At 45.5% G+C, this 72,089-nt stretch overlaps 1 protein-coding gene, 3 non-coding genes and 1 pseudogene across 4 annotated transcripts; 4 read left to right on the top strand and 1 right to left on the bottom strand.

Moving 5' to 3' along the window:
* Positions 1-7,833: 7,833 nt before the first annotated feature.
* Positions 7,834-7,905, top strand: TRNAM-CAU (transfer RNA methionine (anticodon CAU)). Its single transcript has one exon. It is a non-coding gene; the product is annotated as a tRNA-Met (tRNA).
* Positions 7,906-23,966: 16,061 nt separating this feature from the next.
* TRNAM-CAU (transfer RNA methionine (anticodon CAU)) lies at positions 23,967-24,038 on the top strand. Its single transcript has one exon. It is a non-coding gene; the product is annotated as a tRNA-Met (tRNA).
* A 1,906-nt stretch (positions 24,039-25,944) lies between these two features.
* TRNAM-CAU (transfer RNA methionine (anticodon CAU)) lies at positions 25,945-26,016 on the top strand. The gene has a single exon. It is a non-coding gene; the product is annotated as a tRNA-Met (tRNA).
* A 319-nt stretch (positions 26,017-26,335) lies between these two features.
* On the top strand, positions 26,336-27,744 carry LOC146209525 (uncharacterized; annotated as a pseudogene).
* Positions 27,745-36,657: 8,913 nt separating this feature from the next.
* Positions 36,658-46,048, bottom strand: LOC146209524 (multidrug resistance protein mrp-7-like). The gene is made up of 4 exons (XM_084601100.1): positions 46,012-46,048; positions 42,626-42,883; positions 40,082-40,285; positions 36,658-37,011 (listed from the first exon to the last, which is right to left on the bottom strand). Exons 1-4 carry the CDS (start codon positions 46,045-46,047, stop codon positions 36,718-36,720), a joined length of 792 nt encoding a protein of 263 aa, XP_084457226.1. The 5' UTR covers position 46,048; the 3' UTR covers positions 36,658-36,717.
* Positions 46,049-72,089: the final 26,041 nt, after the last annotated feature.

Raw genomic sequence — 72,089 nt, 5'->3', positions numbered from 1 at the left:
TTGGGTGTTGGGCAGACATCCGCTCTGTGGCCTGCCTTGAGACAGTCTTGGCAGATCTGTTGGGTTGGTCGATATGGGTAACATGCCGTCTCTCCCCCGTAATAGATGATGTAGCGGGGGAGAATGGGGCCTATTAGCACTGCCGTGCGAGACTTTCCCAACATTCGTGCTTGAACGAGCTCGACCCCTTGTGTGCGTAGTCGGATGTTTAATAGAAGCTCACCTGATGGTGTGTTTGGATCCACTCCATGAATAACTCCTCTGATGACGTCCTCAGGCGCCGCCAGGTCGACGTTGACTTCGTAAGCCTTGTTTTCCAAGGTCAAACTCTTGATGTGCCGTATGGCGTCCGCAGTCTCGTCGTAAGGAGTGCTGACTTTGATGATGTTCGATCCTTTGCGGGGTCTCACAATAAATTTGGAGAAGTCGCACAATTCCGGGTTGTTGCAGGCAGCCACGATGGCTTTTGAGAACTGGGTAGGAACGAATTTTCTGACTTCCATGCCCTTCTTGGGTCTTATTATCACCTTATAGTCAGTTTTAGGAAGGGGTGGTAATTTCCTCCTCTTCTGAGACGTTGTTTGATCCATAGCCGGCTGTACTGGCGATGCTATCGTTTTCTTCGGTTTCACGACGGTTTGCAGCAAGTGCGTCGGGGGAGCATAGATCTTTCCTGCGATCACGACTTGTTCGCCTCTTGCTAACCTTTGACGATTCTTCTTGCATATGTTTACGTGCCAGTTGGAGTAAAGGTCATCATCCGGCGTCCAGGCATGACCCTCTTCCATGTCATTAGAAGTTTGGATTTGGACGTCTAATTCCATTCCCTGGTGTTTAGCAGAGTGAGCTGGGTTAGCGGTTGTTGAACACAGACCACTAGATCCCGCTTCGCCTTGGTCTAAGGTATCCATGCGCACTGGATCGGCATTACTAGGCCTCGCATCGCCTACCATGGCCGCCGCCGAGGAGCTTCAAAAGCCCATTTCGATGTCCAATAAAACACTCACGGGTTTGAGAAAGGCCTCGGTGAATTCCGGATGACTTCAGGAAGGTCCTCGAAACAAACTTTCCAGGATTTGTTGGATTTTCCAGAAAATTTCCTTTCTTGTTAGCCGAGCCCAATCGAAGTGCGTCCGCTCCCGTCGGCTTCTTCTTCACTTCTTTGAGAATGCAATATATACGTGGAGGTCGCTATATAGTCAACGAGTGTCCGCGTGCTGTGATTAAGAAACAAACGCGCACAGAATGAAGAAAAGATATATGGCCTGATGCAATATTTTAACGTTGCGCGACGTTTTGGGCTAATTTAGTGCCGCTGTTTTCTCGAAGAATGCTCCTTCCAAATGTAGAGTATCGTGCAAAAAAAAAAGGAAAACAGCGATAACTTAACAATCACAACGTGTTCAGGGCCCGTATTCTGTATGAAGCCATTTATTCCTCTGGCATTGCTCACTCTCACTGTTCGTGAGATAGCCGCGGATTTCAAGCGCCCGTGGGAAGCGAACTGACTATTGCACTTCTGGCTGCACATAGCAGCCATTGAGGCTGCTAGGGTTAAGTGGTGAGCGCTGCAAGTGGCAAAGGCTATCGCTGAGGTTTGGACCCGCTGCCTCGTGATTTTTGTCATTACTCACTTGCTGCCTTTATGATGCTATCATCACGCTGATTTCACTCGAAATGATGCCCATTTTCTATTTCATTTGGAATGACGTCAGCATCACGGCAGCGCCTATAAAAGCGGCAGCGATGGAACATATGTGTTTATTTATGTATTAATTTTTATTACTCATTTATTAAACACCTTTGGAAGTTAGCAGCATTTTACATTAGATGGCGAGGCGCTGGAAATGGTAAGGGAATACGTACGCTTTTAGCAGTTAGTAACCACAGATCCGGATCACGAAAGGCAAATAACTATGAGAATAAGATTGGTATAGAGGGCATCTGATAAGTACTCGCAGGTCATGACTATAGAAGCTTATCAGTATCCCTCAGGACGAAAGCATATAACAGGTGTATATTACCGGTATTTACCTATGAGGCAGAAACGTGGAGGTTAACGAAAAAGGTTCTACCTAAATTGAGGACAGCGCCGAGGGCTTTTGGACTGGAATGGAAGAGTGTGACTCAAGAGTCCAACCAGCATGCTTCGCGTCTCTGTGAGTGCCGTTACCTGCACGGCATGCAATGAAGACAATGCAATCATCTGCAGACAAACCGGCATACGCTTTGAATTTAAATGACGCGCTGTGTTTGGTGCGTTACATAGCAGAATGGCGCCGTGGAAGCGTGCTGGACCCATAACCCAGAGATTCGTGGATCGAAACTACGCTCTGCTACTGACATTTTGTATTTCCGTTGAGCAACCCCGAAGATACAAATACGCTGCTAATTTCCTGACCATTGTATGCACGGCCCGAGACAAGACTATGCCTTTCCGAGATGCGAGTATTACCTGTTTGAGGGACATAATTGAGCATTGTTATCTTGATGATGTGGGCGATTGCATCGGAAACGCTACTGGAGCGCGTTTCACTCATTTCCAGGAAAGAAGTCACACACGTTTGGCTAGAGCATACGTACCTGCCGAATTAATATCATACCGTATCTGCCGAAATAATACCATAATTTTGCGGCTGCTGATGATGTCGGATTACTAGACTACCTTGAAATCTCGTTTGATGAATTCATGTGTTTATATCAAGAAGGACTTGACACAGATAAGTTGTGGGATTTTTTTGCAAACATGACAGCGAAAGCAATTGAGATGTTCATTCCTAAAACCACGAAAATAACAAAAAAGAATCATCCTTGGATTAATAGAGATATTATTCACAAAACACGTCAGCTCAAAAGGAAACGAAAAAGATGCTCACAATACCCAAGCCCTGAATTAAAAACCTCCATATGTCGTATGAGCCAAGAGTTAAAGCGACTCGTCAAAGAAAGTAAAAATACCTTTTACAGTCAGGCTCTCACCAGATTTCTCACTGAAGAGCCCAGTAAGTTCTGGCGATATATAAATGGCGGCGGTAAATCTCACCGTTCTAATGAAGAAGAGAGCCCCCAGAGGGCTGAAAGTTTGAATTCATTTTTTGCATCTGTTTTCACTGAAGATGACGGCGAATCACCTTTTTTTGAGCCTCCAGGTTGCCCTCCTATACCCGATTTAAAAATAAGTGAAGAAGGTGTTCTGAAACTCCTTTTGAATATCAACACAAAATAGAACTCGGGACCGGACGGTATCCCGAATGAATTCTTATATAGATATGCAGAGTGGAATTCTAAATTTCTTACCAAAATCTTTCAATCGTCTATCGACAGTAGTTGTGTTCCCGTTGCCTGGAAACGTGCGAAAATAGTGCCTGTGTATAAAAATGGTCCCACTTGTAACGTTGAAAATTATAGACCCATTTCCCTCATTAGCACGTGTTCCAAGTTACTCGAACATATTATGTACGCTCACTTATCAACTTTTCTTGAGAGTAACAATCACTTATTTGTAAACCAGCATGGCTTCCGCAAGGGGCTTTCTACCATCACACAACTCACGGAAACTGTACATGATCTTTCCCAGTCAATTAATTCCCGCATGCAAACAGACATCGTAATTTTGGACTGTGCAAAGGCGTTTGATAAGGTTTCGCACCCTAAACTATTACTAAAAACCAGTGCCATATTTAAAAATGAAACTATAACTAAGTGGTTCAGGTCATATCTTTCGTCTAGAGTACAGTATGTTGAGGTTCAAGAGTATAAATCCAACATCATGCCAGTCGATTCCGGTGTTCCCCAGGGCAGCGTACTGGGCTCTCTCTTGTTTTTGATCTTCATCAACGACTTGCCTGTTGGTTTGAGCGTTCCAGTTAGACTGTATGCAGATGACTGCATCGTTTATAAACAAATTAATACTCCAGAAGATCAGGCAGAACTCAATCAAAACTTGCAGAAAATACATGAATGCTGTAAGGTGTGGCAGATGGTATTAAATTCAAACAAAACAGTTTTTATGACCATTACAAGAAAGAAAACTGTCCTTGATTACAGTTACAGCATTAATGGTAGATTACTAACTAGAGTAAGTAATTTTAAACACCTTGGAGTAACACTCACATCTGACTTACGCTGGAATTCACACATAGATAATGTATGTACTAAGACTTCCAAGGCACTGTGGAGCTTGAGACACAATATGTGCAGTGCAACTCCTGAAATAAAAAGTCTGGTTTTCAAAAGCCTAGTTAGGCCTATCCTCGAATATACAAAAGTTGTCTGGGACCCGTACACTGCTTCCAACTGTTCTAAGCTGGAAAGAATCCAGCGTCTCGGAGAAAGGTTTATATTTAATAGGTATCGTAATTCTGATTCTCCAGCTTCTTTGTGTAAATCTGCTGATTTGCAAACACTTGACATTAGAGCCAAATGCGACAGATTCAAGTTTCTTTTCCAGATCGCTAACCACTACTTGAAAATCGATCAAACAAAATACTTTGAGATTAAAACAGGGGAAACATCACGCCATCTTCACAGTTTGTACATCCCAATGCCGCCTGTCAGAAATGATTGCTTTAAATTTAGTTTTTTCCCGAGAGCCATTAAGGAATGGAATATGTTACCAAACTGCGTTGTCACGTCACAATCACTTAGCGAATTTTTAGATAAACTGCACAATGTTTTATGTTCTGCTTGATTTCTATGACAATGTTTTTGTTTTGTTCAAGTGGCAAACACAATTATGTATGAAATTTAGTGTTGATCTCAGTGTTTGTTTGATGTGTTCTTTTTCTGTTTCAAGTTCGATATCCACTCCTGTAATAGCCCGCCCAGGGCTGACAGTATGAATAAATGAAATGAAATGAAAAAATACTGCTGTGAATACCGCGTACAACCAGTGCCATTTAGTGACCACTGTCTTGTGGTCTTTGGGATTGGAAAAATAAATGGAAAACGAAACAAATTTGTCTGGCAAAACTGGAAACTTAATGAGAAGCTTCTGAAAGATTATGGTGTTGTGGAAGAAATAGTGCCAGCTTTAAATGAGATGCAAATTGCCAGTAATGAATCTCAAAGGAAAAAGTGGAAAATATTTAAACAGGAAATAAAGATGAATGCCATTGAACGATCCTGTGCTATAAAACAGCAAGAAAAGGTAAAGCAAAAGGCACTTAGAAACGACCTCACGTTTCACCTGTCGCAAGAGTGGAAGCAGCCGTGCTCGGCATGGAAGAAATCCACTCCGTCAAGCAGAAATTGTAGGTAGATACGGAGAGATATCAGGGTGCGATGGTGAGGGCGAGGACACAGCGCCTGTTAGCGGGCGAAATGCCCATAAAACGCGCTCTTGCATTGGAAAAGAAGCACGCCCGCAAGAATGACATATCAAAAATAGAATGGAATTGCGTAGTTTATTCAGATAAATCGAATATAGAGAGGAGCTTTTTAGTCACACAAAAGGGAAAATCGAACACTTGAAGTCCAGTTTCCTCTCACTTATTCCAAGGCTGGATGACGAAACAAAAAAACATTTAGAGCTGCCAATCTCTAAAGGAGAGACGTAAATAAAGCCGTGGAAGACCTCAGCCCTGGAAAGTCTCCAATAGCAGACGGGATTTCAGCCGCCCTTTATAAGGCTTTCAAAGATAATTTCGCCCTAGTTTTGACAACAATATTTAATGAGGTCTACGACAGGGATATGTTTCCTCCGTCTTTTCTTACAACCCATACAATTTTATACTAAAAAACGTTGACGAAGACAAGCTTCAACAACTTACCGCTTGCAGAGCAATATCCCTGACAAACACAGATTATAAGATCTTCATGAAAATTCTAGCTAAAAGGCTTCAAACTGTAATGTAAGAATTAGTAGGACCACATCAGACCTGGGGTATTAAAGGCCGAACCATATATACTAATATCCACAAGGCACGGTCTGTGCTGGAGTGTTGCGACGCCTTGCATGATAGCGTTGCCATGCTCCAGCTTGACCTAGAGAAAGCCTTCGACAAGGTGCCGCATGATGTCTTGTTATAAGTTTTAGAGCATGCAAATGTGGGCTCAGCTATTTGCAAGTGAGTCGCAATGGCGTACAGAGGCTGCACGACGCGTCTGATAGTAAATAAGAGGGTGGGCGAGCGCATCCAAGTGCAACGCTCTGTGCGTCAAGGCTGCCCGCTGTCGCCATTGCTTTTCCGCTTGTATACTGAACCATTTTGTCTGAGCATTATCGAGAGCAGCAGTGTCCGAACTTTTCGTTTGCATGCAGCAGAGGTCCGTATATTCGTGTAGGCCGATAATATTGGCGTCTTCTGTGCCGACTACGAAAGCATTGGCAGTGTTGTCAAATTGGTGAAGGACTTTTGTACTTTGAGTGGTAGTGCTGCGAACTGGGATAAGTGTCTGGGTTCCTGGCATAGAGAGCGGCCCACAACCCCTGCGAATTTCGTGAAAATGCCTTGGGTAACAACCCCAGCGAAGTATTTAGGAGTGCCACCGGAAAACTACCGAGACAGTGCGTCATATTGGAACCAGAAGGTTTTATAAGTATGTGAGAAGGCCGACTACTAAAAGGATTCGGATGGTCTATGTTTGCACGTGCTACGATTTGTAATTTATTTCTTGTTACCAAGATATGGTACGTGTTACAAGTACTGCATTGTTCTCGTGTGAATGGGCAGATATTCCACCGTGTGTTCGCCATTTTTGTGTGGAGAAGTACTTGGGAGCGCACCCGCCAAACCAGCTTATTTCATCGCGTCCGCTCTGGATGAGTTGGTTTAGCACATTTGTATTTGCGCCAAGTGGTTAACTGTTTTCTGGTTTTTCGTGATACGAAGGACCCATTTCTACGAACTGTGTGTCAGGTTAGGTTGAACAAAGTGCTACCAAATTTAGTTGTAAGTTCGGCGAGCATGCAAGGGAGGATTTTCGAAATCCTTAAAGAAGTGTACATGTCATGCCATGTAATGCAAGCCCGTTTTTCCTATGAATATTTATCAACTGTTACGCGAAAGAATCATTGTAAGGATTTGTGCGATGTCTTTCTCCAGATCCCATTGTACCGATTGTTGTACTATTCAGGTCCATGGAAGTCAGTTCTTAAATGAGTGAATAATATGGATGTAATTGGGGAGCAAAAACTTTATTTTTCAAGCTGAATAGCACTACACTAGAAGTTAAGACTTATTAGAAATGAAGGATTTTTTTGTACCTTGGGGAAATCATTGTTTCATATACCGCAAGCAAGAAACTATCGAACATGTTTTCTTAGACTGTTGGGAAGCTTTTTTCTTCTGGGACATTCTACAACGAACGAATAAAAAAGGCGTACCCGTAGACGCAATCGCAATTCGATGTTTACCATTTGAAGATGATGATGGGCTACTGCTGGACATGATAATGTTAATGGGCCTGCACAGTATCGGCGATCCAGAATGGCTTTCAGGCATGCAGACGTTGATGCGAGGAAAATAGAGTAGTATTTTCGCAAAGCCGTTGCGGGAGTTATTGAAGTTTTCAAGACGCAAGACAAAGTAGTTTAGTGGATTCCGAGAATGGAAGTGTTGCAGCAAACGCCTGATTTGTAATGGACCACGCCGCCTAAATGGCGTGGCTTTAACCCATTTTGTGTGTTCTGGAGTAATGTTCTTTATGTGGAAAATCTGATAATAAATTTGGCAATAAAGAAAAAAAAAGCAGACTGCCGCAGTGAAAGCCTGCTGGGCACATAATCTAGAAGTCTGCAGATCGAAACCACACTCTGCTACGGATATTTTTATTTTTATTGAGCAACCCCGAAGATACAAATACCCTGCTAATTTCCCCACCTTTGTGCCCAGCAGAGTGGCGCAGTGGAAGCGTGCTGGGCCCATAACCCAGAGGTCCGTGGATCGAAACCACGCTCTGCTACAGATATTTTTTTTTTTTACACTGCTACCCCACCCTTGTGCCCAGCAGAGTGGCGCAGTGGAAGCGTGCTGGGCCCATAACCCAGAGGTCCGTGTATCGAAAACACGCTCTGGTACTGATATTTTTATTTTCATTGAGCAACGCCGAAGATACAAATACACTGCTACTTTCCCCACCCTTGTGCCCAGCAGAGTGGCGCAGTGAAAGCGTGCTGGGCCCATAACCCAGAGGTCCGTGTATCGAAAACACGCTCTGGTACTGATATTTTTATTTTCATTGAGCAACGCCGAAGATACAAATACACTGCTACTTTCCCCACCCTTGTGCCCAGCAGAGTGGCGCAGTGGAAGCGTGCTGGGCCCATAACCCAGAGGTCCGTGTATCGAAAACACGCTCTGGTACTGATATTATTATTTTCATTGAGCAACGCCGAAGATACAAATACACTGCTAATTTCCCCACCCTTGTGCCCAGCAGAGTGGCGCAGTGGAAGTGTCCTGGGCCCATAACCCAGAGGTCCATGGATCGAAACCACACTCTGCTACTAATATTTTCATTTTCTTTGAGCTACCTCGAAGATACAAATACACTGCTAATTTCCGCACCCTTGTGCCCAGCAGAGTGGCGCAGTGGGACAGTTAGTCAATCGTTTCATGTTCTTGAGGAATTTGAAAAATCCATTTCTTCGTACGGTCTATCAGTTACGCCTGGGTCAAGCTCTCCCGGGAATTGTCGTTTCTTCTGACCGCATGTCAGGAGGTGTCCACGGGTATCTAAGGGAAGTGGTCTTGGCGTACAGGTTCTTGATGGTGCGGTTTGCTTTAGACTATTCATCATCATCATCATAATCAGCCTGATTATACCCACTGCAGGGCGAAGGCCTCTCCCATATTTCTCCACTTAACCCGGTTCTGTGCTAGCTGCATCCACTTGACCCCTGCGAACTTCTTAATTTCATCCGCCCACCTTACTTTCTGCCGCCCCCTGCTACGCTTTCTTTTCCTTGAAATCCAGTTTGTTACCCTTAGCGACCATCGGTTATCCTCTCTTCGCACTACATGTCCTGCCCATGTCCATTTCTTCTTCTTAATTTCTACTAGAATGTCGGTAACTTGAGTTATTTCTCTGACCCACTCTGCACGCTTTCTATCTCTTAATGTTAACCCTACCATTTTTCGTTCCATAGCCCTCTGGGTTGTCCTCAACTTAAGTAGAACTCTCTTGGTTAGCCTCCACGTTTCAGCCCCATAGGTGAGTACAGGCAAGATGCAACAGTTGTATACTTTCCTCTTGAGCGATACCGGTAAGCTGCTAGTCATAACCTGCGAGTGCTTGCCAAATGCGCTCCATCCCAATCTTATTCTTCTTGTGATTTCCTTTTCATGGTCCGGATCTGCGGTTACTACCTGTCCTAAGTAGACATATTCGCCTACTACTTCCATATTTCACTACCTAATGTAAACTGCTGTTCCTTCCCGAGGCTGTTGAACATTACTTTAGTCTTCTGCATATTGATTTTCAAGCCTACCTTTCTACTTTTCCTGTCTAGGTCATCAATCATTATTTGCAGTTCATCCCCTGAGTTGCTGAGCAAGGCAATGTCGTCCGCAAATCGCAGATTACTGAGGTATTCTCCATCTACCCTTATTAGACTATTTGTGGAGTGTAAACAGGGAAAAAACTGTATAAAGACTTGTGCGATGTGGTGCTTCCAGAACCGTTGTACAGAGCTGTGTACTCGTCCACAGTGGGCAAAAATGTTCTTAAAAGAGTGAAGATGATGATGGTGCTGGCAGGGGTGAAACCGTTATTTTTTAAGTTGCACACTGGAAAATTAGAGGTAAAGAAATGGAAGGATCAGAAAGGGCTTTTTGTACCCTGGGGTGTCCACTGCATAATATGCAGGAAAAAGGAGACGATTGAACACGTGTTTCTCGAATGCTGGGACGCCGTATTTTTATGGGACGTGCTCCAGAGGACGCTTAAAAAAGAACTACCCATAAGCCCACATGGTATCCGATTCTTGCCAGTAGAAGCGAACATTGATACACCGTTGGATCTTTTGATGCTACTGGCTCTCCACAGCAAATGGAAAAGCAGAATGGCTGTAGAGCACGGTGACGTCGATGCACGTTCAGCGAGACAGCTCTTTAGAGAGAGCATACGGGCATATGTGGACGAACAGAAAGCTTTAAAACTAGAGCCAGAATGGTTAGTTAGTTTTGAAGGGTTGTCACATATGAGGGATTTTTAATCCGACAACTTCAGCTAAGGAAGGCTGAAGCTTTTAGTCAATGCTTGATCTTTTATTTGATTTTTTTTTGAGCGCCATCGCTGGGCACAACCAAGCTCTCCCCACACGTGAAACCGCAGCCCGCACATCATACGCGCCTAGTTTTTATCATCCAACGAGAGAGAATGAGGGTGCGAAGTTACGCCAGCTCTTGTACCCTCGGAGCTGACGAGCACCGATAAGCAACAGGGAGCGCAACGCCGCCACACGGCCGCGCTCTTGCTCCGCCTGCCTTCGCAGCAGCCTGGTTACTTTTGGCAAAGACGGTACGAGTGCGACCCTTCAGGGTTGAAGATTTCCGGGACGCCCTGGCCAAGATTGGTACGCTCCCAGACGTGGTGGCCTTGGGGGCTTACCAAATAAACCATGTCTGGGCGGTGACTTTGAACAGCACGGAAGCAACCAACCGGCTGCTAGCCTTCAAGGAGCTTCAAGTGAAAGGTCGACGGTGTATCGTCATTGACCCGGAGGACCAACAGGTGAAGCTACGGCTCCACTGGATGTTTCACGGCGTGGCGGATGAGGATATCCGAACTGCTTTTGCGGCTTTCGGTGAGGTGACCGAAGTGGCCCGTGAGCGGTGGCGAGTCCAGGGCGAGCACGAAAATGGTTCAACTACGAGAACCGTGCTTCTGAAGTTGAAGCCTGGGATGAGGATAGAAGACCTGCCTCACCAGATAAGAGTAGCAGGGGAGTTGGCCCTTGTTGTTGTGCCTGGGCGGCCAATGCAGTGCCTGCGCTGCCGCGGGACCGGTCATGTGCGCTGGGAATGTAAGATTCCGCGGTGTTCGACATGTAAGCGTTCCGGCCACTCCGAGGAAGATTGCGTACGAAAGTATGCAGTGGCTGCTGCACCAACAGCGAGGGCGGACGTGACGGAGCACCAAATGGATGTCGCAGAGACGGAGGAGGCCGCAAAAGGGGTCGGAGAAGCTGAAAAGCTAACAGCAGCACCATGCATGTTGGTGCCCCCGGGGGTGGGGACGAGATGCTCGGTGGACCAGACAGGGAAGTGGCACTGCCAAGCAACGGACCGTCGGAGTAAGAAAGGGTGAGCGATGCCGAGAGCTCAAAAATTGAGCTTCTGGAGTCTGCGGGCAGACGGGGGACCCTCGAAGGGAGCAGCGGCCGAGCGACCAACGTCCAGGGCCCTGCGAAGCGTGCCCACGACGGGAGCGCCAGTGAGACGAACGAGGCAGAGGCAGCTAGCCACGACGAGCCGCCGATAAAAACGCCAATAGGGAGGAGGGCGACCTTCAAACCAAGACCGAATGTCTCGACGGATAGGAGAGCTGCCGAAAAGCCGCCCCTGTCACAAGGTCTGCCAGTCCAACCTCATGGCTCTGGCGTCAACGAAAGCGTCTAGCGCCATGCTAGACGTGAAAGGTAAGCACCATGCTCTTGGCCTTTTTTCACTCTAAGAAAATGGCTTATGTACTGTCACTAACGGTTGCGACCCTCAACGTGAGAGGTCTAGCAGCGAAAAGGAAGCAGAGCCAGGTCCTGCGCCTTTTAAATGAAAGTGACATTGATATACTTGGAGTTCAAGAGACAAAAGTCCAGGGTGAACAAGAGACCGAGAGCATGGTGCAACGTTTCACGTCGCGGTTTTACGCAGTTGTCAGCCATGCAGTCGGTACTTCTGCTGGATGCGTCCTGTTTGTGAAGAAGTTGCCGGGTCTTGTAGTGCAGTCGCATGCTTTTTTTCCGTCGGGGTGTGGTCCTCGATTTTAGTTTTTGCTCGGCTGAGTGGCGTGCTGTTTGTATATATGCACCTACGGTAGTTGATGAGAGAGCTGCTTTGTTTGATTTTGTTGAAGAGTATTTAAACACGGATAAGCAACTTATCTTTCTGGGAGATTTCAATTGTGTACTGAGCTCCGGTGACAAAACTAGCCATCGTACATTTAGGGATCGTAGCACACAGGTACTTTCGTGCTTGATTGACGAGTTTGCACTGGTGGACGTTGCAGAGTGCCTCACGAGCGAACGACGGGTTCAGTATACTCATTTTCAGGGTGCTAGCCACGCCCGCCTTGACAGTATTTATATGTCCGCAGAACATGGTTCCAAAATGCCAGGATTATTATGTTTTGGCGGTAACGTACTCGGATCACTGCATGGTTCTGTGTACAATTGGAACAAGAAAGGGAGGTAGCGGTTTTAATTGGAAATTGTGGAATTTAAATAATAAACTGCTGAACGACGAGCAATTCACCAGACTAGTAGAAGAAGAAATTGGTAAGATTTGTCAGGAGGACACCCACGAACTGGGTCAAGAATGGAAACTGTGTAAGCAACAAATTAAAATCAAAGCTATAGAAAAGGCCAGCTGCATACGGTTTCAAGAAAAACAAAATGAAATGCATTTAAGATCTTTGCTAGATAAATTGTTTGCCCTGGAGTGTAACACGCCAGGGTTATACATGGACGACGTTAGAAAAATAAAACAAAGACTTCAACTGAATGACGAAGACCGTTATCGCGGAGCACTGGTGCGTGCGGGAGCGGAAAATTTGGCCATGGTTGAGACGCCGACAAAAAGATCGTTGGGAATAGAAAACGCAAATGAAAGGCGAAATCACGTGGCAGAGGTAGATTGGGCAGGACGCACAGAAACCGATAACGAAGGAATCGCGAAAGCTTTCCGGGAGAATTATGAAGATCTATATTCGTCCCGAAAGGTTTATTTGGACCGTTTTAAAGAATCCTTTCTTGACGCGATGCCAAAAATTGACGAGGAACAAAAACGAAAGACTGGAGCGGCCAATAAGCGAAAAAGAAGCGCAGCAGGCAATAGAAAATTTAAACCCAGGGAAATCGCCCGGGCCTGATGGCCTGAGTGCGCCTTTTTATAAAGCGTTCAAGGAACAGCTATCTCCTTTGTTGTGTGCCTTATTTAATGAAGCGTATGAACTGAAGGCACTGCCTGCGTCTTTCGGATCGTCGCACACAGTACTTATTCCGAAAACTGACCAACCAGATAAGCTTAGGCAGTTGTCGTCTTACAGGCCCATTGCTCTGACAAACGTTGATTACAAGATTTATATGAAGGTGCTTGCTGGAAGACTACAAACGGTTGTATGCGAACTAGTGGGCCCTCACCAAACGTGCGGTATCAAAGGGCGATCTATCTTTCAGAACATTCACAAAGCGAGAAGTGTGCTCGAATGCTGCGATGCAACTCATGCATGTGTTGCGTTACTGCAGTTGGACTTGGAGAAAGCTTTTGATTGTGTGGCACATACTATTCTGCTCAGTATATTAGACTATGTTAATGTCGGCTCTGTTATTCGAGAGGGAGTTGCTTTGGCGTACCGTAACTGCACTACGAGATTAATTGTCAATAAGTCACTTGGGGCCCCCATCAACGTACGACGTTCGGTGCGCCAAGGTTGCCCCCTCAGCCCTCTTTTGTTCGGCATTTATATTGAAACGTTGTGTTTAAGCATCCTACAAAACAATGACATTGATGGTTTTCGACTGCAGGAGTCAGAAGTCAAATTGCTGGCTTACGCAGACGACGTGGCGGTTTATTGTGTAAATAAGGAGAGTATAAAGAGGACAGTGGATGTGGTAAAACATTTTGGCAAAGTCACAGGGAGTAAAGTTAACTGGGGTAAGTGCCTGGGATTTTGGCACGGAGAATGGCAGCTGACCCCCGACACTTTCGCTAATGTTTCGTGGGTTACAACGCCTGCAAAATACTTGGGTGTGCCCTTGAAATTTTACAAGGAAAGCGAGCCATACTGGCTAGAGCAGGTCAAAGAAACCCGTGAAAAAGCGGAGAAATGGAAAAGCGCTCAATTATCAATATTTGCAAGAGCCGCAGTTTGCAACCTGTTTTTAATTAGTAAGTTATGGTATGTTATGCAAGTGTTGCATTGCTCCCGTGTAAATGTGCAAAAATTGCATCGAGTTTTTGCCGTGTTTGTTTGGGCCTCGATTTGGGAGAGGTGCAGTCGGACAAATTTGTTCCGGCAGGTGAAGCATGGGGGGCTTGGTCTGGGTCATTTGTTTGTGCGACAGATTGTCAACCGGTTTATGTTTTTTAGGGATGCCAGCGATTCATTCGTGCGCACAGTGTGTCAACAAAGACTTGGTCGAGCGCTGCCTGATTTCGTAGTTTATACTCAATGTATGCCTGGTTCTCTGTTTGGATTCTTTAGGGAAATTGTTTTGAGCGTGAAATTCTTAAGTGCACGTTTTTCGAAAGAGTATTTAAGTATTGTTAACAGGAGAACATTATACAAGGATGTTTGTAAAGTGGTGTTCCCGGTGCCCTTGTACCGAGCTTTATACTATGGAGGCACAGGAAGTAATGTATTAAAACGCGTAAAGAAAATGCAAGTTGCTCCGGGAGCTAAAACGTTTTTCTTTATGCTACATACCGGTACTTTGAGTGCAAAATCATTTATGGAGGAGAAGGGTATGTTCCTACCGTGGGGGGCCTAATGTCTCATCTGCAAACAGCCAGAGACAATAGATCACGTGTTTTTGCATTGCTGGGAGGGGGTATATTTGTGGGATATTCTGCAAAGGACAAAAAAAAACAGTTGCCACTTGATTCCCATGGCATTAGGTATTTGCCATTCGATAACCACGATAATATGCCGTTAGACCAGGTTATGTTAATGTGCTTCCACAGTATATGGCGCGCACGAATGGCTGGTTATCACTGCGATCCAGATGCACGGCGAGCCCGCATGTATTTCCGTGAAAGTGTGCAGCGATGGCTCGACGTGCTTAAATTGCAACCATGTGCTCCTGAGTGGCTGTCAAAGCTGGAACCTTTGACGGTGATCAAGGAATTTTAACATGACAATGCCTGCCCCTCAGTGGGTGTTAGGCAACGCTAACTACCTTTGCGTACATATATTATTCCTTTGTTCCTGTTGTTTTGAGTTCCAGTGCGGTGAATTTGTGTCAAAGCCAGGCAATAAAGAAAAGAAAATGCAGAGTGGCGCAGTGGAAGCGTGCTGGGCCCATAACCCAGAGGTCCGTGGATCGAAACCGCGCTCTGCTACTGATATTTTTATTTTTATTGAGCAACCCCGAAGATACTAATACACTGCTAATTTCCCCACCCTTGTGGCCAGCAGAGTGGCGCAGTGCAAGTAGGATTCTGCTTCCAGCCACGCCAGTGAACGGACGCAAGATGCAGGGCGCAAGATGCAGGGCGGCTTCAGCGGCCATGTCAGGCCGCGGTAACAGGACTTATCAATTTGTTTTGCCTGCACTGCAAACAGGTCGGGTTGTTTTGAATACGGTTTTTTTTGCACGCCGATATCAGGTCCCGCCCGTACCGGGCGGAAGATTTCCGCGGCGCGTTGGCACAGCACTCGCTGATCCCCGATGTTGTTGCGATGGGGGCGTATCGGATGAGCCACGTCTGGGCTGTCACTCTCAAGCATCCTGAAGCGGTGACCAAGCTTGTTAGTGTATTCGAGTTGTGTGTGAAAAACGGTCGCTGCTTGGTAATTGACCCGGCCAACCAGGACGTGCGACTGAAACTTCACTGGCGGTTACACAACGTGCCAGACGACGATGTTCTTGCTTCCTTTACGCCGTATGGAAAAGTGTTGGCAGTTACAAGGGAGCCCTGGCGTGTGAAAGGTATGGTAGAAAATGGCTCAACTACTCGACTTGTCACGCTTAAGTTGAAAGATGGCGTGAAGCTGGACGACCTGCGACATCAGCTGAACGTTAGCGGTGAGCTGGCGCTCGTTGTTGTGCCAGGCAGACCTCCCTTGTGCCTACGCTGTCGGAGTACGGGGCACATCCGCAAGGAGTGCCGGGTTCCTCGTTTCAAAACCTGTCGACGGTTCAGGCATGAAGACCGCCAGTGTGCACGTACCTACGCAAGCATTGCCGGACCTGGGACCAGCGAAGGCTCGTCCGAGTTGATAATGGATGAGGTGGATGCGGAGGAGGCGGCTGACATTAGAGGACAGTCAACGAAACAGGACGCGCCTTCCATGACTGTTTGAACTAAGCATAAGGTGACGGTCTCAAGTGAAAAGAATGAAACTCTGCACGTCTTGCACGTTCCATCGCAGGACCAACAGGACCACAAAAGCGCCTCAAAGGAAGCGTCAGAAGACGTAATTAGGTTTTCTGACGCTGAGGAGCATCTCAGTTCTGAGCCTCCTTGTACTGATGCCATGGAAGTTGCGCCGGAGTCAGCGGCCTTAATTGCCGCGAAACGTCCACACGAGGAAAGCTTCGAGAAGACTCAGCTGCCAGGCGGCGTGTCTGATGAGCCGCCGCCGAAAACTGCGGGCATCCGAAGATCAACTTTGAGACCAAACTTCTCGGCTAACACTCAACAGGCGGGGAAACCGCACCCGTAGTTTTTGTGGTGTCTGGAACGATTTGTGGGTCGGCTGCAGCGACCAGCGTAAGGAACATTCTGCAACCAAGTTAGGCGTGTGTGAAAAAAAATGAAAGACGGTGCTTGGACTTCGTTTGAATGCAGCCCGACGTTCTGCTGGGAGGACAATACATGCACACATATGCCGCTGTTCTTCAGAAGCGGAGGCCACGCAACCATGAAGGTAGGCACCATGCGGGTATGGGCGTCCCTTTCTAACACATGACTCTCAAGCTTAATTCGGCGTTACAAGTAGCTACTTTGAATGTCGGAGGGCTGGGAGCGAAAAGGCGACAATGCCAGCTCAGTCGCCTCCTTGTGGATAATGATATAGATATAGCAGCTGTGCAAGAGTGAAAGATTGAGAGCCAAGAAAGCACTGACCGTATGGTGGCTTCTTTTCAAACAAACTTTTATGTGTGTGTATGCCATTCTGTTGGCGTATCGGGAGGATGCCTTTTATTTATACGTAACACGCTGGGACTAAGTGCAGAGTTCGTTTTAGCCTGTCCAAGTTTTCGGCTTTTGATTACTGATTTCACCTACTACAATTTATGCTGGCGTGTTGTGTGTGTATGCTCCCAATTCAGAATGCGAACGTGAATTGTTATTTGAGCCTATTGAATTTTGGTTGAAGGTCGACAAAATCCTGCTTGTACTTGGCGATTACAACTGTGTGTGCGCAGTTGTGGACCGAGCGGCGAAGTGTAAACCTCCAAGGGACAGAAGCTCCGAGCTGTTGAATGCACTTGTGCATGAATACGGCCTTGAGGATGTTGGTAGTGTGTTCTCCACTGGAAACCAACCAGAGTTCCCGCACTTTCAGCGAGATAGCTGTGCTAGATTGGACAGGGTGTATGCCTTGGTTGATCTTGTTTCCCTATGTACTGCATATGAGGTCAAACCTGTGTCTTTCAGCGATCATTGTCTCGTGAGTGCAGTGTTCGGTAGGGCAGGAAAGAAATCGCGCTTTAACTGGTACCTATGGAAACTGAATGCCAAACATCTCGCCGATGAAGAGTTCCTTACGGGTTAAGACCGAGTTTGAAAATCGTCTGGCTATGCGACCAGTAAGTTTTGTAGCGGAATGGGACAGCTTCGAAAAGTGGGTCAAATTGAAATCCATAGGAAAGAGCAGTAAGGTGCGGCATAATGAGAAAGAAAAAGAACTGAATGAACAACTTGAGTTTTTTTTGAGCATGGAAAGTACTCTGCCAGAAAATTTCGCCACTAAAATAGAGATTAAAAGTGAGCTGAAATAATCGATAGCGAAAGATACACAGCGGCTGTCATACGTGCAAGGGCTGAAAATCTTTGAGCTGGAGAAGTGCCGACAAAACGAGCGCTAGCAGACGAGAAATGATACGCCTGCCAGAAAGAAATAAGGAGTATAAGGTATGCCGGCCATATCACTGAAGATGCTCAAGATATTCAGCGTGCGGTAGCAGAGCACTTTGAAGAACTGCTTAGCGCTGAGCTTGAGACTGTAGGCGGCTTTCAAACAGATTTTCTAAGACTGATGCTTGCACTGGATGACGAAAATAAAGCGCGCCTAGAAACACCGATAACGTTGCAGGAGATAGAATCTGCAATAGATGACCTGACACCTGGGAAAGCCCCTGGGCCGGATGGTCTAAGCGCTGCCTTCTTTAGAACTTTTCAGCAGTATGCGGCTCAGTTTATGCTCGATGCAATCACTGAAGCTTATGAAGGTAATACTGTTCCATTGTGTTTCTCTACATCGCACATTGTGCTAATACCCAAGACAGATGATCCGGAGAAACGACTGTTGTGTTGACTACAAGGTGTACATGAAGGTTTTAGCAAAAAATCTGCAAAGCGTAAAAAAATTGGTTGGGCTTCATCAAACGTGCGGCATCAAGGGTCGATCCATTGCCAGGAATATACATGTCGCAAGAACCCTATTAGAATGTGTTGATGCACTCGGTGGTCAGATAGCCATGATGCAATTATATTTGGTGAAAGCCTTTGACCGTGTTTCTCACGAAATTCTTTTTTCCATTTTGGTGCATTCTAACCTTGGCGAAGTCATAGTGGAGGGTGTTAAAATGGCTTATGCGAACTGCACGACCCGCATTATAGTGAATGGTGAACTGACAGCATCTCAGTACGGTCATCGGTAAGGCAGGGCTGTCCGCTCTCACCCCTGTTTTTTGCATTGTATTTAGAGCCACTTTGCTTGGCTATAATTGATAGCGATCGCATTTTAGCATTCAAGCTTCAATCAGCATACGTGAAAATGCTAGCATACGGTGATGACATTGCAGTTTTTCGTGCAACCAGAAAGAGCATCTGTGAAGTCACGGGTGTCGTCCAAACATTTTGTGATCAATCCGGATGTATGATCAATTGGGAGAAAAGCTCTGGGTTTTGGCACGGTGATTGGAACGTGGCACCTGATTTCTTCTGTAAGCTGCGATGGTCTGCTCTCCCAACGCGATATCTAGGCGTACCTTTAGATTGTTATCGAGAACCCAACGTGCACTGGATGGAAGAGACATCCAGAGTGAAAGAAAAAGCGGATGCGTGGCAAGGAAGGCAACTCTCAATGTTTTCGCGCGCTTCTATTTGCAATGATTTTCTTATTTCGAGGCTGTGGTACCTCATCAATGTGTTGTGTGTCTCACGAATCTCAATTCAGAAGATGCACCGCGTTTTTGCTGTTTTTATTTGGGCATCCACATGGGAAAAAACCACCTGGACGAATTTGTTTATTTCTGTTAAAAAGGGGCGGGCTTGGCCTTGCCCATTTGTTCTTGCGTCAAGTGGTTTCGCGATTTATATTCCTGCGTGATCAAAAAGATACCTTTCTAAGAACTGTGATGCAAGTGCGATTGCAGAGGCTGCTCCCTGAATGGATTGTGTCATGTGAAAACATGCCTGGTACTGTGACTGGCTACCTGCACGAGGTTGTTTTTTCGTGCAAGTTGCTGGAAGTGCGGTTTTCTTTTGATTACCTTTATAATGTTTCCAGAAAAGAACTATGTAAAGATCTCATTGACGTGATGCTGCCGGTGCCTTTTTACCGGGCATTACACTGTGGAGGCCCAGGACAGGACGTTTTGAAGAGTCAAAAAGATGCCCGTGAGGGCATCTGCTAAAACGTTCCTTGTCAAACTTCACTCTAATACGCTCCCTGTTAAAACCTGGCTGAATGATAAAGGCATCTTCGTCCCATGGACAACAAATTGCCTGTTGTGCAAAGAACCGGAAACAATTGAGCACGTTTTCTTAGTGTTGGGATGCTGTCTTTCTATGGGACGTCCTCCAAAGGACAATTAAAAAGGAACTTCTTATAACTCCGTACGGTATCAGATTCCTACCAGTGCAGAACGATGATGCACCGTATGATTTAATCACGCTCCTTGGCCTCCATAGTTTGTTGAAAACACGAGTGCATGTGCGTCATGCAGATATAGATACACGATCGGCGCGTGAAAACTTCATTGAAAGTGCGGTGTATATACGCGAAACGTTCAGGATACAGCAGGATCCACCACAATGGCATTGTCTGTTTGATGAGTTGGTGCACTTGAAAAGATTTTAGCCACGTACGTGTTAGCTCGAGGGTAGTTGACGTGTTTTATTATGTGTATTTTGGTTTTGGTTTTCACGGCAATAAAGAAAAAAAAGTGGCGCAGTTTAAGCGTGCTGGGTCCCATAACCCAGAGGTCCGTGGATTGAGACCACGCTCTGCTACTGATATTTTTTTTTTTCATTGAACAACCCCGAAGATACAAATAGACTGCTCATTTCCCCACCCTTGTGCCAGCAGAGTGGCGCAGCATTCTACTTCCGGCCACCGTAGTGAACGGTCGCGGAATCATGTGCTCCAACGGAGCGGCGATAGCGGCCCTTTCCAGCCGCGGAAACAGGCTTGACGACATGGACGATAGGGAGTATCAGATTATTCTGCCAACTTTGCCCACCGGACGCGTTGTTTTTAACACGCTTTTTTTGCACGGCGATGTGCGAGTCAGGCCATACAGGGTCGAGGATTTCCGCGACGCCCTGGTCAAGGCTGGTGCGCTCCCCGACGTTGTGGCGTTGGGGGCGTATCAGATCAACCATGTTTGGGTGGTCACGTTAAGCTGCACAGAAGCAGCGAAGAAATTGGCGGCTTTCAAGGAACTCGATGTTAAGGGACGCCGTTGCCTTACTAATGATCCCGAAGACCAACAGGTGAAGCTGCGACTTCACTGGATGTTGCACGGTGTGGCAGACGACGACATCCGGTCGGCTTTTGCTGCGTTTGGGAATGTGACCGAGGTGACCCGGGAAAGGTGGAGAGTTCAAGGAGTCAAGGAGAAGGGGTCCACCACGAGGACTGTGCTCCTGAATTTGAAACCCAGAATTAAGATCGACGACTTACCTCACCAGCTGCGAGTTGCCGGAGAGCTAGCCCTTGTCGTGGTGCCTGGGCGAGCGATGCAGTGCCTGCGCTGGCGCGGTACCGGTCACGTTCGACGTGAATGTAAGGTACCGCGTTGTCCAAAGTGTAGACGCTACGGACATGACGAGGCTGCCTGTGTGCTTTCGTACGCTTCGGCTGCGGGACATGGAACTGCGGAACGGTCGGCGGAGCTCACCATGGACGTGGTCGAAGCGGACGAGGCGGCGAAGGGTGCCGGAGAGGTGCGAACGCAGACACGGGAGACTGATTCGTCGGTGGACTCGGCAGAAAGCGGCAATGCTGCGAGGGATGTGGGAAGAGCGGACTCTGCACCTGAGCTCCCTAGCAATGAGGAAGGCACGTCACCTGAGCCTGCAAACGGTATGGAACAGGATAATGGGGAGGAGCACTCGGACACCAGCGGTGTTCGTAAGCCAGGCGTCCCAGCCCCAGCCAAGCGATCCCACACACAGTCCGAACCCGAAGGTAACCAGGCGTCAGCCCCCAGCGTCGGCGAGCCACCAGCAAAAACAGGGCAATCCCGGCGGTCCACGCTACGTCCGCGGCCAAACATTTCATCAGAGAGACGGGCAGCGGATAAAGTGCCCCCGCTGCCGGGTCAGCCGCTCGCACCGGATGGGGATGGATCCAATGACGGCGTCTAGCAACGCGCTAGACGGGAAAGGTAAGCACCATGCTTTCGGTCTCTTCACCCTTGATGAAAATGGCGCCCGAAACCACCTTAAGAGTAGCCACGTTAAATGTCAGGGGATTGGCAGGCAAAAAGAAGCAGAGCCAGGTGCACCGGCTCTTAATTGACCACGATATTGACGTGCATGCCGTGAAAGAAACTAAGGTAGACGGGGAGGAAGAGACCGGGAGCATGGTGCGACGTTTCACGGCTAGATTTTACGCCATTGTTAGCCACACAGTTGGGACATCGGCCGGGTGTGTATTGTTCGTCAAAAAGCTGCCTGGTCTGGTTGTAAAGGGCTACTCCTCATGCTCTTCTGGACGGTGTGTATTGGCTGATTGTGTATACAGCGGTGTTGAGTGGCGCATTATTTGTGTGTACGCTCCTAACTGTGTGGAGGAAAGAACAGTGTTTTTCGAGAATGTTATGCAGCAGTTAAGTACGGAAAGGCAGGTAGTATTGTTGGGCGATTTTAACTGTGTACTGAATGCTCGAGACAAAACCAGCACACGCGGATTCAGAGACAAGAGCACTGAAATGTTATGGCAGTTTACAAGCGAATCGAATTTGGTGGATGTGGCTGATTGCTTCGAAGGACCGCGTGCCGTTCAGTACACGCACTTCCAAGGTTCTAGCCACGCGCGTCTGGACAGAATTTACGCGTCGCTGGATTTGATTCATTCATGCAATGAATACCGAGTTGTGCCTATGTCATTCACGGATCACTGTTTGGTGCAATGTTTATTCGGCACCAAAAAACGAAGCAATGCATTTAGCTGGGAGTTATGGAAATTGAACAATAAATTGCTTAATGATGATGCCTTTAGACGCGTGGTATTGAATGAATTGATTAAAGTGAGGCCAGGGACTTTGCTCGAAATCTGGAAACAGTGGGAGTTGTGCAAGGAACAGATTAAAATTAAAGCCATTGACAGATCAAGTTGCCTGGTGTACGAGAAGAAAATTACAGAAACCCAGCTTAAGGCTTTGCTTGCAAAACTACACGAACAGGAATGTAAGGCACCCGGCAGATGGATAGAGGATATTCGAAAAATAAAAGAACAGATTAACTTCATAGAGGAAGACAGATACCAAGGAGCGTTAGTGCGTGCAAGAGCGGAAAAATTGGCCATGGATGAGACGCCGACAAAAAGATCGTTGGGAATAGAAAAAGCAAATGCAAGGCGAAATCACGTGGCAGAGGTAGATTGGGTAGGACGCACAGAAACCGATAACGAAGGAATCGAGAAAGCTTTCCGGGAGTATTATGAAGATCTATTTTCGTCCCGAGAGGTTTATTTGGACCGTTTTAAAGAATCCTTTCTTGACGCAATGCCAAAAATTGACGAGGAACAAAAAGAAAGACTGGAGCGGCCAATAAGCGAAAAAGTGCAGCAGGCAATAGAAAATTTAAACCCAGGGAAATCACCCGGGCCTGATGGCCTGAGTGCGGCTATTTATAAAGCGTTCAAGGAACAGCTATCTCTTTGTTGTGTGCCTTATTTAATGAAGCGTATGAACTGAAGGCACTGCCTCCGTCTTTCGGATCGTCGCACACAGTACTTATTCCGAAAACTGACCAACCAGATAAGCTTAGGCAGTTGTCGACTTACAGGCCCATTGCTCTGACAAACGTTGATTACAAGATTTATATGAAGGTGCTTGCTGGCAGACTACAAACGGTTATATGCGAACTAAAACGTTTTTCTTTATGCTACATACCGGTACTTTGAGTGTAAAAACATATATGGAGAAGAAGGGTATGTTCCTACCGTGGGGGGCCCAATGTCTCATCTGCAAACAGCCAGAGACAATAGATCACGTGTTTTTGCAATGCTGGGAGGGGGTATATTTGTGGGATGTTCTGCAAAGGACAATAAAAAAACAGTTGCCACTTGATTCCCATGGCATTAGGTATTTGCCATTGGATAACCACGATGATATGCCGTTAGACCAGGTTATGTTAATGTGCCTCCACAGTATATGGCGCGCACGAATGGCTGGTTATCACTGCGATCCAGATGCACGGCCAGCCCGCATGTATTTCCGTGGAAGTGTGCAGCGATGGCTCGACGTGCTTAAATTGCAGCCATGTGCTCCTGAGTGGCTGTCAAAGCTGGAACCTTTGACGGTGCTCAAGAAATTTTAACATGACAATGCCTGCCCCTCAGTGGGTGTTAGGCAACGCTAGCTACCTTTGTGTACATATATTATTCCTTTTTTCCTGTTGTTTTGAGTTCCAGTGCGGTGTATTTGTGTCAAAGCCAGGCAATAAAGAAAAAAAAAAAGCAGAGTGGCGCAGTGGAAGCGTGCTGGGCCCATAATCCAGAGGTCCGTGGATCGAAACCACGCTCTGCTACTGATATTTTTATTTGCTTTGAGCAACCCCGAAGATACTAATACACTGCTAATTTCCCCACCCTTGTGCCCAGCAGAGTATTAAAGACAGGTCCATTTTTACGAACATTCACATCGCGAGGGCCATTCTTGAATGTTGCGATGCTGGTGGACTTGGAGTAGCAATGCTCCAAATAGATCTTGAAAAGGCTTTTGATAGAGTGCCCCACGACTAGCTTTTGTGTATATTAGACTATGTCAAGGTCGGATGCGTCATCAGAGAAGGAGTGGCTATGGCTTACAGTGCTGGTACAACTAGACTAATTGTGAACAAATCTGTCGGTGACAGTATTGCTGTCCAACGCTCAGTTCGTCAATGTTGCCCCCTTTCACCTCTTCTCTTTTGTATCTATCTTGAACCCTTATGTTTAAGCATTATCAAGCATGAGAAAATGCGGGGCTTCAAGCTGCATCAAGCAGAAGTGAAGCTTTTGGCTTATGCCGATGATGTCGCGATGTTTTGTGTAGACTACGAAAGCATCGTAGAAGTTGTGAAAACTGTAAAAGATTTTTGCGCTGTAAGCGGCAGTGCTGTTAACTGGGGCAAGTGCCTGGGCTTCTGGCACGGTGACTGGCCAGCGACCCCAGGCATTTTTGCTAACTTGAAATTTGTTACCAACCCTGTCAGCTACCTTGGTGCCCCTCTTGAATCGTATCGGGACAGTGACCCATACTGGAAAAACCAAGTCGGTAAATTGAAAGATAGAGTGGACAAATGGAATGGATGGCAGTGGTCGGTGTTTGCGAAGGCCACGATTTGTAATTTGTTTTTAGTGACAAAAGTTTGGTACGTGCTTCAAGTGTTATATTGTTCAAGAGCTAATTTCCAAAAGATGCATCGTATCTTTGCCGTCTTTGTGTGGGGGTCTTCGTGGGAACGGACAAGTCGGACAAATCTCTTCCGCCGGGTGAAGGACGGCGGGCTTGGTTTGGCACATCTGTTTCTGCGCCAGTTAGTCAATCGTTTCATGTTTTTGAGGAATGTGAAAAATCCATTTCTTCGTACGGACTGTCAGTTACGCCTGGGTCAAGCTCTCCCGGGAATTGTCGTTTCTTCTGACCGCATGTCAGGAGGTGTCCACGGGTATCTAAGGGAAGTGGTCTTGGCGTACAGGTTCTTGATGGTGCGGTTTACTTTAGACTATTAGTGGAGTGTAAACCGGAAAAAACTGTATAAAGACTTGTGCGATGTGGTGCTTCCAGAACCGTTGTACAGAGCTGTGTACTCGTCTACCGGGGGCAAAAATGTTCTTAAAAGAGTGAAGAGGATGATGGTGCCGGCAGGGATGAAAACGTTCTTTTTTAAGCTGCACACTGGAACATTGGAGGTAAAGAAATGGAAGGAACAGAAAGGGCTTTTTGTACCCTGGGGTGTCCACTGCATAATATGAAGGAAAGAGGAGACGATTGAACACGTGTTTCTCGAATGCTGGAACGCCATATTTTTATGGGACGTGCTCCAGAGGACGCTTAAAAAGGAACTACCCATAAGCCCACATGGTATTCGATTCTTGCCAGTAGAAGCGAACAATGTTACACCGTTGGATCTTTTGATGCGACTGGCTCTCCACAGCATATGGAAAAGCAGAATGGCTGTAGAGCATGGTGACGTCGATGCACGTTCAGCGAGACAGCTCTTTAGAGAAAGCATACGGGCATATGTGGATGAACAGAAAGCGTTAAAACTAGAGTCAGAATGGTTGGTTAGTTTTGAAGGGTTGTCACATATGAGGGATTTTTAATCCGACAACTTCAGCTAAGGAAGGCCGAAGCTTTAAGTCAATGCTTGATCTTTTATTTTGTCATGTTATTGATGTCACATGTGTCTTTTTTGTGTACGTCCTAGGTCTGGAAATAAAGAAAAAAAAAGCAGAGTGGCGCAGTGGAAGCGTGCTGGGCCCATAACCCAGAGGTCCGTGGATCGAAACCACGCTCTGCTAATGATATTTTTATTTTTATTGAGTAACCCCGGAGATACAAATACACTGCTAATTTCCCCCACCCTTGTACCCAGAACATTTCATACACTGTGTAGTGCGGTTCAAGGAAGTGCATATGACACTCCCCGAGCTGCCACAATGGACTCATGTGCTTGACAGTTTGGTAAAATTGAAAAAGTTTTAACCCGCCGTGTCACGCGAAAGTGTGCTGGCACGTTTAATTGTTCATCGTCTTGTTTTGAATGGCCAAGTCGGCAATAACGAAAAAAAAGCAGAGTGGCGCAGTCCACTTCCGGCCACCGAGCGTGACGGACGTGTTATGACGAGCTCCGTTGGAGTGGCTACAGCGGCCATGTCGAGCCGCGGTGACAGGGTTTTCGCATCGGGTGAAGAATACCAGGTCGTATTGCCTAGTTTGCCTACAGGACGATTCGTTCTAAACACTGTTTTCTTGCACGGTGACATCAGGGCTCGCCCATACCGGGTGGAAGACTTCCGGGAGGCGCTCGCTTCCCTATCGCTCCTGCCGGGAGTTATCGCCCTCGGGGCGTACCGCATGAGGCACGTTTGGGCCGTAAACTTTAAGGACGATGTGGGCGTAAAGAAGATTGTGCAAATGGGTGAGCTGAAAGTGAAAGCTGCTCGATGCCTCGTGATTGACCCGGCGAACCGAGACATCCGAATGAAGCTACATTGGCTGCTGCCCAGCGTACCGGACGAGGACGTGCGGCTCGCTTTCGCGCCGTTCGGCAAAGTGACCGACATATCTAAGGAGCGGTGGCGCGCACAGGATGTGGCGGATAAGGGTTCGACCACGAGGCTTGTGGCGTTGAAGTTGAATGCCGGCGTGAAGCTGGACGACCTGCCCCACCAGGTGAACGTCGCTGGAGAGCTAGCCCTTGTGGTCGTTGCGGGCAGGGCTCCCCTCTGTCTGCGGTGTCGAGGCACGGGCCACATTCGGCGCGACTGCCGCATTCCACGGTGCGGTTCCTGCCGTCGCTTCGGACATGATGAGAACCAGTGTTCTCGGACGTACGCCAGCGTCGCCGGGCCCGTGAGCAGCGGAGACGTGTCGAACTGCTCATGGATGAAGCAGACGCGGAGGAGACATCGAGAGCGGCTACTGTATCGTCGCTGCAAGAGACCACGGTAGGCGCCCCACAGACGGAACAACTGGAGTGTCAACCTGTCGCAGGCGCAACGCCCGAGAAGTCTTCCCCAGAGTCTGCATCGGCCGTCGCCGTCGTGCCGAATGGTGCGGCTGTGACATTATCTGACTCTGTGGTTAGCGACACCCAGCCAATGGACGTTCTCGGTACAGCGGTCAGCCAAACGGTCGGAAAACTGCCGCACGACCAACTCGCTCCGAATGTGCTCCAACTTGGTGCCAGTGGCGGAGACGAGCCGCCGACTAAAACATCAGGTATGAGGCGTTCGACCTTGAAGCCGCGTCCGAACATTCCTGTAGAATCTCGGCAGGCGGGTAAACCGCCTCCGTAGTTTTGTGTAGTTCATGCCATACAGAGGTGGCATGGGGTTCCGGGGTTTGTCGTTTATGTAGACACCATGAGATAGGGTCCTTTCCTTTCTTCGACATGGCAATCAACCTCCCTGAAGCGCTACGTGTAGCTACAATAAACGTACGGGGCCTCGGAGCAAGAAGGCGACAGTGCCAGCTTAACCGCCTTTTCATTGAGAACGATCTGCACGTAGTAGCTGTTCAAGAAAGCAAAATTGATAGCCAAGAAGCGATAGATCGTATGGTGTCCGCTTTCAGACTGCATTTCGACGTTTGTGTGTGTCATTCAGTTGGTTCCTCTGGCGGCTGTGCCCTTTTCATACGTAACAATGTTGGTATAAATGTGCAGTCACTGTTTTCGTGTCAAAGTGGCCGGCTCCTGATTGTTCATTTTTCACATTACGATGTAAACTTCAGAGTTATGTGTGTGTATGCACCTAATATAGCTTCCGAGAGAATAATGTTTTTTGAACGTTTCCAGACGTACCTAGATTGTGAAAAGGTCATAGTTTTATTGGGGGATTTCAACTGTGTTTGTCGCGCTGAAAACCATGTAAAATGCTTGACAGTGATGGATAAGAGTGCGGAGATCCTGAATTCAGTTGTTCACGGTCACAACTTGGAAGATGTTGGAAGTGTGTTTGCAAATGCTACTCAACTGCAATTCACTCATTTTCAAAGCAGTAGCCACGCACGACTTGATCGGTTGTATGCATCGCTTGAATTAGTGCCGCTGTGTACATCGTATGAGGTTAGACCAGTGTGCTTTAGTGATCACTGTCTAGTGATTGCAAACATCGGCAGAAATCAAAGCAAAAACAGCTTTAATTGGGACTTATGGAAACTCAACACGAAATTGTTGGAGGACGAGGGTTATGTTAAGGACGTTGAGGAGGAGCTAAAAACGTTGCTCGCAGAGCAGCCGATAAGTGGTTCCGTGGGCTGGGAAGAATTTAAACAGGCAGTTAAACTGCAGGCAATTGAAAAAAGTAGTAAACTGCGATTTGAACAGAAACAAAACGAAAAACACCTGTGTGAGCAACTAGAATTCCTTACTGGTATAGAATCCGCTCAACCAGGTACATTTTCCAAAGAATTAAGGAGCATCAAGATACAGTTGGAAAGATTAGATGCAGATAAGTACAGAGCGGCGGTTATTCGCGCACGGTCTGAGAAGCTGTGGGCCGCTGAAGCACCTACAAAGCGTGCTTTATCGGACGAAAAGCGATACGCGAGCCGTAAGGAAATACGGAAAATACGAAGTGGGAATGATGTTTCGTCGGACGGCAGTGTTATCAAACATGTACTTGCCGGTCATTTCAAAGACCTACTTGGTCACCCGCGAAAAATCGTAGGGGATTTTGAAGCAGGATTTTTGTCTCTAATGCCCAAGCTTGTGATGAAGAAAAGGAGCGACTAGAAATGTCAATTTGCGTCGAAGAAATAGAGGACGCAATAGACGCTCTGCCAGCTGGTAAAGCACCGGGCCCTGACGGATTAGGGGCGTCCTTTTATAAAATGTTTAAGCCAATGATAGCTCACCTCCTCCTGAAGGTTATCAATGAAGCTTATGAGCAAAACCGTGTTCCACTGTCCTTCAGAACTTCTCATATCACACTGATTCAGAAAACTGAGGAGCCGGAAAAGCGTTTGTTGGTGGGGTCTTATCGCCCGATAAGCCTCACCAACGTTGATTATAAAATATTTATGAAAGTGTTGGCAAGACGACTGCAGTGTGTTAACAAAGCTGGTTGGCAAGCATCAGACTTGTGGCATAAAGGGACGGAGCATCGCCACGAACATTCACGTAGCGCGAAGCGTACTAGAATGTTGTGACGCACTTGGTGGCCGTGTGGCAATGATCCAACTGGATCTCGCAAAAGCATTTGACCGGGTGTCGCATGATGTGCTGTTTGCCATACTGTATCACTCCAATGTTGGGGATTTATTAACAGACGACCTCAGAATGGCGTATGCCAACTGCACAACGCGAATTATAGTAAACGGAGAACTGACCGAAAGCCTGCAAGTGCGGTCGTCAGTTAGGCAGGGCTGTCCCATGTCGCCCCTGTTGTTTGCACTCTACCTTGAGCCTCTTTGCTTGGCTATCCGAAATAATGAGAGCGTAACGGGCTTCAGGCTACAGTCAGCGCATGTTAAAATATTGGCCTATGCCGATGATATTGCGGCTTTCTGTTCAGATAAAGATAGCATCTGTGAAGCCACAAATGTAGTCCACAAATATTGTCAGTCTACGGGGGCGTTAATAAACTGGGAAAAGACCTATGGCTTCTGGCACGGCAATTGGGAAGACACGCCAGAGTACTACTCTCGACTGCAGTGGTCAACGATTCCTACAATGTGTCTAGGTGTACCTCTCCAAGCATACCGGGACCCTGATTCGTATTGGAAAGATGAAACTTTAAATGCAAAAGAAAACACTGATGCGTGGCAAGGAAGGCAATTATCTGTATTTTCGCGGGCTACCGTGTGCAATATATTTCTCACTGCAAAAATATGGTATGTCATGAATGTGCTCAGTGCCTCTCGGATCAGCATTCAAAAATTGCACCGTGTTTTCGCCGGTTTTATTTGGGCATTGACGTGGGAAAGAACCAGTCGGACAAACTTGTTCCTGTCTGCAAAAAAAGGTGGGCTAGGCCTTGCATATTTGTGTTTGAGGCAAGTCGTCTCACGATTTATGTTTCTGCGAAATCAAAATGACATGTTCCTGCGCATAGTTGTGCAACTCCGACTGTGCAGACTCCTTCCAGGATATGTGGTATGCTCTTGTCATGCTATGGGTGGGGCTGGGAGAGGGTACCTACGCGAAGTGGTACTTGCATACGGGATGCTGCATGCGCGATTTTCGATGCAATACTTGAGTGATGTCACGCGGAAAAAATTGTACTCAGATTTATTGGATGTAATGATTCCGGTTCCACTTTACCGTTTGCCATTATGTGGAGGCCCAGGAGGAGATGTTTTGTACAGAGTGAAGAGATTTCCGGTGTTACCCTCGGTCAAATCCTTTTTCTTTAAACTTCATACTAACAAGTTATCAGTAAAAACATGGCTTCATGAAAAAGGTCTTTTTGTACCCTGGACAACTAACTGTTACCTATGTAAGAAAGCTGGAACCATAGAACACGTATTCCTGGATTGTTGGGATCCCATCTTTTTCTGGGATGGGCTTCAAAGGACTTTGAAAAAAGAATTACCCCTAGATATGTACGGCATAAGATTCCTTCCGGTTTTACACGCTGACAATAGTCCACTGGATACAATTATGCTCCTCGGCCTCCACAGCTTGTGGAAAACGCGAATGCAGTTCAACAATGCAGATGTTGATGTGCGCCCTGTGCGGGAACATTTTATAGAAAGTGTTGTACGTTTGAGGGAAGTGTATCGAACACTCCCCGAGCCACAAGAATGGATAGACCAGCTTAACAGCTTGGTAGAGATGAATAAATTTTAACGCGTCGTGTCCGCTAAAGGTTTGCTGACACGTTTTAATCACTTTTGTATGTTGTGTATTGTGCGTCGAAGCCGGCATTAAGAAAAAAAGGCAGAGTGGCGCAGGGGTCGCGTGCTGGGATCAAAACCCAGAGGTCCGTGGATCGAAACCACGCTCTGCTACTGACATTTTTATTGTCATTGAGCAACCACGAAGATACTAATACACTGCTAATTTCCCCACCCTTGTGGCCAGCAGAGTGGCGCAGTGGAAGTAGGATTCTGCTTCCAGCCCCGCCAGTTAACGGACGCAGGATGCAGGGCTCCTCAGGAGCGGCTTCAGCGGCCATGTCAGGCCGCGGTAACAGGACTGCTGAACAGGATAGTACTTCTCAAGTTGTTTTGCCTGCACTGCCAACAGGTCGGATTGTTTTGAATACGGTTTTTTTGCACGCCGATATCAGGGACCGCCCGTACCGGGCGGAAGATTTACGCGGCGCATTGGCACAGCATTCGCTGATCCCCGATGTTGTTGCGATGGGGGCGTATCGGATGAGCCACGTTTGGGCTGCCACTCTCAAGGATCCTGAAGCGGTGACCAAGCTTGTTAGTGTATTCGAGTTGTGTGTGAAAAACGGTCGCTGCTTGATAATTGACCCGGCCAACGAGGACGTGCGACTGAAACTTCACTGGCTGTTACACAACGTGCCAGACGAGGATGTTCGTGCTTCCTTTACGCCGTATGGAAAGGTGTTGGAAGTTACAAGGGAGCGCTGGCGTGTGAAAGGTATGGTAAAAAAGGGCTCAACTACTCGACTTGTCACGCTTAAGTTGAAAGCTGGCGTGAAGCTGGACGACCTGCGACATCAGCTGAACGTTAGCGGTGAGCTGGCGCTCGTTGTTCTGCCAGGCAGACCTCCCTTGTGCCTACGCTGTCGGAGTACGGGGCACATCCGCAAGGAGTGCCGGGTTCCTCGTTTCAAAACCTGTCGACGGTTCAGGCATGAAGACCGCCAGTGTGCACGTACCTACGCAAGCATTGCCGGACCTGGGACCAGCGAAGGCTCGTCCGAGTTGATAATGGATGAGGTGGATGCGGAGGAGGCGGCTGACATTAGAGGACAGTCAACGAAACAGGACGCGCCTTCCATGACGGTTTTAACTGAGCATAAGGTGACGGTCTCAAGTGAAAAGAATGAAACTCTGCACGTCTTGCACGTTCCATCGCAGGACCAACAGGACCACGAAAGCGCGTCAAAGGAGGCGTCAGAAGACGTAATTAAGTTTTCTGACGCTGAGGAGCATCTGAGTACTGAGCCTCCTTGTACTGATGCCATGGAAGTTGGGCCTGAGATAGCGGCCTTAATTGCCGCGAAACGTCCACACGAGGAAAGCTTGGAGAAGACTCAGCTGCCCGGCGGCGTTTCTGATGAGCCGCCGCCGAAAACTGCGGGCATCCGACGATCAACTTCTCGACCGAAGCCGAACTTCTCGACCTACACGCGGCAGGCGGGGAAACCGCCTCCGTAGTTTTTGTGGTGTCCTGAACGATTTGTTGGTCGGCTGCCTACCGACCAGCGTCAGGAACATTCTGCAACCAAGCGGGGCGTGCGTGAGCAAAAATGACATACGGTGCTTGGACTTCGTTTGTATGCAGCCCGACGTTCTGTGAGGACAATACATGCACACATATGCCGCTGTTCTTCAGAAGCGGAGGCCACGCAACCATGAAGGTAGGCACCATGCGGGTATGGGCGTCCATTTCTAACGCATGACTCTCAAGCTTAATTCGGCGTTACACGTAGCTACTTTGAATGTCAAAGAGCTGGGAGCGAAAAGGCGACAATGCCAGCTCAGTCGCCTTCTTGTGGATAATGATATAGTTATAGCAGCTGTGCAAGAGTCAAAGATTGAGAGCCAAGAAAGCACTGACCGTATGGTGGCTTCTTTTCAAATAAACTTTTATGTGTGTGTATGCCATTCTGTTGGTGTATCGGGTGGATGCATTTTATTTATACATAACACGCTGGGAGTAAGCGTAGAGTCCGTTTTTGCCTGTCCAAGTTTTCGTATTTTGGTTACTGATTTTACCTACTGCAATTTATGCTGGCGTGTTGTGTGTGTGTATGCTCCCTATTCAGAATGCGAACGTGAATTGTTTTTTGAGCCTATTGAATTGTGGTTGAAGGTCGACAAAATCCTGCTTGTACTTGGCGATTACAACTGTGTGTGCGCAGCTGTGGACCGAGCGGCGAAGTGTAAACCGCGAAGAGACAGAAGCTCCGAGCAGTTGAATGCACTTGTGCATGAATACGGCCTTGAGGATGTTGGTAGTGTGTTCTCCACTGGAAACCAACCAGAGTTCACGCACTTTCAGCGAGATAGCCATGCTAGATTGGACCGGGTGTATGCCTCGGTTGATCTTGTTTCCCTATGTACTGCATATGAGGTCAAACCTGTGTCTTTCAGCGATCATTGTCTCGTGAGTGCAGTGTTCGGTAGGGCAGGAAAGAAATCGCGCTTTAACTGGTACCCATGGAAACTGAATGCCAAACATCTCGCCGATGAAGAGTTCCTTACGGAAGTTAAGACCGAGTTTGAAAATCGTCTGGCTATGCGACCAGTAAATTTTGGAGCGGAATGAGACAGCTTCAAAGAGTGGGTCAAATTGAAATCCATAGAAAAGAGCAGTAAGGTGCGGCATAAAGAGAAAGAAAAAGAACTGAATGAACAACTTCAGTATTTTAGCATGGAAAGTACTGTGCCAGGGCGATTGTTTCCAGGGCAAGTGAGCTGGAAACAATCGACAGCGAAAGATACACAGCGGCTGTCATAAGTTCAAGGGCAGAAAAACTTTGGGCTGGAGAAGTGCCGACAAAACGAGAGCTAGCAGACAAGAAAAGATACGCCTGCCAGAAAGAAATAAGGAGTATAAGGTATGCCGGCCATATCACTGAAGATGCTAAAGATATTCAGCGTGCAGAAGCAGAGCACTTCGAAGAACTGCTTAGCGCTAAGCTTGAGACTGTGGGTGGCTTTCAAACAGATTTTCTAAGACTGATGCCTGCACTGGATGACGAAAGTAAAGCGCGCCTAGAAACACCGATAACGTTGCAGGAGATAGAATCTGCAAACTACGGCTCTTCTTTCTCTCTTTCCACTTTCACTCCCACCTTTCTCCCTTCCCTTACGGCGCGGCTGCGGTGTTCACAGAAATCAAGTGAGGCAGTTATCGTGCCTTTCCCTTCCTATAAATTATTAATCAGGCAGCGGAGGTGGTTTAGCTACAGAGCCAGTAGCAGGCCCGTGCATTTTCCTTTCCTTCTTTCTACAGCCACAACAACAACAATGCCGATGTCGCACAGCACACGGACGCCTCTTCGTTTCGCCTCCATCGAAACGCAGTCGACGAAGTCAGGATTGAAACCGGTTAGTCCGGCACAGTAGTCGGGCGTCACCACTGCAGCACCCGTGCGAGGCCTGAAGAAACGCTCAGGCTTTCGCATTTCTCCACTGCGGATTCTGCAGCATTCTCGGAACATTTAGTATTTTGAGCTATTATTGTGTAATTTGATAGGCTTAGCTTTAGCATGTTTGCATGTTTGCTAGCGCAGTTATATTCTTTGTCAAGTGAAAGTGCTATGCCACAGAGCCGGTATTTGCGAAGTCCCTCACGAGCGTCAACGAACTCAATATTAATGTGGTTATTCAAGCTTTAAAGCATTGTACCGGCTTCTTGAACACATTAATGTTGCTTCTTGAACACATTTGTCGAACCTACCCACCCCCGTCATTGGTAGTCTATGTATGTCCAAAAGAAAAATGTGAGCGCCTGTAACTAAAACATTTATTCACGTACTATCAAGCTGTGGTGAGGGAAATGCAGGAGGGAGCAAAACAGCAAAAGACATCTAAAAGATACTTTACTGGGTTGACTTACTTCCGCAAAGGAACGTTCCCACCACGGCGTGATAGCAAGACGTACTCGGCGATTGTCGAACTGAATACCTGTCGCTCGAGGGCAGGCTTCAGCACCGACTACGTAAATCTCGAACCGGAAGCAGTGAGGCTGTGCTTAGATCGTTCTAGTAAAAGCTGGCTGCATCTTGCGTCAAAAATAAAACTGCTGAAGCTACGTGCTGAAGGAATATGAGCGTTAATAGAAAGTGTGAACCGTTGTGGCAATATTCTTCAAAAGGCTCGAAGCCAAATCTCAATGCAGGAGCTTTTAGTGGCTGAGGCATTTTGCGGCCACTGGCTAGAAATTGAGCATGAGCTCGAAGTAAAGGTCTCAGCTATTTTTCACATTGGAAAATAGATGAGAGCAATATTGCTTCAAGTCTATAATATATGTCCTCGCTGTAGGGGTTGCCGGGACGTGGGGTTGTCTTGGATAAATACTTTAGAGCCCTCACATGAATGTTGGAACACTGTCAAGCTTCTTCATGAAAATGTTTTGACAGACAACTTCCCAATATTTACAAACTCATCTTACCGGACGATATCAGCAGTCTGCAAACACTTCTCACAAAAATACACGTTCGGGGCGTCAGATATTAGGTCGCCATCAAATCCTTTTCGTAGGATGGGACAGCTCCACTTCGTTCGCAATTAAACATGAGACGGCAAACAAGAAAGAGATGTTTTCTTCGTTACTATTTTAGCCGTAGCTGTAGCGCCTCACACAAGATGGGGCATCGTTTTTAGAACGCCGAGAGTGACGCAAATACAAACAGATTAGCATGCGTCCACACTACACCATTTGAAAACACTGCAAGAGAAAGTTCCACAAAAGCATCTCGAAATTATTTGCGTCCTACATTGTTAGACGGCCGCCCATTCCACTGTCTGCAAAAAATCTTTCCTCTTGGTTGGCATCAATGACGCCATGTTGTGGTTTCAGGCAGCGTACTTAGCTATGGTATGGAGCGAAACATATGTTTCATGACCATAAAATCATTTTGAGTCTCCAAATAAGAACATCCAGTAGGGAAATGAGAGGCTCTTCATGATACACACATTGAAGTCAACTGTCAGCAATGTCTAGGTAAACATAGGTAATTGTGACATTTCTGCTGCAGACGTGCATTATTAAGCAATCAAAACACAGGTTAAATATAAATTGTCACAAAGTAAGATCTGCCACTGCCGCTTGTGGTATCCTATATTACGACCTACGAATTTCCTGTTCGGTGCTCTTACAGACTCATCTAAAGCGAGAGGTATTCATTGTCAAATACTCATGAGAGCTTATATAGCTAATATGAGAAAATTGAGTGTTCACCCACACCTCAGAGCATACCGTCTTTAAGCCATAGGCAGCACATAACAAAGTTCTTGCACAGCTCTATACCTTCCCCCTTCATCACATTCTACGTGAAACTCGTGGTAATGAGAATATTACTTGCTGCCGCTTTGGGTAATGGTGAATAAGTTCCTTACATCGATACAATAATACCAAAGAAAATTCAATATAAAACAGCCACCTTTATACCTCAGTTTGCAGGTGGACTGGACAAATTCTAAGGTGTCGAACCAAATTTCACCGGCGCTGGCTGCTATTTTGTTCCTGCATTTACTTATTTATCATCCATCCATAAAATTATTGCTATGATGTGTGAACGCTAAAACAATAGAATAACAAAGCATGACTTGCGCCGCGCCAACAACCCATACGCATGATTAGGTAGGCACTGGCATTGAGTAAACAACTCCGACTCATGCGGTCAAAAAATTGGCAAGAAAATGTTTCTATTAGCCAACAATTTCGAACAGAAAGCTAGAACTTTTGATATTGTAAAATTTACGGCCATATGGAACACGAAATATAGCATTGCACCATCCACTTCTTCATGCACAGTTACGAGACATACCTGACGTCCATTTCTGAAGAGCAGAGCTGTAGAGTTGAGCGTCAACTCGGTGACGTAGAGGAGGTATATGCAAGAAAACGACAGCTCTGGGGTCAAAGCGATGTTCGGTTCAAAGAAGTAGAGCGTCAAGAATAAGATAATTGTCAGCTGCAAAAAGGAAGCAATGTACATTTAAACTAACAAATTTTAGGTACAGCACTCTCTCAAATCATATTTCTTAAATATTTTGTTGTCTCTTTTAAATGTATTTTTATAAATCTACAAATAGCACGAAGGCTGTCGGCAATAATACATATAGGTTTCGACTTCTGACTTAAGTCAGTATTCAACAAAAAGTGTCAACACATTTGGAGTTCCTGGTGGTCAATGAATGATTTACCACACTGACTCGATAGAAGTGCTTTGCGCTGATGGCTGAAAAGTGACAGTATGGCATTTCAGCTTCCGACCTCATTTTCAAGTGGGGGTAATCACGGACGTAATGACTCTATCACCGATTAGTACCTGTCAAAAGGCTTCCTTCATAGCGTATAGAATAGCGTTTGTGAAGCAAAGGGCCGCAGGCTGAGCGGTCTTTGTCCATGTTAAAAAATTCTGGTGAGCAAAAAAATGTACCTTTCCCTCTCCGCCATGGGGGTTATCAAATAACGCTTCAACTTCGTGACTCTGACAGGAGAATATATACAAACGACCAGCGTAACGCAACGCTTTCTGCTCACTAAAATTTGTTCAAAGAAGGAACTGAAGCTCACGCACTGTTAAATTACTTTGTAAAGCCAATAACTAGCAATGCAAACTAAAGGAATGTCTATTGTCGAATGAAAAAAAGTCTGTGACGGTCTAGTGTTCTCGACATTGCAAGGAAGGAAAACCAGCGCTGGCGCTGCTGTTTAGGACCAGTCACGTGGATATATCGGTAACCATTAGAAGGCAAGGCCGGAGCCAGACTATATCGTGGGCCAGCGCAAAAAAAGACATAGCACGGAGGCGCCTGTACAACGATATGAACTACTTCCAACTTGCCAAAAACACCTTTTTGGTTAGACGGATGAAACGAAGCGAAAACGCTGTTTGAAACACCGCGACAGTGTGCATGACCCTTGACATCACGAAATGCCGGGCCAGTCAGGAGTCGGGTCCAATGGTGGCTGACAAGTCTTTCCGCCTCACGGTTCTCCGTATTATGAGCGATTTCGCACTAAATAGACAAAGAAGAGATAGAAAAGGGAGAATTTTTTCACGGCCGCCATTAATATACGAAGTCTTTGCTCGCAGGGTGACTGTTTATTTTTGCTGAAATTGCAGTTGTGAATCATGTGAAGAGCATTGCACAGAACTTCATTGCAGAAATGTAAATGCTTGGGCTTTGGCTGCTCTTTATTAGCTCCTAGAGTGTCATGAATCATATATTTTGAGTGTCCTGACTAAGCACTTTAGGTTTCTTGACTCGCCACTTTTCAGAGCACCTTTCAGAGTCATGACTACACACTAGTCAGGGTCAGTACCTCGATTGACTTAGCAAGTCATGGACTCCACAGACATGAAAATTGGATCTCCGATCTGACTAATTGATGATAAGTCAAAATGTCTCATCAGCCAACCATAATGAGTCAAATGACATGACTACGCATGAGATGACACTTATATACCACTTATCATTACATACACATTCATGACTACCAGTTTCATCTTATGTGATGTGATATCACACGCTTCATTTTGCTGCCATATTTTATCTCCATGCCTTGCTTCCAAGTTTTGCGGATATGTTTTCGCGAACTTAGCCAAGTAAAGCCTTTCGCCTAAATAATAGTAGTTGCCTAATGTAGCAGCTGCTATAATTTTAAGATAGTAGGTGGTTATCCCAAATAACACGACCAGCAGATGCACAACATGGTTGCGCGATATGACAGGTTAGGTCTTGGTAATGTTTACTGGCGTTCTTTCGAACCAATTACTACGCAGCGTTGAGTCCGACCTAAATCACTGCAAAAGACTTTGGAAGTAACTAAACTCCACCTTGGATTCACCTCAAATATACATTTACATGTGGTGGGCACAGCAATGGTCTCATATGAACCGTTATTTTTGTTTCCTATTTGACCCACCACTGTATAGGCATGCACGAAATTATTTTGTTTTCTGACTTCGCCTGTTTCACTTAGCAGGTCGGCGACATTTTGAAAGGGCAGCGCATACATGTCCCTAGCAAAACATTTTTCTTCAAATGGCTGGGAGCCATTTTTGTCTGAATTTCTCTGTATTGTAAAAATTAAACCACATCTAGAAACTGAAAATTATTGTGCCCCAGAATTTAAAAGGTAAAAATAACGTGTAGGCCATGTTGATGGAAACTGGTGATTTGATCAGAGCTTCGCCAGTACCTCCCTGCGTGTATGATGAGTAGTGTTTTGTTGGAGAATCTATACACCAATCCTTCTGTGCCCCCTTGTCGAAACATTGGCTAGTGAACGGAGCCTCCTCTAACACCTATTCGCTCTCATGAATTTCTCTTGTTTTCGTTTGTTGTCCCTGCTACTTTCGCTCTCGCCCATGGCAGCGAGCGAGGGAGCAATGTCAGCTTAAGCCGAAATTTCGACCAAGGATTAAGGCTTCTCATAAACGGAGCGTCTAAGGGTGCTGCGAAGGCCTAACAACAATATGCAGGGGTTAGCATTCTGTAACATGTTCACTGCTCGTCAGCTCTAGCATGCTGCTTATGAATGGGATGCTGCTACCACTTTCCCGCAGCACAAGTTCTGGTCCGAAGTTGCATTGCCCAAACCTTCGTGGTGGTGTGTGCATTTTGTTTTCCTTCATCCTTCCGTCGCAACAACAATAACAATGCCACGCAAGCCACCTTTTGCCTCTCGTGACCTTTTGTTTACCGCCCTTTATTCTGCTTTCACCGAAGCAGCCAACTTCAGTTTATTGCAAGTCATGTACTGTACATACCGTTTTTTTTTCTGATCTTTATTTGCTTCAGCTCTCTGCTTCCATTTTATACAGTAATCTCTGTTATGCAACATTCGCGCATTTATAACCCTTGTTTTCTGTAGAAATTCATGTTTGCTATCGCCATATTAGTGTGAACTCAGAATTTACCTTCTAGTGCCTCGCTGAAGAGCTAGGTGCTGCGGTGAATATCCGGTGCTTCCTTACCTCCCAACGTTTCTACTTCTTGAAACAATAAAAAAATGAATATGTCTTCACGTACCACGGAGCTAGAAGCGGTGTAAACAGAATCAAGGATGCCATCTAGCAGGTTCGCCTTGAACAGCCATGACAGCTCGACGGTGCGCAGCCGCTGCACGGTCTCTTGCAAGGCTGTTTCCCAAGCGTACATTTTTACTGTACGGATGGAGGCGAACAGGTCCGACAGGCTTTTGATGCGTTCCTCTCGAGTCTTCATCTGCGATTGCTGCGAGAAAAGACAGCAGGCATGCGAGAGAGCTCAATCCCATTGCTGTATGAAGAAATTAATGTTCTTAAAAGCCAAAGCGTTCTTTTATTTAGGGTAATATATTGCTCGGAGCGTGGCTATACAGTTTTTTTTTGTGTCTGTAACTATTTTGCCCTCATAATTTGGCAGACAGAGGAGTTACAAACCACCACGTGTATTTATATTCAAACACCGAAAAGTAGCTTTACGCCCTTGTTTGGCTTCTTTCGACACACAGAGCAGTTTTTATACTGTTAATTAAAACCATGACCAATAAGACTGTCAATGTGCTTTTATTAGTACACTTACTAATAGACTGTGATTTTTCATACCACTGACGGAGTTGCACCTATAGAGAGTATGCACCTGCATCAAAGTGGAGTTCATTTTTCGGTGCATGTAGCAAGGCGAAAGGTTGTAAGCATACATAATCGCCATACCAGTGCCTGATATGGCTTGCACTACTGAAGTTGTCCTCTGCGCCACTAAATGGTACTAGTGACGTAACTTTATTGCATACTATAGCTTCAAAACAGACCCCTAAGGCATATTGTTTAAAGGCTTCAACTGAAAAGTAGCTTCGCTATTATTAACACATAGTTTAGGGTCTGTATTATGAGCATGCGTCGTTTTCAAAAGTGTTATTTTCATGACCTCGAGTCATCTGATTGGCAGAGACGCCTAAACTGGAAGTGGCTACTAAAACGATGGAAACTCGGAGTAAGCACTTTCGTAATCATTCAAAAGTCAGCGGCTGCAATAACATGCCGCAAAATAGCTGAACATAGAGTAGGGGTTCTCAGATCAGCAGAAAGAGCAACTTTGGGAATTCCAAGCATTACAGTTTACTTCTAAGAATTCTGATTATTTTAGGAAGGGAAAAGCACGGTAACTGTCTCACTTGTTTTCTGTGGCCACCTCAACAGCGCCGTAAGGCAAGGGAGAGAGGTGGGAGTGACAGTGCAAAGAGAGAAAGAGGAGCCGTAGTGGAGGGCTACGGAGTAATTTCGACCACCTGGGGATATTTAACGTGCGCTGACATCGCACAGCACACGGACGCCTCTTCGTTTCACCTCCATCGAAACGCAGCCACCGATGTCGGGTTCGAACCCGGGTACTCCGGTATAGTAATCGGGCGTCTTACCACTGCACCACCTCGGCGGGGCAACTCTAAGAATTCTGATGTTTTATGAACGCATAAGCGTAGTTTTGTATAACTATGTCCTATGCACAGCGAGTGCCTGTGCAATGCGTTTTTCGTCGCTAACGCCCGGAAATCATTAGGTTTGTGTGCAGGCACCCAAAGATGTTCAATGTTGTCGACAGAATGATTCCAGCCATTGTGTTCTTTATTTGCTGCTGTCAAGAAGTGCTGACTTCAAGCACTGCTATTTTGCTTGCCGCCGCCAGAAGGATCTCGCGCGCTTTTTTCATGCTTAAAATCGTCCAGACGTGGCTTTATCAATTTCTTTGTAGAGCGAGATGCGCAGGGATATATCTCGAATGATTTCAGCAAAGCGCGACTGCTCTTACGTTGTTCAGGACTGTCCTTCGTCCAATTTATCCAGATCTTCACAGAATTTAAATTAAGCTCTCTCTAGTGCAACCGAAATTTGTATTTCAACGACCACCGAGCACGCTTGCTGTCATCTATGCCGCCGAATTACTGTTTTTTTGCGGGTGCATGTCACCAACAAAAAAAGCTAATTCAATGTCAAGCCAGACACTTTATTGGTTGAATCCGTATTTGTTGATGCGCAGTGGAACCTATACCTTCGAACTTCAGCTGTACATTGTTTTGCTAAGCAAACGTATCATACTGGATAAAATACTCTATACGGATACAGTTAGACTGCGATGTGCCAAGAATGCATAGAAAATGCACGGGCATGGCTTTTTTTTTTCTTAAGCGCCAGAAAATGTTACTGGATATGATGCCCTGCGTGTTGATTCTGTTCTGTTCCTTTGTTGAGGAAATAATTTCAAACACCTCGTCAGCACCTTAACTAATGAAAAGGAAAACTTCTCTACAGATCTAATCAGTGGGAGATGACTTAAATGAAATGCTTTGCTGTTGTCACACTAAGAAGACCGCCCTCTAGAACGCTAGTCAGAATTATGTTATCTGCTCCAGGCTGCCAAATCAATAATGAAAAATTCTCATATATAGTGCTACATTCGAGTCAGTTGAAAATTGGGCAGTAAATGTAACTTTGTTCATGCTTTAGAAAGTGTGTTACTTCTCAGGCAGCAATAAAATATACTATGTAGATGAGCAGTGCAGCCGACTTCGTATAAATCAGCATTCTGCAGACGTACCCAGAATTTCTTTTGTAATCTGAATGCGCAGAAGGGCATCACGAGCACGACCAGTATACAGGCTGTGCAGCAGAGCGTGGGTACGGCCTCCGCCCTCTGCGCCAAGAGCCACAAAAGGACGGGCAGGGTGATGAGGCCACCGAGAGGCATTGGGAAGACCATTGTGCTCAACGCCAGCGTGCCACAGTCGACAGCCAAGAGGGACACGACGGAACCGGTGGGGTGCGTACCCCTCAATGTGGCTGGCATCTGGACAGCCTGAGAAACGAACATCGGACTCAATCCACTTTTGGAATTTTGCCTAAATTACAATACATAAGACGCATGAGAGAAGTGTGATTTTTGGAGATTGGATGCTGTTACATGTAAAGTTCGTTCATGACACTGCAACCTCTTCATTACTGCGCTGACATATATTGTTTAATTTCTACATTTGCATACTTTTATACTTGATTTCAGAGACCATCATGGATGAGCAACATTCACACTTAGCGTTGCCGTCGAAATGGAGGGCAGAATGTTTCTTTGCGAAATTAAAACCGTACGGACAAAAACAATATCTCCAGAACAATTTTGAACCATCTGAAAGATGGTTTGCAAAATTTTTTCATCCACGCAAGCCCTATTTTGGAGTGTAATATTATTATGATTGCTCCCACTTCTGTTTCATTAAAATAATCAAGGTTCTTTGATTGGTTATCATTAAAGTTGCAGCGAAACATTGTAGCTCTGCTAGAAAGATCATGCTTGCTTCTTTATTACTTCAAAACACAAGTTAACGTATTTCTATAGAAGAAAAGTGAAGTGGAGCCTTCATTGTTTTCTGTTGTTTGTAGCATCTAAGGTCTTAATGAAATACTTATCACTTGTAGCCACTTTTGTAATGTAGAGGAACATTTAACTTTCAATATATCAATGCTGTATCCGAGAACGGCGATAAGAAACCAATAATTGTCGTAAAATAAGAATAGAAACAATAAAAGATTAGCTACAAAAACATATCACTAAAGGACCTATCAAGTAAAAAACTAAGATATTATTGGGGACACTTAAGCTCAGCCTTAAGGGTATGACGCGATAGGGTAGGCTATCACCTCATATATAAAGCCTCGCTTTAACCAAGCTGTATATGAACGTGCCTGCGTGGCCTATGGGTAACGCGAACGGAAGGGTCCTGGCAGGCTGATTCTGATATCGGTTTCCCATTGGAAACGAGAGGCCCGAGTTTGCAGATCCTATAAAACGTAATATCAGGCAACCTTACGTGAAGTTATCGCTCGGTCATGTCAGCTGCTACCGCCTGCCATCGCCATAAACGTACTTTTTCGCTCACGAGAGCGCTGACGGACGGCCGCCGATGCTTGATTTTCGTGCACCGGGTTGTAACGCTACCACGGTAAAATAAACTCAAATACTTATATAAATACTTATATTTTCTTTCGTTTGCTTTATCGTGTTTAACGTCCCAAAGCAGTTCAGGCTATGAAGGACGCCATAAACGAGGCCCGGAAATTGACTACCTGACTTTTCTTAAATTGTCACTTAAAGGGTATGATATGTGAGACACACAGGCCCAAACCTGTGATCATGTATCGGTGGTAATAGATGCAATATACTAAAGCGATGCGCGCACCGAAATTAGGCAAATACACAAATCAAAGCTCTTTCACGGTCCCTTCACAAAGCAAGCTTTCTCATTCTCGTCGCTAGCCAGTAGAACCGAAGGCATGACGTCAGACCATAAACAGAATCCATTGGTCAGTCTCTCTGAGTGAGCTATGAATGGAAGCAGCACACCACTAATTGTGTGAGCCGCCGCTACGCTCTTTTCCGTTGCGCCTTTAGTCTACGCATGCAACCACACCAAAGGAAACCTTTTAGTTTCTTTTATTACGATAGCAATACTGCGCCAGGTTTCGGCCTGTCGCGTCATCCCGGGAAGGGCCATGTTTGACCTTAAACGGCCTCAAAGAAGAAGATGAAGAAGAACGCTCCGTTACCGTAGGCCAAATTCACTTTCGCCGCATTAAGAGGATGAGCTCAAGTGCCCCCAATAATGTAGCACCTTGCACTGATAAGGCGTGATAGGGGAATAATGTCGCAGGGACATGAAGCTTGCGCCATTGCTATCGCAATTCAACTAGGGTTAACCAGAGTTAAACTGCAACACATTTTTTCTAATACGTACGTGTACACTTCAGTGTGTTAACGCGGTGTGCCGGTGACGCACTCAACCACGAACAGAGAAAAGATTCAGACGATCAGATATTACAAACGCACACAGACACATGTATGTGTACCGGCCAGCTAGTCATTTGAATGTGCTTCGATGAGAGAGGAGGGGGGCGTCCTTCTCAACTTTCTGATACAAGGTCGTTTCGGGGTCGCCCTGCTCGTTGGAGACCAGTGCCAATGCTCAGAAGACAGCTAAAAGAAGAAAACAAATTCAGAAGGAGAAGCCATGATGTACACATGTGAGTGACTGCGCCAGACTATATGCCTTCCTCTCAAGACGCCCAGCCACGAGGATGAAATATATCTGACACGAAAAAGAGGAGAGGAACACGGGAAAACTGGAAAATTATGGTGGCTGTAGCTGCTGTCTAATTCTAAACTTTTTGTCGGCTTTATGTTACGGGAGAAATCCTCGCAGTATCCGGAGAAGAAAATATTTTCGACCGTAGGGTGTAGAGTGGCCCTTTAACGCGCACTTTTCTCCTCTCCTTCTCTCCTCTACTTTGTTTTCTCCTTTTATTCTCCTTGATTGAATAAAGGCTGTCGTGATCGAAATTTGATCACACGTCCATGATTTCATTACTCGAGCATTCTGACTACTGAGCCTTAAAGGAGGGGCATGAAATCGGCTTAACGGATACCTGTTTTTAAGCGATAGTGTATTGCGCTCTTTCGAACGAAACGTCGTAATTGGATCCCTGAATTATGATATCGCCTAAAATACGCCCATAATTACTTTAAGAACGTTGTAACAGTAATGGTCTTTGTGCAAACTTTATGGTGGTCTTGCACCATTTCGCCCTAATTGCATCGACCTGATTGTAAAGTGGGAGGGGACTCGAAGTGACAAGACTTGCTTCCCATATGTGTGCGAAAAGCGCCACGAGAGTGCGAAAGTAGTTGAAAACAAATATTGAAAATACATTCACAGAGAATCTTTCGCGCGCGCTTTCTTTACTTTCGCTGACGAAACAAAATTTGACCTTCTGCCCATGTCATGAGCTGTTGTGAGCTAAGTTGAAAGGTTGGAGTAACATATTTCGTGTGGTCGAAATGTCTTTTCTACAACCTTGCCACATCGAGCGATCGTGCGAATGTTTTGGGGGAAAAAAGCAAAGGGAGCATAAGCGGGATGCCACCTCCCCTCCCACCTTTCGGAAAATGGCTCCCTGGAGCATGGCCCGCATACGGCAGCAAAGACGATGAGCAGGTCCATGTGGTAGATCGATATGAGGTACTCGGCTGCACTGACGGCCACCAGCAGAATGGCAGCCGCGGTCATGTCGCCCCTCGTGGAACTCACCATGAGCAGCCTGCACACAAATGATGCTGCCAACTTCCCCTTTTCCCATTTGCCGGTCGAGTCTCGAACACACAGCTATCAACGCAATAAAACTGTGAGATCCAATGTATATGCTACAAGAATGCTCTGAAAAAAGCCATGAATGAACAGCATGCTAATGAGGAGCATGCATGAAAACAGCACACAAAAAAGCCACAAGAACAAAACAGCAGACGAAAAATAAATCACAGCGAATAAGCAACAATAAAAATCTTACAACACAACCATGACCGCATGACCGCCCAGTGCAGCGTTGCTTGAAGACCGAGTATGGTACACGAAATGAATAGGCAGTGCTCGCGTGCTTCTCGTTAATAATAATAATAATAATAATAATAATAATAATAATAATAATAATAAAAAAATAATAATAATAATAATAATAATAATAATAATAATAATAATAATAATAATAATAATAATAAAAATAATAATAATAATAAAAATAATAATAATAATAATAACAATAATAATAATAATAATAATAATAATAATAATAAGTAATGATTTAGTTTTCAGTGCGAAAGCAATTCTAGCATAGAACGATGGATTTGGGCAAGCTTTCGGTTACTATCTGTAGAACTGACTGTTGCTAAGGAAATTAGCCCAGCGCAATCTGCATGAGCGATTTCTGGTTTCCGTTTCAATAAGTGAGTATTATGGCAATTGGTCTAGTATCATGGATTCGCAAGTTTTGGTTTCCACCCGCCGAACCTAATGATGGTACGGTAACAACAAAGCCAAGCTCTACTATGAACTGATGTCAGTGGTGATGACAGTATGACTATCACCATCCCCAGAATAAGGAAAAACTAATTAGTAATAAATTAGACTAGTTAGGTATACTCAAAACGGATTTGGTAATTAAAATTAAATTAATTAAATTGGTTCACAGGAAGGGAAAGGCGCAGTAACTGTCACACTTGCTCTGTGGACACCCGAACCGCGCCGTAAGGGAAGGGAGGAAGGTGGGAATGAAAGTGGAAAGAGAGAAAGAGGAGCCGTAGTGGAGGGCTACGGAGTAATTTCGACCACCTGGGGATCTTTAACGTGCGCTGACATCGCACAGCACACGACGCCTCTTCGTTTCGCCTCCATCGAAACGCAGCCGCCGTGGTCGGGTTCGAACCCGGGAACTCCGGCACAGTAGTCGGGCGTCTTACCACTGCACCACCCCGGCGGGGCGGATTCGGTGATGAAGACTGTACAATATAATCGAACATGCATTGGCGCGCCTTTCAAGCGTCGCGCGAGGCCTAAAAGTGCCTGGCTAAGGCTCAAGGTATGCAAAGTAACATTACAGTTATACCGCGCTGGATGAATGCACATTCGCCCTGATTACACCTTGAAAGCCTGACATGGTTAATGGAAAATTTGTTTTTAACTGATTAAACCCGTGCTAAACGATGTGTTCAAGCACCCAAATTAAGTCTTTAGCTACTGCTAAACTACTCAACTAAACTATACTGAACACACTGCCAAATGTTTTCTGCATTGCTCAAGCAGAGTCTGGGCTGCTTAGAAAAGAAATTAGCCAGAACATACCCCAGATTTTATTTTGAGCTTTCGCTTTCACTAAACAAGCCATTTCGTCGAAAACATTTCGCTGGATTCATTTAATTGAGACTGAAAAGCAATACCTCGTTGAGATATTATTATGTGCCCAAAACCATTTTGAAGTCCGGTGCTGCTCCGCAAGACTCGTAAGACTATACTGAAATGAATTACGTGGTGTGTTTTATGCTGTACTTTTTGGCCACTGTGCAATTTTTGTGCGCTGTTATAACGCTCGCTACAATTTTTTCGAGACCCTGTGCTGTGTGATTTAGCACGCTTTGTGTAGATGTGAAGGCTAGGGGGTATGCTGAACACACAGGAGGATATATTAACAAGACACGAATCTTCCGAAGGGCAAAACTAACTGCTGGAAAATCAATAATGCAGATTATGACAATGTGCTGATATGTTTGCTAAAGGTTATAAAGACCCATAATAGGATGCCGATTTCAAGAAAGGAAGTGCAAGTACGTATATGTGTTCTCAAGACGTTTTGCAAGGCTTTCGTGAACACGAATTACGTGCCATACGTTAAACTCGACTTCTCAAGAGCATCACAGTATTCTATGGCATTTGCTCCATAAAGCCATTGCTTATATGTCAAATGTATCCAAATCTCATTAGAAACATATCGCACGCTCGTTTACTACTATTGTCTTATTAGTAAATGATTTCTTTAGGAGCCATGAGAGTGTAAGACGGGTAATATATAAAGCGCATACAGCAAAATATTCTTGTGTGCCGCGTGAAAACGCCTAAATGTTTATTTGTCCCATTGCGCGAAGCGAAAAGAGGACATTTCTTAGTTTTATTGTTGATACCGCTCTTTGCATGATATCTGTTTATCTAGTTATTCATCAATTCTTTATTGAGCGCCCTTCCTGGGTAACAATATTTTTCAGCGCATAGGACTACCCCTCTTCTGTTGTCATGGCTATAACGTTTTTAGTGTTATAACTACAATTTTTGACGGAAGACAAGCAGTAAATCGAAGATAATATTATTCATTGATCGCACAATAGTCCTCTCCGGTGGAATAAGTGCCCTCCAATCATCACCAAGTTCCTGTCGTCTCCCAGTAGTTAGTATTAGCCACACAATCAAAAGAGTGTAGTCTACTATGCAAGCGTTGTAAAAATCGCCACAGAAACTATGACATTATGCAACGAAACGTTTGGGTTAGGCACGTATGAAGTTGGTATCCCTTACTGTCAAGCAGTTTTGTTTTTAAAGGCGGCAATTTCGCTGCAGTACTCATCATCTGTCCCTTAGTGGGCATTCTCCGATTGCAGTCAGTTATGAACTGAACATGTATGAAACACAGTTATTACAAAATAAACTTTCTAGTCAATATGGTAGCGGAACAATTTCATGCAATAATATGTGCATTGTGGCTGTTTTAGAGGGCTTTAAATATAGTTTAGTGTAAACCAGAGGGCTTTTGTTTTCTTGATTAAAAATTGAGTTCTAGCCAAGGAAATGTAAATAGGCGTATTTTGTACCGCTGTCTAAGTATTACTACCAAGAGGTTTCTCTTATTGCATGTGGACTGGAATTGCCAGAAAACTTAATTTGATTTCACGTTTTTTTATTTGTTTATAGTTAGTTGCGGTCAAGCTCGCTGGGCTCGACTAAAAATGTTTCCGAACAGCAAAACATCCGCGCTGTGGTAAACTTACTCAAGGGCAGGCACCCTGGCGAAAAGGCAGCCGAAGTATCCCAGCGTGCAGACAGTCACCCGTACAACATCCACCCAGAGAACGCCGATCATGGACTTGATGAAGACACGACGACGTATCACATCCTTTTTCCTGTAATGTTATGTAGGGGTATAGTTTTGTAAATCGTAATGAATTATAGGTTATTGAGTTCTGCAATCAGGTGTTCGAACTGCAGTACCACTGCGGCGAGTCTGAGTGCCATGACAGAAAGTAAATAGTTTAGCTGCATATGTATCAGGCTTGGTTTTGGTGATGAATACGAGATCTGATTTTATTGGGCAAAATATTCGGAGCGCCCAGAATAGTTGTCTTAATGAATCTAGGTCTGACAAACAACCCGCTGAGAAAAACATGAGCGGAAAGCAGCGCACTGAATGCTTCCAAAAGGAAGAGGACGCTAGGGTGATCACTAAAGACAATAATCACGTTTGCTCTTTATATTAGCGATTTATGAGACTTTTGAGTCATTTTATACAAAAGCTTAATACCCTTGAGCCCGGATATATTGAACTCGAAGGGGATCGCAAAATTGCTAGAAATATCGATAATTTGATGCATAGAATATGCAAAAAAAGAGGAGCTTCACTGTAGCCTGGAATTGTATATGTGATATACCGACTTTGACAGCGCGTTTATGCATCATATCAAACTACACATGCGGCAGTTAGGCAACGCTGTTTCTTATAATACCATACAATTACTATTAGCGCTGAAAACAATTTTCTCGCCGATCCATCTGAGCGGACCATTTATCCACCACCATGCATGATGCATGATGCGTGTAAGGAGACGTACAAATGTTACTCTCACATCCCGAGTTTCCTCTAAATGCTAGGATGTAATCTAATGCAAAATACCTTAGTTGATTTTTGAGACAGATAGGGCGGCCAATAGCTTAACAGGGTTGAAAGAGCTTGTTAAGATTGTTTCAGGCTTTACCGGTAAAAATAATGGATGCACGCGATTTCTACTACAGCAGCGGAGCCTGCTCTGTTTAATAAATTACTAATGTTGAGCTTGATAAAGCTGACTAGAAGCTACGAACTTTTGGAGGTATATTTAAAATGTGTATTATCTTATTATTGAGCCCTTGAGGCGGGCACATTTGTGGAAGTTATGTCTGGAAGCTATTGAAATTATGTGCAAAAATTTCCGGTCATCATCAACCAGACTATTGTGCTAGCTGCATCCACTTGACCCCTGCTAACTTCTAACCTGATCCGCCCGCCTGACTTTACTGCCACCCCTTGCTACGCTTTTTTTTTTTACTTTGCATCCAATATGTTGCCTTTTTAGACAATTGGTCATCCTCTCTTCGCTCTTAAATAAACAGATTTGGTTAGGATTAAGCCCCCTTTTTTCAGGCTGCTCCACGATAGTGCCACAAGTTTAAACACGTCGTTTTCGCGATCAAGACGGTTGTTGAACCGAAGCTGACAACGGAGGCCTTGGTCAGACCTCCGCAATTTGATGTGGCGGCTCCGAGATGTCGCCACAGGCACAACTGAAAGTGCGCCGCCTGTCGTGTATCAAAACCTGCAATTACACCGAGTAAAAACAACTAAGGAGAAAAATGCCCATACATTTATCCTATAATCGATTTATTGGAAACAACCACTTGCAACATTTTGTATTGTACAGAAAGCTTGCATTTTAAATTCAGGCCTGTTGCCATATGGATTTGCGGTTCACAAATAACAACGAATGAACTAGAGTGGTTACGCTAGCCGATTACTCTTCGAGGGCTAATCCTTCATCTGTAAATGAAACATGAGGGCTCAGTTAAGCTATGGTTTTGTCGCTCTGTTGGCGACGTAATAACAGGCCAAAATCAGGAAAGGGGAAATGCATCAGCGTTTACTCCGTGCTCTGTTTTATAAGCTCGGTCAGCCCGACTGGCGAAGGAAAACAATAATGGGGCACGCGTTGTGTCGAGTGGCACGAGTGACGCAGCCTAATCCGGGCTACGTCTTATCGCAACGCAATACAGGTATGTTTAAGTCACGAATTAGCTCATCAAGATTAGTCCTGGATTTGCATTGTGTATCTTGAGCTTCTATTGTTTATAATTATTTGACCTAGCTTACTGCGCTGGCCATACGATAAGACTAATGCACAAACTAGCAGAATCGAGATATTTAGAAAGTCCCTTTCTAGCCAAGCTATACGAATGAGCTTGAATGGCACAGGAGTACAGTGCCTGGAAGCTGGTTTCGAAGGGTGGGTTGGATTTTTGTCGCAAATGTTCTTCCTGATTTCATGGCTTCTGCGGATTCGGCTGTACCATTTATGTTCAAAAATTTCACGCAAACCACCGTTTCTCAAAGTGGGCTTGTTCTGCGCCATATCTTACCGAGCAAAGAAGGACATCTATGCAATTTTAAGAAAACAAAGTGGTTATAAACTACATACCCTAAACAGGGTCTATACGGAATGAATGTTGAAGTAGGGCTCTTTTTAACAAAGCGGCTTGGATTTCTCAACAATGAACAGAGTAAATATATATATCTCGGAAACTGCGCCACGTCACTCAAGCTTTATGTAGTATTAATGCTAATAAAAACTATCTCTTTCCAATTTCTTGCGCAATTACAGCTGGCGTCGCGACTTCTGTTTGATATGTACTCGATCTTCAGGCAAGCAAACGCTTCATCATTATATTGTCATATTAGGCGGTGCATACGCATGAGGAAATAAGAAGAAGACCCTCGTGAGTTTTGAGAGAAGACGACGTTCAACAGCGTCGACTCGTGCCTACAGAGAACGTCTGTTTGAAAGCCTTGTCTTCGGTGTCCGCCCTCTGCTACAAGCTGAACTACCTCGTAACAATATATACCAGAACCAAAGGTGGCCTTGTAATAAATAATACGTTATGAGAATTATGTAGCCGAAATGAACATATGGTTCAATACAGAGCGCCTCAAAGCCACCGGGATGAAAGCAAGTATGCATCAGGGCTTCAGCGCTATTGTCCTGTTCCCTCCTCGTCCTTTCTGATTTTGAGCGCTTCGCTGTATTGACGATGAACCAACACGCCCAAACATTTTCCCTTCTTCATCGGCGTTATCAGGCACGGCGCGACTAGCTGAATCCCGTCACATAAATTTTCAGGAAGCATGCTTCCAGCAGGTGATACGCTTACCCACGTGTGAGACAGGCGTCCAAGTAGGTCACCAGGACCTTGCATTTCATGCCTCTCCTGAGCAGTGGCAGAGCAGAGTCCGTGTCTTTGTTCCCCCGCAAAATCTCGCGGAAAAGCCTACGTTTATGGGTATGAGCCGAAAGAGAACCGGTTACTATAGAAGCAGAATTCAATAAACTTTGCAGATTCTACTTGTGTATAATTCTTGGACACTCAGTAAATCTCAATGAGAATCTTGATTGATTACATAAAGTGTTGATTTAGTTTTCAATGGTATGTAGTAATATTTGGCCCACTCGAAGTCAACATCTGTCAGTGGTGACCTCTCAAACTAACAGGGAACGCTTCTTGAGAGCATTTTCTCTCGAATCAGAAACAGGTGCCTGACTGAAAGCTCAGAAGATACGCAGACAGTGTAAAATAGGAAACAAAATATTTGTTAGAAACATTCAACTTTATACGTGTATGCAACCGAAAGCCTCATAGACTAGTGGGCTGAGTGATTTCGAGAAAGGCTTTTGACGGACGGAAGTTCTTTCTACTCGTATTGAATCTCTTCAGCGCGTTAGGGTATTTTATGTAGACGTTCACCCTGCGCGGGTCGTCTAGAACCCATAATCACCGAGATCTCGGTTTGAAGGTATGCACTCGGAGGTACATATGTAATTGGTTTGAATCTCTTCTGCATGTCAGCCAAGAACTTGGCTACCACACCTATCTTATACGCAACCAGAAATCGAATACCATCACCCAGAACATTGTAGGACCAGCGGTTCCATCACTACTATCATACAAGTGTCTGGAAAGACACGCAGCTGGACGTAGTGCAATGTCGTCCAGTCTTAAATTGAATGGAGGAGCGTATTACCGCACTCTTCGTTGAAAAGCTGCGTTTTATACGGCCGCGCCTTCAAGCCAAGAGGCAGATGATGCGAAGCATCACTATCGCTATATTTCATGTTTGCCTGCACTCGCTTACATGCTTCGTCATGTCGCGCGCTCTACCTCAGACCGATTTCTCCACCTCCTTCACCCCCTTTTCCCGCTCGCTCACAGACGCGCTGGGCCAGCTACGGTGGAGATGGAGGCTGCCGCTGTAGTCATGACGCGTTATCCCCACAATTGCAAAACATTTCATCGCTTCTATAAATTTGAGTAATTCTAGTTTACTGTAAGCACGTTTAGAGCTCTGGTTTTTGCAAGTGCCATAAATACATATATTCAAAAGTAGCATTATATCTTATCAATAGGAGTGCATGAGTCAAATACGGTGGATTATGACAATGATTAAGTTCGTGGTTCATTGAAGTCCTCCAGGGTGGCATTAATTAGAGGCAGCTGAAAACACTTGTTTCTCTGGTCGCCTGAACCGTGCCTTAAGGGACGGAAGGAAGGTGGGAGTGAAAGTGTAAAGAGAGAAACGCGTTTGGAAACTACTGGGTAGCCGCATTTCCGAGTCCGCGTCCCTCCGATGGCACTTGCGGCGCCGCGGAATGTCGCTTTCCCTCAAAGACTGGCTGCATGCGGTGGAGCAAACGGCCGTTTGTGCGAGCCTTGCGTGGAAGTGCATCGTGGTGACGGGGGAGGCGGTTGTTGTTCACTGAATCCTGACCTTCATTGAACGAGCTCCCGCCACACTTTGAAAGCTACAAGTACAATGGTTTAGTCAGATCTCAAAAAAGTGGAGGAGGTTCGACTGTTTGCTTACTGCAGACACAAAAACATGAGGTCATATCAGAGTTTTCAGTTACCACAAAATAATTGAATTTCTGATGGTGAGATTAGATGTAGCCATGGTTGTAGCTGCAACACGAGCGATACCCACCAGTTGTGCAACTGCCGTGGGTGCGTTTCTTATATATATGCCTTGCGTCGCTGTACGTTGAAGACGACGACGATCAATAACAGTGAGACAGAATGAAGACGAAGCTGTAGCAACGGTAGTTGGCGCTAAGAGCAGTTGTTTGCTTGCCAGAACGCGAGCAACCGTGTCGTAGCGATGGGTGCGCGCTGCTCAGCCCGAATCTTTTTTGTTATTTTTGGCTGCTTTTAACCATGAACTATTGTAGTACCATATTCCGACAGCAAAATCAGCGGAGACTGCTGCGTCTGCCAAAGAGATGCGGCGTCGGCGCTGAATTACGCGAAGCGCTGTATTAACTGGGGTCGCTCGTTGCTATAGTCGGCGTTCATCTCACTTCAGTTGTTGAATCTCTTGAGCGCGTTAGGGTATTTCATGTAGACTTTCACCCTGCGCGGGTCATCTGGGAACCATAATAACCGAAATCTCGGTTTAAAGGTATGCAATCGGATGTACATAAGTCGTTGGTTTGAATCACTTTTGCATGCCAGCCTAGAACTTGGCTACCACATGTATCTATACACAACCACAAATTGAATGCCATCAACCGGAACACTGTACGACCAGCGGTTGCATCACAACTATCATACAAAAGTTTGGAAAGACATGCAGCTGGACGTAGTACATGGTCGTCCACTCTTAAATTGAATGGAGGAGCGTATTACCGCGCTCTTCGCTGAAAAGCTTCGTTTTACACGACCGTGCCTTCAAGCCAAGAGGCAGATGATGCGAAGCCTCCGCTATCTTTCATGTTTGCCTGCACCCGTATTTGATTCCGTCAATCCACTTTAATTCACAGCCGTTTCAGACGTTGCGGCCCTTGAAAGAGCGTGGATACATGCTCGCGTGCGCAACCAAAGAGTACAGTTTGAATTCCTGTCACGAGGTAAGCTCTAGTTGAACTAGCGCATATTTGCTATATGCAATGCGAGACCGCTCGACACCCCTCGGAACACGGTGCAACAAACGGTTGTGTCACAACTGGTTTCAGTGGTTCTTTGCAAATACCACCGAGAGCGTGACCTTACGTGACCTCTTAATTTCTCCTCTGACTTACATGACCTCTTAATTTCCTCCCAAATAACCACTCCAGTTTTTAGCGGCTGTTCGCCTTGTAAGGTGTAAGGTTGTAAGGTGTAAGGTGTAAGGTAAGGTGTAAGGTGTAAGGCTGTGTAAGGTTTGTTCCCAAATGACCATGTCACAGGAAGCCATCAGCACCGCTCATAATTACAAGGTAAAGATAAAAGGCAATTACACATGCGACGCAGAATATAGTCTAACTGCTTTACTATTCTGTTTGTCGGATTCAGTATATTGGGCAAACTGTGACATCATTTTGGTTGCGTTTTAATTATCACAAATCTCATAGCAGAAGCCTTCCCAAGTTGCCATTATCCAAGCATGTAAGCAATCATGGTCAGACCTTTGATAAACTAAAGGCTACAGTTTTGGAATCAGAATTTATATCACACCATGACCGAGAAGTCAGGGAATGTTTCCGAATTCATAAATTTAAAGCTGCCTCGTCAGCCAATAATGAAAGCGTTGGAAAAGTAACTTGCCAGTCGTCATTCCTCTCGTTCGTTAACCTCGCAATTATCAAGGAGACCTTGACTGGCGTCCTATTGTTACACCCGGTAAACGTTCAAACATGGGATTTTTCTACGTACATTTTCATTTCTATTGTTTATTTTCCAGTAATCTCATAATTATTTCTCAACAATGCATCATTCTCGCAAATGCGTTTTTACTTTTATATAACCACCATGTACTCTGTATCGCATAGTGCTACGTTTACATTTAACCACATGGATTTTACCTTCACTGATTATTTTTAGAATGCCCCTGACCTGGAATCCCGATATGTAATTAGATTTAGTTTGCGGTTTTGCAGTTTCATGTTGCTGCATCGCCACGTGCCTTTTTGAGGCAACATATTTCTGTCTTTGTCAATTTTTATGTCATGTTGATATCGCCAACCCATGTATAAGTAAGCATTCACGCTTTTTTGACGAAGGCCGGTCGCCAGGCCAAGACGTCATTAAATTGTTCCAAGCCACAAACGTCTTCTTATCTTTGCGTATATTTGTAACCCATGCGCAAGTACGTTTTTCCACACACAACCACACACATTAGCAGTTCTGATAATTGAATTATTTCGACTGCCTGGTTATACAGAACCTTGGCTATATTCAACGCTACTGCAGTGAGAGTATTGGTAAATTCGTTGCACGTTATTCACATATTATAACCTGTTGATAAGATACGTAAGAGGCAGCTCATTGCCCTTAACGTTATGGGTAGTTAAGGACATATTTCCAGTGCCGCAAATTTGTCATGAGAAGTCGCACATTTCGTTTTGGTCGACCGTACTCATAGCAGAGTGCAAACGTGTAGACTGATGGGCGAGTTGTTACTACATTCTAGGAAAAAGCAGCGCACCTGCACAAACACGAGGGAGGAAGAGACGAGACAGAGCGCTTTGTCTCATCTCTTCCTCCCTCGTGTTTGTGCAGGTGCGCTGCTTTTTCCTAGAATAACAGAGTGGGTTTATAGCGGAACTTCATCTATAAGCACGTTCTTTCGTACGCCAAACGCGGCGGCTCATGACTGTAACGCCTATGCTTGAGCGTAAAATTTAAGAGTGCACGTTGTTGGGCGAGTCGGTCGTACCTACTTAAGTAGGTAAATGCAGAAATAAAGAAACGAACAAGAAGAGCACAGAGTCGGACACATACTTGTGACTGATTTTATTCAGAAAAGACACGCAAATAATTATAGCTTCACGCGCCTGTCGAATCATCAGCGCACATGCCGCCAAACTTGTTTCTGCTCGGCAATGATTTGACAATCATGAAGCTGTAAATATTTGGAGGCTTTTTTGAACAAAGCCAGCCGCGAGTACATTCCAGTCCCTGTGCTCTTCTGGTTCATGTCTCCATTTTTGTATTTCTCTTGAATAGATTTCGTTTAAAAACAGTTCAAAATAAAAAACAAATCAGATATTCATAGAATTTCTTAGAAACCTTTCTGTTGGCAAATCCACAATTTTCAATATTTTAATATCTGGAATCAATTTTATCTACGGCTTAGAATGCAAAAATATTTTCATTTCTTATTGTAGTGTTTGTAGAAAGGGATGAAAAAAATAGCACACGTTTAGCAGCTTCCCCGCGCGTTTTCCTATCTCATGCTGCGAGCTGTATGGAAACGCGTACACGCCCAAATCAACGACGATCGAGTTTCTGCCGAGGGCTCTGACGCTGCTGCGACAGCTATCCTAGGCTCCCAGTGAAAATCGGCTGGCTTTTCATATTTCGTTTGTGATCATCCTGAGGAATTTTTGAATTACAATGCTTCATGAAAATTGTGTGCAATACGGTGCGCAGAATGGAAGTCACAAATAAATTTGCATATATTCTTATTCAATAATAAAAGAAAAAATTGGAGGCTTATCAAGGTTAAGCCCAGTGGATGCGAAGCATATTAAGCAGCTGCCTCAGTGTGGATGGGGCTAAGTAACGGAGACGTGGTTTTAGGTTAATCGTCGTAGGCATCTTGACCGCATACACGCCCGGCGCAAAGACGCTGGCGCGGTTGCGGGCACAGAGACTGACGCGACGGCGGGCACGCACCGCTTCATCCCTGGCGTGACGTCACATATCACGTGATGCAGCGATGGTGGCGCCGCCGCCGCGTCGCGCGCGACGGCGCGAACCGAAGCGTGGAGGCCTCCGCCGGGCGACGTCCGACGGCGCGATATGAGGCCCCATCTGCAGCCGGTGTGACGTCATCACATGACGTCACATCATGTGATCTCACTTCAAGGTGAGACCACAGGTTGCAGGAGACCGGCGGCCCGGCCAAATTGCAAGGGTATCGCGCCTTCCACAGTGGGAAAGGGGACAAATCGAGAGTTACAACACTGGTGCAGAGAAACATAGCAACAATCCAACACGAATTAGAAGACAACGTCATAAAAAACGTCTTTGTAGAAATTGTAACAGGAAAAAAGGAGGAATCAAACACTTTCCTACTCAATATCTACAGCCCACCGAGACAACGGAAGGTCCGCTTCAGGGCGATAATGAACAAGGCACTTAAGATAGCAGGGAACCAGCCGCTAATTATAGTGGGGGACTTTAACGCCCATCATCCGGAGTGGGGGTTCACTAAGGAAGACGCAAAGGGGAGACAGTTGTGGGAGGACACGCATAACCTGGGGATAACATTGCTGACTGAGCCATTACACCCCACGCGGGCGGGGAACAGCGTTACCGCCGATACCTCACCGGACCTGACCCTGATTAAAAACGTAGAAACAACGCAATGGCTAAATACGGAACTCAACCTGGGGAGCGACCACTCAATAGTGGAAACCACGGTTGAAATCAGGAGTAAAGTCAAAGAAAAAAAGTGCTTCCGGACGAAAATCACAGACTGGGACCAATTTAGAGAGATTAGGGGGAACAGAGACCTAACAGAGATAGAAAATATAGAGGACTGGTGCGAAGCGGTAAAGAAAGACACCAGGAAAACAACTAAGACGCTAGAAGGGGAAAAAGCTCCGGAAATAGCGGATGCCCGACTCCTACACATGTGGGAGGCCAAACAGGGCATGGAACGTCGACTTAAAAGGCAAGGTAGAAACAACAAAAATCTCAGAAGAAGACTCGCGCGTCATAACAAAGAAATAGAAGATTACGCCTTTAAACTATGTGAACAAAATTGGACTAACAAATGTGGCGACATGTAAATGAATATGAACCTCCCGCAGACGTGGAATATCCTAAGACATTTAATAGACCCTGAAACGTCCAAAACACAAGCACGAGTCAAAATGGCTAAGGTTAGACACGCATGCGAAGAGCAGGACGATGACATATTCATGAAGACACTCGTCGAGACATACATAGGGGACACCGAAATTAGAGAGCTACCCGACTACCAGGGAATTCCAAATGAGAAGTTAGATGCGCCCATCACGAGAGCTGAAGTAGGGGCGGAGATAGCGAAACTCAAAACCAAGTGAGCTCCAGGGCCAGATGGAGTCACGAATAAGATGCTCAGGAATTTAGATGACAACTCGATAGAGGCCCTTACCAGCTACATGCAGACATGCTGGGAAAAAGGGGAGATCCCACCGCTGTGGAAAGAGGCTACCGTGATCCTGATCCCAAAACCCGGGAAGCAACCGAAACTGGAAAATCTCCGGCCTATATCGCTCACGTCATGTGTAGGAAAGTTAATGGAACCCATAATTCAGACCAGAATTTCAAATTATATGGAGGAAAAAGAGAAATCGCCAGACGAGATGTATGGCTTCAGGCCCCATCTGAGCCCACAGGACGTTATGCTGCGGCTGCAGCAAGACATAATTAATTCCAGAACCAAAGATGCGAAAGTCATTATGGGACTGGACCTAAAAAGGGCCTGCGACAACGTCAAGCACGAAGCCATCTTGGAAGGGCTCCAGCAGGCAGGAATAGGGTTAAAAACTTATCGCTATGTCAGAAATTTCTTAACGGACCGCACGGCGGTTACAACTTTCCAGGAAATACAATCTGGGGTGATCAGGCTAGGTAACAGGGGGACACCTCAGGGATCGGTACTGTCACCCACCCTTTTCAACATGGCCATGAGAGGGCTCCCGAAGGAATTGCGGAAAATTGGGAATTACAACCTAAATTACAGCCTGTACGCGGACGACATCAATCTCTGGATCAACAGAGGGAGCGACGCAGAGATCAATGAAACGCTGCAGGCGGCAGCAGATGTCATCTCTAAGTACGCGGCGTACAGAGGACTTAAATGTTCACCTGAAAAATCAGAAATCTTTGTGTATAATGACAAGGCACTCAGGAACAAACCTCCCTCTGACCCACAGGTGTACGTGGAAGGAAGGGAGATACCAAAAGTAGAGACAATACGAATATTGGGACTCCACTTACAAACACACGGAAGGAACACGATCACCATTAAAAAGCTAGAAAACCACTCGACCCACACATTAAACCTCAGCAGGAGGGTCTCACGTAACGGAGGCGGCCTCAAGGAAAAAAACCTCCTGAGATTGGTACAAGCCTTTATCATTAGCAGAGTGGGCTATGCCACGCCATATCTGAACCTAAAGGCAGATGAGAGGAGAAAGATAGACGCGCTCATCAGAAAATGCGTTAAAAAGGCCCTAGGCCTACCAACATGTACATCGACGGAGCAGCTACTGGCCCTAGGACTGCACAATACGATTTCAGAAATCACGGATGCGGTTAAAACCTCGCAACTTGAAAGACTCATCACGACGCGAGTGGGCAGAGCTACGCTAAGTAACCTTGGAATAGCCACAGACAGGGGGCAAAAGGAAAGGGTTGACATTGACAGGAAAATCAGGGCGCACCTAAGAATCCCTCCCGTACCCAAAAACATGCACCCTGAGTTTAATAGGGAAAGGCGACAGAAAAGGGCGGAAGCGATAGAAACAATATATCGGAGCAAACCCGCAAATGAAGTTGCCTACGTAGATGCGGCAGGAAACAGACACAGTCGATACATGACCATAGCGGCGGTAGATGGGGGAGGCACCCTCATCACGGTGGCTACCATACTAGGGAAAGAAACCGAGATAGCGGAGGAAGCTGTGATAGCGATCGCTTGCGTTGGCACAAAAGCTAGATATATTTTTAGCGACAGTAAAACTGCAATCCAAAATTTCAGTAGGGGGAGGGTAAACCCCCTCACCACCAAACTTTTAACACAATGAGTGATTGATAGGACGATCAACATCATCTGGACCCCGGCGCACGAATCTGTCAGCGGTAACGAGGCGGCCCACAGTGCAGCTCGAGATCTCTACCTCCGAGCTGTACAGGATGGCCCGGCTCAGGCAGAACATAATAGAGAAGGGCGATTAATCTCGTATCAAGACATTACAGAACACTACAGGCAATGCCGGAGGCGTTTCCCCCCACCAAACACGGCGTTAAATAGAGGTCAGGCAATGGCGTGGATACGCCTGCAGACTGGAGTATACCCAAACCCAGTACTAAATAAACATATCCGATCGGACTGCGAGGACGATAAATGTAAAAAGTGTGGGGCGAGAGGAACCCTCGACCATATAATTTGGGAGTGCGCTTGCTCCCCAGGCAGGGCGCAAAACATTAGCAGTAGGGAAGCCTGGGAAACCTTATTGCGAAGCTCGGACCCTGAGCTCCAACTCACCGCCGTCCAACTGGCAGCAGAGGCCGCCGGCGAAACCAAACCGGCCAGCATCTAATGCGACCATCCCGTGCGGCTGGGCCGCTAAGTCCCCTCCCCCTTACAGGGGGTGAGACAGAGCGGCCCAGGCGGCGTGGTCCTTCTCTGTTGGACAATAAAAGTTTTCAACAACAACAACAACACACTTCAAGGTCAATGGTGGCCACCGCCGGGAGGCGACCGACGGCGCGATATGAGGCCCCATCTGCAGCCGGTGTGACGTCATCACGTGACGTCATGTCACGTGACCCCACTTCAGGGTCAGTGGTGGCCACCGCCGGGCGTCGCGCGAAGGCCCGAAACCTACGTTAATATGCTTCGCCTAAAACTGAACCAGAACAGTTTTGGCCCACCTGCATTGCTGGCGTATGCTGCAGCACGAACAGAGTGAGAAAAATAGAGGTACCTTGGAGAAATGTGTCTCTTGGCGTTCAGACAAATATTTTCATGAAACCTACTCAAAGAAAGCATATAAATAGAACAAGTAATGCCCTGCGAGTAGCAAACAGCTCAGAAACTCGAGCACGTGATATTCAGTATGTTACGCGGGCGTATACAAAACCTGCAGGGGTAATGAGTTTGCACTGAAAGTCATGCCTTCCATTTCATACAACAATGCCAATTTCTTGCATAGCGACAAGCTACAAGCTACTGAGGCGTTGCATCTTGTCCTGGCAACGACAGCTAGCAAAGGAAAACTAAAACTTCGCCCTCCAAAACGATTAGAACCACCGCCGGAGAAATAAAATTTGCAGTGGTTGAGCTCCGGTTAAACTTAGGATAGCTTAGGCTACGCGCAAAGCAGCAGCCGGGCTCTCATTCTCTATATTTGGTCGATTCTGGCCGCGCGCTATTAGCTATACTATATACACCACACACACATCTTGTTCGCGCAACCAACGGGGAGAGTAATGCGCAGCTGGCGGCGGCTATGGTTATGACGTCACTTCTCCGGCTCCGGCGGAGAGCGCGGCGACGCCGGCTCCGACACACCAGCTGCTGCCTCTGACGTCACGGGACTCCTTGCGCACGCGCAGCTTGGCCCACGCTGTGCCACGCGAAATGGCTCGATTACTAGCGTAGTGTTTCTTTCCCAACAAAAGCAGCACTGAATTATCGGCACCTTAGATAACTCGACCACTACCTATGCGTGCGTCAGGAGTGATTCCGTTTTGAACATCTCTTTCCTTCCAGAAACCAGGTATGCTTAAGTAGGGGAAGATGAAACTAGCGAGAGTTTGCTACCTATGATGTGTTAGCGTAAATAGTCCTCTTTTGCAGCGTTAGATTTTAAGGCATTTGGCCTATTTTGCTCGAAAAACACATAATTGCGCTGAAGGCTAGGGAACACTTGGTCCTTTCATCACATCTCTTCAGGTTGTCCCTGAACGAAAACGTCTTTTCGTGGTTCTAGATGACTAAAAATAAGGAAGTGAGTGACTTCTGTTGTACAAGAAGAAAATTGACTGTGAACATCAACATGAACCATTGTTAAATCACTCAAGCGTTAGGGATTAGGGGTGTGACACCTATGATTTTATTTCAAGTAAGAGTCGTTAATTAAGCAGCTGGTTGCACTGCTAGTTACCTCGGTCACAGTCTGTACAGGCAGAGTTTCTGAAGATGACAATTCTGTTAAAATATTTGGCAGCACATCTGGCTTTAGCGGCATGCATTACTCTCCCGGCAGTGGTACACAGGTGGGTTAACGTTCTAGTTTCAAAATAAAGTACATGTGCTGAATGTTGCGTCTTAGCTCAAGATCGTTGTCAACACAGTGCGCTGAATTACGGCAGCTGATAGGTCAGGATATAAAAATGCTCACGTGGAGACATTAACAAGTTTCAATGTCTACCCCCTCAACGTACGAGCACAATGTCTGAGACCCATGAAGGTTCTTTCTGAGCACTTCCGGTCGTTCTCACGTTGCTTCCGCGACGGTTGGCCTTCCCCGAGTTTTTCCGAGTGAAATTTCCTCAGCCCCAAAACGTCGAATCGTCCTTTTTTTAGAAACTACTTCACCGGATTAAAGCTGGTAAATTTTAAAAAATGTGTGCACCCAATATATGAAAATTAAAAAAAAACCATAGAAGTTTCCTTCTAAGCCGTCTATAGTAGATGCTATGCAGCATTTGTGTAGCACTTACGAATGAAACAAGCATTCGTCTCACTTTCAAGAGATGGGGTCGGGTATCAACTATGTGCAACATACCATGTATTATCGGTGGTAAAGAAACACCTTAGTACCTCAAAGTCTGGCGAAAGCTATCCATGACCATAAGCGCTACTATTGGCTATTTATTGTCGAAAACACACAATATTGCTAAATTCAAAAACAGAAACTCACGGAAACAAGACGGCGGCAATAATCTGTCCAAACGGTGACATATCATCCTCGTTCTTTATACGGGGTGGCACCTGAAAAATATTCCCGTTAGATCCTAGTGTGACATTTCGCGTGATGTATCTTCTTTTGCTTAAAGATTTATTGCTCTCACTATCAACATGCTGCCCTGATGTTATAACTTGAGCAAATATATTTGACTCATAATTTCGTTCAGTGCTATTCTTTTGTAGTGTTCCGCAAACAACCAAGAACCTGTTCACGAAACAGTGTTCCTGGAAGAGAGCTCTCGTAGAGGAGGCCACGAATATTATTTCATTCTAAGACACCACATCACGTGGCAATGAAAGCACGCATCGAAACAAAAACAGTGGATTAGAAACACAACTCGAAGTCTAACTCGCCTCTTCATTTTTATGCAGGGCCTATTATTCCTGGCGGCGACAAAAAAAAAACGTTCTGCCCCTCCCCGTCACAATTCAAGAAAGCGCATGGCGCCTATTCTGAAGAAAGATTCCGGGTGAACGAGGAAGCGTTACTTCTGGTCGGTCGCTAATCCATCCGAAATCTGTGTAGGGTGTTGTCAGACTGTTTTGATGAATGTAATATTATCCCCTTTTGGAGTTATGATACCTCGTAAGATGCAATGTACCGCCGCGATATAGCACAAAGCAGGTTGCAGTCGGCGCGTACGACAAAGCAGAGTCTGGTAGTATTGATATTATGTGCACAGAACCACGAAAACTATATCCTGATTTTCACGCAGAACATTTGTTCATATAATATAAAAAATAGTTTACAGGTGGGGTTATTGTTACACCCAGTTTGGACTTGGAATGTGCGAAAAGTGCAGCTGATAGGTGTACGCTCCAGCAAAAATATATAATCGCTTTAAGCCTGGGGGGACACACCGTATATCCCACTCTCCTTCCTAACCAGCTACGAGCGCGGCCGAGTGACGAGACGGCGCGCGCTCACCAGAAAAGGGTGAGGGAGAAAGCACTTATTGTTTCCGTCGCTCCCCATACAATGCTGCGACGCCACGGCATCGCGCTCGTAACTTTGGGAAGGGTGCATTCCAAACGGGGAGAGGAACTAATTGCTTCTCGTAGTTGGGCTCTGAGAAGCAAACGATAACTTCTCGGGATACCATACCACGAGAGATAAAATCCGGGCTGCTCGTGATGGGGAGCGCTCTCTTGCCTCGCCTGCATCCGGAGACCCTCGATGTACGACCCTGACCTTCCCAGCCCATCCGACAATCACGTCGACCTATAGTGAGCCACCCGAACTCTATTTTATCGGATACATTCTTCCACATTGTGTCTGCTTTGCCTTACGTTATGGTTAATAAACTGTTACCTACTCTGTGCCACGGATTGTGGACACGTGTCGCGTACAAGTAACGCCTATGTGCAGTTCACATGGGATATTGCCTTCCCAGACCGCTGTGCGTAGTGTAACCCCAAAAGCCACATCATGCTACGTCAAATTTACAACTCGAAATTTGTTTCTGGTGACAGCGCAATTTTAAAGGAGCAGAAAATTCTAACATAATGCTTGAATATGAATTAAATCTGTAGGCAACAGTCAGCGTGTAAACACAAATGCGTGCCAGGCCTTCTGGACGCACTGAGCACTTCCAAGATAAAACACTTGGTGAGTATACTTTGAAGAAAGCGCTATAAAACCACAATCCCCACATTTCTGACGAAAAAAAAATGAGTTGTATGAAGTCCTATGGCGCATACGCTGCTGTGGCTATCACGCGCCAAACACAAGGTTAGGTGTTCTGTTATATTATTTGACTAGATATTGTGTTACTTATATTTGACTGAAACCTTGGCTTTCTTGAGAAACGTAATCATCAGAGAAAAATCAACAAATGCTTGTTATTCAAAAACAATGCAGGATGAAATGAAATGCGTTTATTCTAAAATGCAGTAAAATATATATTCTATGTTCTTGGAGTCGTGGGCATGAAATTAAAATGCTATTAACTGTGACCTCATCACCACACATTTAACACAAGGGTTTGTCATTTGTTAGTAGGAAATTATGAGTGATGCCGACGGTAAAGGTCATGCGCTCTTTGTCAAATATGGAAAGGCGATCAGCGCCTGGTTAGCCCCTGTTATGCTGTCTTGTCACAACTTTATATTGTTACCGCACTAGAAACATTTATACTCACTATTGAAGATTAATATTATAACAATAATTGGTTCACAGGAATCGTAAGGCGCTGTATCTGTCACATTTGTTTCTGTGGACACATGACATGCACCCTAAGGAAAGGGAGGAAGGTGAGAGTGTGCAAAAAGAGAAAGAGGAGCCGTAGTGGAGTGACACAGAGTAATTTCAACCACCTGGGGAACTTTAACGTGCGCTGACATGGAGGAAAAGGGTGGCTGCTCCTGGCTCTACGGGGCTGAGGCTGGTAGGGCATCGCCGCTTAATTCCGGTCGGGGCTAGCCTGCCACCGAATATTGATCTGTTGTAGGCCATCATTGCACCCGCCACCGCTTCGGTGATGGACGACGGCTGTTGATACGCGCGTCTTTATCTCCTCTTCTTTTTCTTTCATCTCTATTTTCTCTTCTATCCGCACGAAGCAGTCGAGGTGGCACAGCTACAGAGCCAGTAGCATGCCCGTGCATTTACTTTTTCTTCTTCCTACAGTCGCAACAGCAAAAACTTGCGCTGATATCACACAATACACAGACACCTCTACGTTTCGCCTCCATTGAAAGGCAGCCGGCGACGATCGAGATCGAACCCGGGTGCTCCGGCACAGAAGTAGGGTGTCTTACCACTGCACCAACGCGGTAGGGGCGAAGAATATTGACATACTTCATATCATTTGAATCTGGACCTCTTCATATCTGTGAATGAAATCTCTGCAGCATACATCTAGAAGATGATATAGCTGGGCACTTCTCTGTGGGCAGATTGCGGGAAAACGCAAGACCACATGGCGTGGTTATTTTGGTATGAGATATGATGGTGATATTGGAATCGAACCCTCCAGGACACATGGATCCCATTTAAGGCACAAAACTACTAACTAGGGCATGGAGGCGCTTTCATCAGCCTTACTAAAAGCGGGGCTTTATACCTATGTGATGTGGTCTTTCAAATAATGGGGTAGGATGCGATTACTTGCTAATGAGTATGCGTGAGATATTAGAAAAATGAATGACCTAACTCTTGATTACGCAAATTACGATGCATAAGGCCGCGAACACAAAGATTGCTTGCAGCGGGGAGTCATTAAATTCTTGAGTCGCACAATTCAAGGCTGAACTCAAGTGAGCCCTTAATTTCAATTTCATGCTATCCTTAACGATGTTGTAGTAGCTTTTTATGTTTGTTAAACATGGCATGCGCTTCCTCAACCAGAGAGGTACTGAGAATGTTTCAGTGGATTGAAGCCCCCCCCCCCTCGCATCCGAAGGAGAAAAGCCTAATTTTCTTGGTAATCTAAGCAAAATGGCCAGGTATGTAGGACTACAATATAAGTATTTCAAAGCGGGAAATTCAGAGAGCATACCTCGATTTCCTACCTTCTCTCCATGGAGTGAGTGATTTGAGATTGATCATAATTTCTGTATTTGGATAACCTCATGCTCACGAGTACGCTCTTTTGAAAGTGATTATCTGCAATGCTACCCTTCTCGGCGCTTTAGCATTCACGCGTTTATTCCTGATTGTAGAGAGTAACGCTCAGCTATTTGTCAAACTTACCTTGTAAAGACTGGGAAAATACGGTGTCCTGGAGCCCTGAGATGACAAAGTTTCCAATGGTAGAAAATGTAAGCAGTACGCTTACAACAATCACTGGCGTTTGAAGCTCTACGTCATGTATATTTATATCCTGCAGGAAAGCAAAAAAAAGAAAAGTTTTTTTGTTTTGATTCTGCAGTAAACAGTGTCATCTCGGCCTAAACCTAATTAAAAAAAATCAATCTTCTTCTGATCTAGAGTCTCCTGAGAGCATTTAACTCTGACTTCGTCATTTTTGTGACATTAAAGGCACAACTGTGCTGTTCTACTGAACTTTGTGGTGCTCTAGGGTACCACGCCAATAACTCGATAACCCTGGAGATCGAGCAGCGGCCATCAGATCACCAGGCACTGCTTTCTCAACTTACCACAATTTGTGGCTTGCTTTTTAGACCAGAATTTTTTGGACGGGTAATATTAAGGCAGAGTCCTGAATTTCAAGATTCAATCAGTGCTTACTAGAACAAAACTTCGGTTAAGGCTTGGTCAGTTATTACATTGCACAAAGAAGCAAGAATGGAAGTTTGACTGCGTTCATGTTTGGTTGGGGGAAAGGGAATGTGCTGCTAGACATTAAATGTGGTCTGTTAGGTGATATTTTATTGTTTCTATCGGACACATTTATTGTTTATGGCCCCGCTGAGGACAAGCACATAACCTGTTTTGATGCACAAATGACTACATCTAATTACAATTTAGTACATAAAAGTTGTCTCACATCACTGCTTCTTGAAGCGATGCCTTACTCGGTGAAATTAATATGACATAATGTGGAGACCTCGCAATCATCTATTGATACCTTTTTCCGCTGAATGATTTCGAAATGGTAACTGAATGTTGATGTCATCCTTAATTATAAACAATTGTGAGCTTTCTTCTGACTTGGTTACTTCGTTACACAAGAGCGGGAATACCGCTACAGTCTTACTGGTATCGTCAATAGAAATAAAAGGGCATGACGGTCTCTTTTCATTATGAACTCTAAACCGACCGTTTTATGAATTGCATGTGACCCCTACGATGGGTTATAAACAAATAGCAAGCCCCTAATTGCGACACTAAACATATATACGAAGATGTAAAAAGATACTGGGTACCAGCACTCCTTCACGAAATTTAAGGAGCGTAGGCAAAAAACTGTACTCAAGATCGATGCTTACCTCCGCATTGGTGATCCTCTCTAGGAAGCGTACCATGTCCACGAAGGCAGCCACAGTGAGAACCCCGTATAGCGCGCAGCATAGGCCCGACGGCGGAAGACAGCGCGCAGTCGACCAATGAACACTAAAAGCAAGATGATCTGTCCAAAATGAATTATTGCGTGCAACTACGCGAGGTGATGAACAAGGTAAGATGAATTTAGCGCCAAATGTCTGCTCCACAATCTGTATTAGCTTATTGGCATGCTTTCAAATACACGGTGCAGCGGAATGAAAATAGAACAAACCCCCATCCAACATTTGTTTGATTGTTCCTTAAATTAATGAGATTTCAAGGTTTAAAGGAAATACTAATATGCAGTGGAAATGGGGTTATTTAGAGGTTGGAAATAAGGGCTCCTGCCATACCGGCAAGGGTTCATTGATTCCGCCAGTGCATCATACTGATGGGGTAGGCAGCAATTAAAAATTTCTGCGGTAACTATATTTAATTCGTCATTACACTCTCAGTTTACTGCAACAAATTGCTTTTACAGTCCGATTTCGCAAGTCCTACTCTTTGTATCATAAGTTTTGGGCTGGCTCACAACCGTCTGTCGACAACTATAAGACATTAAAGGCTTTCGCTTTAATAGAAAGGTTCACGGAGCACTTGTTTAATTCAATCGTGGGACAAGAACCATCGTCGTGGCTTGACACTATCACAAGTGTGCCTTCTTTTGTGCTGAACGATTCGGGAGGAAGACGGATTTTATTTTATTTGCAATAACTTAAGAGTGCACATGCGAAGGTAATACATATAAACGGCGGTGAATACAAAAAACACAAATACAAACTGAGCAGTATCACTGAAAATGCATGTAATAATGCCTCACGCATACATTACAACTTCTTTAAAGTAAACCACAAACATTCAATACATTTTACCTGATATAGAGATAGTTCACACAAATTTTGTGGACACTGCTTTTCATAGGATGGCAGGTTAACTACCGTAGGAGTGCCTAGGCAGCTTATTCTAGTTTATTTATGCGCCAGGAATAAATGAACTTGAGTAAATGGAGGAGGTGCCTATTTGTGTGTAATTTTCCTATTGTCATCCTGGCAGCCACTAAAAAATAACATTGTGACATTTTAATACTGCATCGTGGTACAGCTGGCGGATCTCTCCAACCGATTTTTTATGTGACCCGTGGCAACGGAAACCACCAGGCGGACGAGGCTGTCCTTTCCCTCCACAACGACGACGCTCACAGTTAAAATCCCCATATTGAGGGTTGATACAGCATATGCGCTTCGCTCTTTGGCCCTGGAGATCACAATTTCAGCATGGAACTGGAGGGAGTTTTGCAACCACCGCCTCGGGTCAGTGGATTTTGAACTGCGCCTCCGCCTTCCCCATCAGATTGCTTGTCGAGACGCAACATTACTGTGCCGTTTATGGCTCGATGTTGCGTTCACCAACAAGCACGCTTTCAGGATTGGAGCATCTCTTATGTGAATGCCCTGTATTTGTGAGTGAAAGACATAACATGTGCTGTACGCTGGACTGCTTCGTTCCTCGCCCTTTAACGGCGGATAAGAACCTTGGTCCGTGGCCACGGCAGCGGACCGCCTTCAAGGAAAACATGTACAGGGCACTGTTTAGTTTTCTAACAGCCACCTGCTTGTGTGACAAACTCTGGCTGCTCCTCGTCCCCTTTCTCTTTCCTTCTTGAATCACCTTATTCCTTTTCCCCAGTGTTGGGTGGCCAGCCGGAGGACTTTCTGGTTAACATACCTGCCTTCAATCCTCATCCTTATTTATCTATCTTAATGTCGTCATGGCACTCACAGATTGCAAGGAGTGTAAAATATAGTACTTATGGAGGATGGGATAATGAGACACTACGGAAATAAGGTTATGCGGAGCAAACTGGCTTCGACGTAAGAATTGGTCTTGCTTGACCCGTTGTATTTACTCTGTGGTGCGTGCGATGTATGAATAATCAGAAAATATGTAGTGATCAACATGGTTTTTGAGAAATTAAGCGTTGATTATACCGCATGCTTAAAGTGACGTATGGTGGAAACATTCCTAAATTTTGGGCCATCTAGAAACAGAAGCGGGTATTTTTAAGTGTTCAAATGCGTACTTCAGATTACACTGATACTAAAGGGGTTTTAACATGTTAAAGGAAAGTATAATGAGGTTGAAAATGAATTACTAAGTAGTTATCGGTTGTCATATGTTCTGCGCTTGTAATATCAAGAAAAGAGGTTGCTAGATTTTGCGTGCAGTAGTCTGTAAACGACATTGGCTCTATTCTAGATACATTAAGATGCAGAAGGCACACTGAACGTCCATTGTATGAGCAGCAGTTAGCAGCGAAAGGCTACCAGTACCATTAGTAAGCACTCGAGACTGAAAATACAACTTCAGAAAATATGACCCAGCACTGGACAAATGTTGAGGGGGAGCGTTAGTTCGCAAGCTAAGCGAACGTTTGAATAGGACTTGTTTTCATTCTTTTGTGGGAATGTTACCTCGGCTTGCAATCCGAGGCTCCCCCTCAACACTTGTTAAGTGCGTTTTCACACTGCTTAGCCACCTTCTTGCTCTCCTTATACTCTGGAACCACAAACAATGTAATTAAAGGACAACCTTAGACTGCAATCAAACAAAGGATCAAGCAGGGTTTCGGAAACGGTACTCTACTATCGATCATATCCATACCATCAATCAGGTGATAGAAAAATGCGCGGAATATAACCAGCCCTTATACATAGCATTCATTGATTACGAAAAAGCATTTGACTCAGTTGAAACCTCGGCGGTGATGCAGGCATTGCGAAATCAGGGGGTAGACGAGCCGTACGTGAAAGTGCTGGAAGATATATATAGTGGCTGCACAGCAACCATAGTTCTGCATAAAGAAAGTAACAAAATTCCCATAAAGAAAGGTGTTAGGCAAGGAGACACAATCTCCCCAGTACTATTCACAGCTTGTTTAGAGGAAGTATTCAGAGACTTGGAATGGGAGCAGTTAGGGATAAGGGTAGATGGAGAATACCTCAGTAAT

The sequence above is a fragment of the Amblyomma maculatum genome, chromosome 1 (genome assembly GCF_055883805.1).
Source record: "Amblyomma maculatum isolate TAMU_Amacu chromosome 1, ASM5588380v1, whole genome shotgun sequence".
Taxonomy (NCBI): domain Eukaryota; kingdom Metazoa; phylum Arthropoda; class Arachnida; order Ixodida; family Ixodidae; genus Amblyomma; species Amblyomma maculatum.
The sequence above is the reverse complement of the archived record's forward strand: the minus strand, read 5'-3'. Positions and strand labels throughout refer to the sequence as shown.

Coding starts and splice junctions, on each gene's coding strand:
- LOC146209524 (XM_084601100.1), bottom strand. CDS start 46,047: ATGCGGGCCATGCTCCAGGGAGCCATTTTCCGAAAG. Junction 42,884..46,011: donor AGGGAGCCATTTTCCGAAAG/GTGGGAGGGGAG, acceptor TTCGTTTCTCAG/GCTGTCCAGATGCCAGCCAC. Junction 40,286..42,625: donor GATTACAAAAGAAATTCTGG/GTACGTCTGCAG, acceptor CTTTTCTCGCAG/CAATCGCAGATGAAGACTCG.